Here is a 63,156-nt window from a genome sequence, read left to right as displayed (position 1 = left end):
TGACGTCATCACGACCTATGTGTGTATATATAAAGAGACGTTTCTGTCCAGAGTCATTAAGCAGATTCTGTTGTCTAAGAAAAGAGAAGGATGGAACCCGTTCACTGCGATAGGCTTAGGAGAATTGTTGTGGTCTCCTGCTGTCAGCTATCGGGCAGGTCAGCCGTGGTCTAAAACAAACTGATGACGTTTAAAGTCCTGACCATCCTCATGAAGGCAGAGATTATCGAAAAACCTCGGACCTCCTTTGACCGTGTCAGAGGAATTGTTAGACATGCTTCCCGACGTGGACCCCAAGTTTACTCCCTCTTCTGCAAAGCTTTGGAGGAATGTGGAGAAACAGAGCCATGACCCTGCTGGAATCTCAAGACTCCAACGGACGAAAGCGCACAGTCACAAGTGACAGTCCACTGGCTATTCTTCCTATGGATCAAGTCATACCGCCAGCAACTTTCATCCAGCTGTGTTTACCTTGGATGGTGTTACAGACGAATTGTGTTGAACAGTGTTACATGTACTCTAAAGCCATGTACTTTGGAGATTCACGGCAGTCGCTACCGCGTATTCTGCAAGAGGCTGTTTGCAGCAAAACAAACGATCTAGCTGATGTGTGAAAGGTTTCACTCAAACGGTGTGGAAGCGGTCAGTCTTGAGGTGATGACCAAGGCGATCCGCGGCTAAATTTTTCCCCAGAACAAGGACTTGAAACAGATTGATTCGATCCTGCAAAGTCGTTAGCTGAAGCTAGCCCCTACGATCAAAGATGGGGGAATAGGAATGGGTGTATCTCATCCGAATATTGACAAACCCTGGACATGGTCGGGGAAAAACAGAAGTTGGGAAAAGCTCATGCATCTTCGTGACACGCTGTTGTTGTTGTTGAGTGACGTCATCCATGGGCAAACTCCAATGACGTCATCCATGCACGAGCCACGTGACGTCATCCATGCACGCCTCGCATTGACGTCATCCATGCACGCGCTACGTGACGTCATCCGCAATATCTCTCTATAAAAGACTCTGACCCCATCGGTATTCGCTCATCATGCTGTTCCGCGCTGCTCTTTAGCTTGCCACCTATCTAGAAGAGAGACACTTTATAGAACAGTTCAGGAAAAGCAGTGCAAGAGGCCATCCAGGAAACAACACGATCGTGACGTCATTTGAAGTGACGTCATTTGAAGTGACGTCATTTGAAGTGATGCGTCATAGCTTCGCGCTGCTGGTGTTGCCTATAAAAATGCCAGGATCGCATTGAAGCGGGTCATCAGTTTGCATCAGTTCAGTCGTTGAAGATGGCATCTCCAGGCAACCTCCCTTCTTCTTTCGTCAACTTGGCTTCGCAGGCAAGGGACTTTCGCTTCTGACATGGCTCCATCTCAAACACTATGATGACTCAAAGCCAGTTATACCGGACCAACTACATGGATCTCCAGGACCAGTTGCATGCGTGTGATGGAACAAAAGTTGCCGTCGATCATCCCGCAAGCTGGCAGATATTCAGCGAAAAAGAGAAACACTGTATGGAATGATGGGTCGCTTCTGTGAGTTGACTGAGGAAGACTATTACTGGATGGCGTATCACCAAGACCACTTACGTATCCTCTCCGACAGCGCCAGCAGATCGTGTCCTCGCCGGATCCTCATCGGTATCAACGATGCTTATGCCAGGGAAAATGCAGGGAGACCTTCCTCAACAAGCTGTTCCACATCGTGTTCAAGTTGAGGAATGGACGTCCTGCTGACCTATGACCATGGTGCTGTACAGCAAGCTGCTGGACAAACTCCAGGTGAAACTCTGGCCTCACCCACCCAGCTATAGTCTTCGATATGCCACCTGCACTCTACCTTTGTTCTCCAATGATCCAGAGGTCACGGACATGGCCTTTAAGCCCGTCCTCGAAAAGAATACCTCCCAAGACCACTCCTGCCAAGACTTCTCCAAGAAGAAGAAGGTCTCCACCCGCCCTTCCCAAGGCACCCACCAAGATGGCGTCACCTCCCCAGGGGACCCTGGCCACGACTTCTCCAAAGAAACAGAAGAAGAAGTCAAACAAAGGAGGCCCCCACCAAGACACCTACCAAGAAGACGTCACCTCCCAAGACACTCACCAAGAAGGCACCCCCAAAGCCTAAGAGTCTCAAAGCACCCCAGACTCCGAAGAAACAGTTGGAGATGACTGACTTGTGGGAGGCGAGAAGGGTCAAGGGATCAGTCCTGCTAGCCCCCAAAGAATCCCCGGCAGAGTTACCTCCAGATCTTCAAGACTTGTATGATCTACTCCGATGCCTGACACCATGGAAGCAGAGCAGACAACTCCAGAGGGCTCCAGAGACGACTCAGTGAGGGCTCCAGAGACGAATCTGGTGATGACTTCAGTGACGGCTCCAGAGGAGGAGCCAGAGACTTTTACCGACATCCCCATGTTTAACGATGAAAATCATTTTCATCCCGGACAAATGGACTTTACGGTGTTCGACCTGCAATCCCGAGGATCACCTGAACTGGTGGTGATCTGTGGATGACCTGTTGTTGTTGATCTGTTAATGCATCATTATTGTTGATCTGTTTACCATGTTGATGTTGTTCCTCAATAAAATGTGAATTCCATTTCAAAGGTTGTGTCTTCTATATCTTCGGGATCTTAAGCTCTTAGAGGTCATTTCCGGTGCAACCCGCAGGGTGGTAAGACGTGTGTCAGTATGTCAGGGACACTGTCAGGGACAGTGTTAGACTCAGACCTGGTGGAGGCCATGGTCACCCCACTCACGATTACGTCATCCCTTTACCATGTTAATTGCAGGCCCTACAGGGTCAGGTAAAACATCGTTTGTCAAAGCCTTCATGGAACATGTGTTTTCAACCGGGGATCCTAGATCTTCCACCTCAGGGCATCGTGTGGGTGTACAGTGAATGGCAACCCATGCATGAGGACTTGAAAGTTCTGACTTCGAGGTTAGGGATACCCTGACGTTTGTGCAAACCATGGGGAAGCCAACACGCAGTTACCTGCAGGGTCTGGGGGTAAGGCGAGAAGGGTTTGCCTACGCCCCATTGGTTGATCATTGATGATTTGCTGGGCGACAATACCAAAGAGGAAGAAGCCCGAAGTCCTGCGATGGTTTACCAAGAAAGTCATCATCGCTTAACCGTCCGTGTTGTGCCGACAAAACCTCTTTGCTTCATCGCCTCATCATCGCACCATTAGTTTAAATGCCCACTACATGGTGCTGTTTAAAAACCGAGGGGCGCCATAAAATGGATCAATTGGCCCAGACAAATCTTTCCAGGACAGGCGGCCTTCTTCCGAGGGAAGCCTATGAGGATGCCACTTTGGCTCTTATTCTATTTGTTTCTGGACTTGAAACCGACCGGACCAAAGAGCACCGTGTACGGTCCCATCTCTTTCTTAACCCCACCACCTTTACATTCCCAAGTCGTGATAAATAGAGATGATACGTCTACCCTACGGTCAGTTGACCCAGAGCTGCCATGGGAGACAGGCGGAAACAGACCCAGCCCCGCAAACGTGCTGTTGCCACAGGGTTATTTAAACCGATCCATAAACACTCCCACGACCACCTTGGGTCGTGATCCCACCGAACAACATCGGTCAGGTGTGCAACGACTGTCACGAAGTCTAAGTGCTCCTCCTCCCTCTGCTTCCTCCTCCTCCAAACAAAGTTCCTTAAAGCAGTTGTACCCCACAGCACCCACCATGAACACGTTTGTCCCTGTCAGCGTATCGTGCCTCTCCTGCTGCCTTCTCTCCCCTTCTTCTTTCCGGCCTCTCCCCTTCATTTCCATCGTCTCCTCTCTCCCACCATGATCCAACCCTTTCAGCCCTTGACCCAACCGCGTACCACCAGCACCAAAGCGCACCCGAAGAAACGTCACGGTGCTAAACGCCCCAGCCGGGCACCCACACAAAGGAAGCCACAGAAACATGCCATGCGCAGAAAAGTCAAACCCATCATGCGTGAAGAAACGACTCCTTAGGCAGAGAGCATGGCTGTCAAAGGACGTCATCGACTGTTGCAATGGTTTGTCATTGCCGTGAGAAATCTGCGCGAGCAGGATGTGTTCCTTGAAGACGCAGCACAAGACCTGGCTGTTGAGGCACCAAGACATGCTGACCAGATTGCGAATCCACGGCTACCCTATGGATGAACGCCTGAGTTACCTGATGAAGCGCGGTGGAAGTGATGCGTTGGCTGGTGTGTTGACCCGTATCTTGCTGAACTGGCAGTCCTACCTACAGGAAAAACAGCAGAAGCCCTCAGCACCTCGCCGTCGCCGCCCGTGCTCCTAAGCAACCCCAGCATCGCAAGTCACCCACCCGACAAGAGAACAAGAAGAAGAAAGAAGAAAGGGTCACTTCACCCTCAGCCCCAGGTGCAGCCTTGACCGGATGGTGTTCTGAAGTCAAAGAAGAAGAAGACCACAAGCGGCGTACCCCCACCCCTCCAGCGACATTACCATAAATAGAGGCCTCCCACCCCATCCTGGTCAGTTCAATGGTAGCAGCTGCAGGGGACGACACCATCATCATGTCGGCACGTTTGAAAGCGTCACAAAGAAGCTCTGTCGTATGTGTAGTCCTTCTGCAAAACCAGCCATCACGACAGGCTATTTTGAAACAGGCCCCATCCGGAACTGATTCAAAGCCATCTGTGAATCGTGGTGAATTTGTATGGAGGCAACATTCCTATGACATCACAGCAACGTCAACGTTTACAAAAGCATGGGTCACTGATGCATACCTTGATGAAAAAAGAAGGTGTCTGTGTCCAGAAACGTCAACTTTACAGCAGAAAGGGAAGGGGATTAGGTCTCTTGTCTGCCTTGGCATCGGTGGTGGGTCCCTTGGTGTCTGGCCTGTTGGGTAGATGATCCTCAAGGAAGATCCTCAAGGAAGATCCTCAAGGAAGATCATAAATAGAGGACACATCCTAGATTGGCGTTAGTTGCATCTGCACCGTCCTACCACCAAGATGAAGCATGCACGGAAGATGGTGATGGTCCCAGAAGAGGTATGGCAAAGTCTGCAAGAAGAAAAACGTCAACGACATTTGCTCAAGTCCAACCTGTTGGAACAGAAACGTGTGCACACGCTTCACGATATGGATACCCTCGTCCGTGATGACACGGTTCCTTTTAGGGACCGAGAGCAGCAGTATAACACCTTGTTGCAACACACCTTGGCGTTTCAAGACCGGGCAGCGGTCAAACCCACGACCTTTAGAAGCCCGCGGGCACCCCAGGGCGGGCACCCCCAGGACGGACACCCCAGGACGGGCACCCCAGGACTGGATCTCCTCACCGTAAGTCACGGTTTACTTACTGAGTCACACTCGTGTTAGGTCCAGCGTGAAGCCTTCGCTAAGAAGAGTCCCTTGAAGCCGATCAAATGAAACAGTGGCTCATGGTTTGTTTTGTTTCAGAACCCGATGATGTGAAGCCATTCTGAATGAAGTCGTGCAAACGGTTCCCAAAACGCTACAGACCAAGGCCAGGCAGTTGATGGCCCGTATTCGTGCTCATCCCGACTTGGGTTGGAATGAGCGGGTCAATTCGTGGTGGAAGGGGGAACCCATGCCTGGGGCACATGGTGGATCTCATCAATGATCTTGTTAGAATAGCGTACCAAATTAGGCCCTCCGCGGGGTTGGAATATTCTGGGTCAGTATCTGGCTTCCAGCAATGTACCCCATGAACTGATTGGTAACCCTCTACGTTGGTCCTGGATGATGAAAACCAAAGGGTCATCCACCAGCCTCCTGACACCCCGTGAAGCGTCACACCCTCCACCCGTTGACTTGTTTTTGACACCCCGCATCCAACCTTCCTCTGGAACCCCAGAAGAAGAAGAAAGCTGTAGAGACCCCTCCTCCCCTCTCAGCGGGTTAGATCAGTGGATTCACTTTTAATAAAGGGAGCAGAGGGTGATGTCAACGACAGTGTCATCATGAGACGTCAAGAGAAACAACAACATCAGCAAAGCATCATCATCGTCTTTGTCACCTGCATGGACAATGATGGCTCCACCACACCTATTACGATCCCAAACACCCAGCAGGCTATGGAGGGTGGCTTGCCTTGTGGCAAGCAGCAGGACATCAAGCCAAACGGGACATCAAGCCAAAAGCAGGACCCAAGAAGGGGGACCCAAGAAGGGGAAGCAAAACGGGGCCAAGGCCCACCCAACGCCAGGTGATAATGGTTGAAAACCAGGACCGTACACCTTGCACAAACCAGCCCGACGCTCGTTTCCCAGGGATCATTACCGTGTGGGTGGCGTAGATGAATTGTGGCAAGCCCGATGTGGCGATCTCCTGGCGTTATCAGAAAGAGAACCAAGGCAACCCGGTATTTGCTGTGTGTCATCGATGTTTTCTCCAAAATGGCCTGGGTGCAGCCCATGAAAGCCAAGACCGGTGCCACTTTGATAGAGGCCTTTCAGCGGATCCTGAAACAAGCCAAAGGGCGTGTACCATCCCAGTTACAGACAGACAAAGGGACTGAATTTGTCAATGCCCTTTTCAAGCCTTCCTCAAGAAACGGGGTATTCATTTCTACACCAGTCAAAACCCAGAAACCAAAGCCTCTGTGGTGGAACGTTTTCAAAAGGACGTTAAAAACCGTATGTGGCGTTATTTCACCCAACAGGGAACACGCCACTACCTGAAGGCATTACCCAAACTGATGCATTCCTACAATCATCAGCGTCCATCGATGCGATTGGACAACGCCCGTGGATGTGCGTCCTAGCGCTCCCTACGATGAAATTCGGGTGTTGGATCACATGGAACGACAAAGAAGCAGAAGCAGCGCCAACTCAAGACAAAGAAGAAGAAGAAGAAGAAGTACCCTCTCTTGTTACCCGGGACCCGTGTCCGTTTGAACAAGACCAAGGGCACGTTTGACAAAGGGTACCTTCCCAACTGGACCACCGAACTGTTCACCGTGGATCGGGTGGTGAAAGGGCGTGTTCCTCCTGTCTACCAAGTGAAAGATGATCATGGAGAAGTGCTGCAAGGCACCTTTTACCCGCAAGAACTGCAACCCATTCAGAAAACGAATGATGTGTACACAGTGGATCAGGTCCTGAAACGACGACGTCGTCAAAAAAAAGGATGAAGTGTTGGTGAGATGGTCAGGATACCCTGCCAGCTTTGATTCATGGATCCCTGCGGCCCATCTGGTCTTTAAATAGCGTGGCCTCCAGTCTCCCACCGTCAGTGGAGCCTCCACCATCATGCAGAGTGAACCGATCTCAAGGTGCAAGGAGGCGGCAAGCCATCCCCACGCTGGTGTTGCTTTGGCATGGACTTGCCACGAAGTGAAGTGGTGTTTTTTCTCCCAAGTGTTTCTGATATATGGCGTGGTCATCATGAGCATGGTTCAGTTGGCATTGGACAACGGTGAAAACAGTTGTGGACAGCTTTGTTGGCCAGTAGCTTGGGGTACTTGCTCCCACAACCCACGTTGGTGTCGTCGTCGTCGTCGTCATCATCCACGTTGCCACCTTCCTCGACTGCATCTCCAACCCCTCTGTATCCAGCCTGGTTCCCTAAAGAGAGATGATGTCGGTGTCTGTGTTTTCCAAAGCGGGACTTTTACATGACCTTACCCAGCGATGCGTCCATGGATGTTCATCCCGACAACAGAGTGAATCATTCGAAGTCAAACTACCCTTCCCATTCAAGTGAATCGTCAGGAGTGGGAAGTCGGCGTCAGTGAACTTCATTTCCCCATGACATGGTACAATGTGTCATACCCCTTCAACTGGTTTGTCCTTCATGTGAACTTGGAACGTATGACCTGGACTTACAGTTCAGCAGAACGCGATGCGACCGTGACAGAAGAGAATCCAGGCATCATCAGAGCCGTCAGCGAAAAGGTCATTATTCCAGAAGGAGTGTATTCCAGTCGCCAACTGGTCCAGAGACTGAACATCCTGCTTCAACACGCCTGTGCACGGCTGTTGGACAAGCATACGCAAGATGTTTACCAAGCGGATGCCAGAGCTCGTTTCACCGTCACCATGAACTACCCCAAAGAAGAGCTCCGATTTGAAATGCGTGGCAAAACGCATGTCAACTTTTATGCTCCCACCCCGAAAGACATGTGCAGAGCCATCACGGGTTCCTCCTGCAGAACTGCAAGTCAACCTGACCATGATGCCTTCAGGTCTGCCTACACCACCCGATTGGTGTTGCCTGCTCCTTTAGTACGTATGCTGGGATTCATACAGCTCCCCATGGTGGACGAAGCAGAAGAAATAAGTCAAGTCTCTGCTCAGCCTGTGCAGGTGGCTGTGTTTGACCGTCCTCTCGTCGTGGGTGAACAGGAAGCACACCATCTGGCTGGTTTTGATACCGTGTACGTCTACTCGGATGCAGTGGAAGATCAAATCGTGGGGGATACCATGGCTCCCTTACTGATGTATGTCCCCGTGTCGCGCCAGATGATGGAAGACAGCGTCGTGATCAAAACCCCTCAGCACCTATGCTACATGGGATTGCGTCAGGGAACCACGGATGCCATTCGAATCTATTTAACGGATGGCGTGGGACGTCTCGTGCCATTCGAACTGGGAAGACCATCGTGACACTTCATTTCCGTCCCGTCGTCTGGAGTGCGTTACTGAGAATCAGCATGGTAGGACATCAGTGTATCCAGACTCATGGCGGCAGCTTGCAGAGTGGACAGCAGCGAGGGAGGCAGCTTAGCTGTGTACGAGGGCGCATTCATCAACGAGGGAGAGGTTTGGGTAACATCTTGGGTAACTTGGGACGTTCAGCTCTCCATCCTCCTCAAGACGGTGGGAAAATCAGCTCTCAAATCAGGTGTCAAAGATGTTGCTGGGATTGGTGCAAGATATCCGTTCAGGACACGAAGTGTGGGGACAGTTTGAAACATCATGGAAAACAAGCCTTACTCGCGCCACCTTGCGACAGCACCCACCACCAGGATCACCTGCTCGCAAACGAAAACGGAAACAGTCCGTGGGATCCACCAAGAAACGTAAACCCTTGTTTTGAGAGAAGAGATAAAGACCCACCCCGATGGGAAAGGAGTTCAGTTCAACACCAGACACCGTAGGGTCAAGACCTGTTGTGTAGACCTGCGGTCCAGATCAGCTGTCAAGATGATGCGCCGAGATGCCTGTGAATGCTCCAAGGCCCAACTGGATCTCTTTCTGTGCCCCTGTGGTGACTTCCGTCCAAGAAGGTCAGTGGATTCGATACAGCCCTCTGGCACCCTTCGGTCGCGGGCCCCTCCAATTCAACATTGCTAACCCTGTCAATGCCTACATCGATTTGAGCCAGTGTTACCTCCGCATCTGCCTCAAAATCAAGAATACAGATGAATGCGAATGCAGTTCATGATGGCTGCTGGCCTCGCCGTGTCCACGGTGAACAACATGATGCATTCCCTCTTTCGTGAAGTGCGTGTACAAAGTGGGACACAACCAACTGGAAATTACTCCTTCCATGGGTACCTATCCCTACCGAGCCTATTTGGAAACGCTGCTGAGTTATGGGAAGGCAGCCAAAGGGACCCCATCTCCAGTGTCCAGGATGGTACACCGATGAAGCTGAAATTGGAGCACTTTAATGCTGTCGCCCAGAATGCCAACGCCGGACTTGTCGCACGACGAGGGGTCATTCTACCCACCCGAGACGTGGAACTGACAGGACGTCTCCACTGTGACCTGTTTCTCCAAGACCGGTACCTGGTGGATGGAGTCCCCATGAAACTAGAACTGATTAAGCAGCCGGTGATTTCTACTTGATGAGTGCTGGAGGCGTCAGTGCCGATTTGAACTGACCAAAGCCGAGTTTTACGTGCGCCAAGTCAACATTGATCCTGCCATGCAGGAACAACACGTGAAACACATGTCACCAGGAGTCACGGCCAAATATCCTTTGACCCGAGTCCAAGTCACAGCCCACGACATCTCAGGAGGAGGACGCGATTTCCACAAAGATCAACTGATTGGAGGCCAACTGCCCAAACGAGTGGTGTTGGGATTAGTGGACAATGATGCTTTTGCCGGCAGCAGGGAAAGAACCCCTACCATTTCAAGCACAACAACGTGACCAGTCTCGAAGCTGAAACTCAATGGGCAAGAAGTGCATGGCACCGAAATCAAAAGCGACTTTCAGAACAACAGTGCCTCGCTCAAACGGTTGTACATGAACCTGTTCCGCAACACGGGACACCTGTGGCAAGAACATCCTGCAACCTCACCCTGGACGAATTCAGGAACGGATTCACCGTGTGGATGGTGGATCTGGCGGATCTGAAGCAGATGAAGAAGAATAACTACCCACGACAGACGGGCAAGTTGGGACTTGAACTTCAGTTTGCAGAACCCTACCACGCCCGTCATGCACGTCTGCTACGAGGAATACGAAAGCGTTTTGGAAATTGATGCGGTTCCGCAACGCTCTGATGGTCTAAGGATGGACGACGGCGATAGTGGCTTGACGACCAGACACTTGAGCGCCTACGTACAACAGGATCCCCTGCTGCGACCCCTCTACCAAGGTACCTTTGCCGAGATCACTTTGCCACCACCGTGCTGTGTGAACAGCAGGAGGGACATTATCCTAAAGCCTACATTGTCAATACGGACCCCAGCCATCTCCCAGGACAACACTGGGTGTGCGTGTATCGTCAGTACCAGGTGCCATGGACTACTTTGACAGTTATGGACTCCATCCCTATCAACAGCATCCAGACTTTCGAATGTCATGACCTTCGCCGGATGGCTCCAACAACAGTGGAATGGCCAGTCACTTCAACCCTGGTTCAGTGCCTCTTGTGGAATGTACTGTTTGTATGTACTGGCTCATCGTGCCCGTGGATGGTCTTTGGACGAAGTGATGGAACAGTTTGATCCCTACGATACCCTCGTCAATGAAGAACGTGTAAGACGTTGGTTTCAACCCACCGCCTGACAGACAACAACAACGCTGACCATGATCCACACCCTGCCAAAGGACACAACCTTATCGTTCTGATGTGATGATGTTACAGTTCTGATGTTACAGTTCTGATGTTACAGTTCATACCGTTTGTAAACAAAAGATCAGGGACGCCCCTAATCCTGTCTCTTTTGTCAAAGTGTTCTTGTTAGCGGGGAAAATAAAACGTTTGAAAAATGTCAACCTAGTGTTGTTATTATTGTTGTTGGCATTGAAATGAACCTTTCTTTTGGGAGAGATGGATGGCCCTGAAAAGGGCCGTTTTTTCGGAGTGTACCTCACTCCAGGGACCACAGTTGGGTCATACATTGACAGGGATGAATGGCCATCTTTGTCTTGACGGGGCACTTGCTCCCATGAGTCAAGCGCCTGATGTATGTGTCCTTCAAGACATTGCCACAGTAGACACATTGGAAGGTACCACGATAGTCATCAGTCCCATTGGCGTAAACAGGCAGGCAGCCATGACATTGTTGACACTGCCATGCCGGCAAGGGGGGTGACGATGCTGTGTCCATTAACTCTAAATCCCAGTTTTCTCCAGACATGATTGCTGGTTGTAACACTGCTTCGATCATCCCCCGCTCATCATATATAGTGAGAGCTCAGCCAATCCAAGGCCATGGGGGCGCCACCACCTCACGATCATGACGTCACCGGTACTACGTGATTACCCTCACGCGCGACCATGACGTCATCGATACCACGTCATCGATACCACGTCATCGACGACACGTCATCGCTGTCTCGTCGCCCATATATAAACTCCAGCATGGATCAGTGAGGGCTATCTTCATGCAACATGGATACAAGAAAAGTGAAAGTCATGCGACCGACGCCTTACAGGAAAAATTGTGGTAGACGGCAATGCTTGCGATGCAGCCCTACCTTACAAGGGAAGGCTGGCATCAAAATAGAAGAGGCAGCAACAACACCTGCAGAACCGATACCCACAACGGTAACAGAAGCAGCGGCAGCCCCACCACCACCACCACCTACGACAGGAGACACGGTAGCGCCACCACCACCACCAACAACAACAACAACATTACCAAAATGGTCATCCCAATGGCGACTAATTATCTGCCCTACCTGTTTTAAAGCGTATCCTTCAAATCGCTTTGATGTCGTGCCAGGAGCTGCCTTCTACATATGCCTCTACTGTGGGGAAGGCATCATCAAGAGAGGGCAGCAACAACACGATGATGTGTGCCCCGGAAAATTTATTTTTCGGGGTCTCCAGCTCCTTTGTGAATGCTAACCTGGCTGACTGATTCACATACCAACGGCCCTTTTCAGGGCCACCCACCTGGCTCGAAAGAATGCTACATCCAATGTTGTTTTAACCACACACACACACACTAACACTTGTCTAGCCACGCCATCGTCCGCATCACCCCCTCTCTCCTCCCTTCCCTCTCCTTCCCTTCCCTCTCCTTCCCTTCCCTCTCCGTCCCGTCCCGTCCGCCGCTCGTCCGTTCCGCCATCTTGAAAGGCGTCTACGCTCGCGAGATCCCGCGAGAATCCACGAGATCCCGCGAGATCTCACGCGATCCCACCGGATGGGACGCCATCTTGAAACGCGTCCGCCATCTTGGCCCGGAGATGACGTCATCGTCATGCGCGCGCAACCACCGGAACCGGACGTGACGTCATTGCGATGCGTGCGCACCCACCGGAACCGGAACCCGAGTGATCTCCCATGACCGGAAGTGACTGATCCAAGATGGCGGCGCCCATGGGGACCGGATGTGCCGCCATTTTGAAAAAGGGGCCAGGGTGACGAGGCACACTAATTCCGATATACCCTTCTCGTCTTTCATTCTGTGTGGTGTAAGTTATATACCCGATAGACCCTTCCAGTCTTTCATTCTGTGAGGTGTAAGTTATATATCCGATAGACCCTTCCCGTCTTTCATTCTGTGTGGTGTAAGTTACATATCCGATATACCCTTCCCGACTTTCATTCTGTGATGTGTAAGTTATATATCCGATATACCTTCCCGTCTTTATTCTGTGAGGTGTAAGTTATATATCCGATATATACCCTTCCCGACTTTCATTCTGTGAGGTGTTAGTTATGTATCCGATATACCCTTCCCGCCTTTTATTCTGTGAGGTGTAAGTTATATATCCGATATACCCTTCCCGTCTTTATTCTGTGAGATGTAAGTTATATATCCGATATACCATTCCCGCCTTTCATTCTGTGAGGTGTAAGTTATATATCCGATATAAACCCTTCCCGACTTTCAATCTGTGAGGTGTTAGTTATGTATCCGATATACCCTTACAGCCTTTCATTCTGTATGGTGTAAGTTATATATCCGATATACCCTTCCCGACTTTCATTCTGTGATGTGTAAGTTATATATCCGATATACCCTTCCCGCTTTTCATTCTGTGTTGTGTAAGTTATATATCCGATAAACCTTTCCCGCCTTTCGTTCTGCGAGGTGTAAGTTATATATCCGATATACCCTTCCTGACTTTCATTCTCTGAGGTGTAAGTTATATATCCGATATATACCCTTCCCGACTTTCATTCTGCGAGGTGTTAGTTATGTATCCGATATACCCTTCCCGCCTTTCATTCTGTGAGGTGTTAGTTATATATCCGATATACCCTTCCCGCCTTTCATTCTGTGAGGTGTAAAGTTATATATCCGATATACCCTTCCCGCCTTTTATTGTGAGGTGTAAGTTATATATCCGATATACCCTTCCGTCTTTATTCTGTGAGATGTAAGTTATATATCCGGTATACCATTCCCGCCTTTCATTCTGTGAGGTGTAAGTTATATATCCGATATATACCCTTCCCGACTTTCATTCTGTGAGGTGTTAGTTATGTATCCGATATACCCTTACCGCCTTTCATTCTGTATGGTGTAAGTTATATATCCGATATACCCTTCCCGACTTTCATTCTGTGATGTGTAAGTTATATATCCGATAGACCCTTCCCCCTTTTCATTCTGTGTGGTGTAAGTTATATATCCGATAAACCTTTCCCGCCTTTCGTTCTGCGAGGTGTAAGTTATATATCCGATATACCCTTCCTGACTTTCATTCTCTGAGGTGTAAGTTATATATCCGATATATACCCTTCCCGACTTTCATTCTGCGAGGTGTTAGTTATGTATCCGATATACCCTTCCCGCCTTTCATTCTGTGAGGTGTTAGTTATATATCCGATATACCCTTCCCGCCTTTCATTCTGTGAGGTGTAAGTTATATATCCGATATACCCTTCCCGCCTTTTATTCTGTGAGGTGTAAGTTATATATCCGATATACCCTTCCCGTCTTTATTCTGTGAGATGTAAGTTATATATCCGATATACCCTTCCCGCTTTTCATTCTGTGTTGTGTAAGTTATATATCCGATAAACCTTTCCCGCCTTTCGTTCTGCGAGGTGTAAGTTATATATCCGATATACCCTTCCTGACTTTCATTCTCTGAGGTGTAAGTTATATATCCGATATATACCCTTCCCGACTTTCATTCTGCGAGGTGTTAGTTATGTATCCGATATACCCTTCCCGCCTTTCATTCTGTGAGGTGTTAGTTATATATCCGATATACCCTTCCCGCCTTTCATTCTGTGAGGTGTAAGTTATATATCCGATATACCCTTCCCGCCTTTTATTGTGAGGTGTAAGTTATATATCCGATATACCCTTCCCGTCTTTATTCTGTGAGATGTAAGTTATATATCCGATATACCATTCCCGCCTTTCATTCTGTGAGGTGTAAGTTATATATCCGATATATACCCTTCCCGACTTTCATTCTGTGAGGTGTTAGTTATGTATCCGATATACCCTTACCGCCTTTCATTCTGTATGGTGTAAGTTATATATCCGATATACCCTTCCCGACTTTCATTCTGTGATGTGTAAGTTATATATCCGATAGACCCTTCCCCCTTTTCATTCTGTGTGGTGTAAGTTATATATCCGATAAACCTTTCCCGCCTTTCGTTCTGCGAGGTGTAAGTTATATATCCGATATACCCTTCCTGACTTTCATTCTCTGAGGTGTAAGTTATATATCCGATATATACCCTTCCCGACTTTCATTCTGCGAGGTGTTAGTTATGTATCCGATATACCCTTCCCGCCTTTCATTCTGTGAGGTGTTAGTTATATATCCGATATACCCTTCCCGCCTTTCATTCTGTGAGGTGTAAGTTATATGTCCGATAGACCCTTCCCGTTTTTCATTCTGTGAGGTGTAAGTTATATATCCGATAGACCCTTCCCACCTTTCATCCTGTGAGGTGTAAGTTATATATCCGATAGACCCTTCCCGTTTTTCATTCTGTGTTGTGTAAGTTATATATCCGATATACCCTTCCCGCCTTTTATTCTGTGTGGTGTAAGTTATATATGCGATATACCCTTCCCGCCTTTTATTCTGTGTGGTGTAAGTTATATATCCGATATACCCTTCCCGACTTTCATTCTGTGAGGCGTAAGTTATATATCCGATATACCCTTCCCGACTTTCATTCTGTGTGATGTCGTATGATGACAATCAATGACTGTTTACCAACAACATCGCACACCTGTAATACTGCTGAAACAAATACATGCTCATGATATAGTCAGAATTGTACATTCGACTCTGCTTTTAGTAGAGATTACTTATGGACGTGGAACAGGTTTGGCCTCTTCTATTAATATATCCGATATACGCCCTTCCTCCTTTCCTTCTCTGTGATGGAAGTTATATATCCGACACATCATTCAGCCTGAATGATATTACAATATTTTGTTTTCAACACTTTTATCTACGGGATAGTTCATAACTGATGGGGTGTGATGCTGATCTTTATGGAGAAGCATGTGCAACGTGAATGACCCACTCCCCTTACAATTTATGTACAAAGTATGTGACACCCCCCATGCAGCATGTAAAGTACAAAATCAATGACCGCCCTCCCCGGCCCTCATTATTCCCATAATGTTTAAGCACCGTTTTTAAATTTTGTCAAGTACAAAATCTCTCTCTCTCTCTCTCTCTCTCTCTCTCTCTCTCTCTCTCTCTCTCTCTCTCTCTCTCTCTCTCTCTCTCTCTCTCTCTCTCTCTCTCTCTCTCTCTCTCTCTCTCTCTCTCTCTCTCTCTCTCTCTCTCTCTCTCTCTCTCTCTCTCTCTCTCTCTCTCTCTCTCTCTCTCTCTCTCTCTCTCTCTCTCTCTTTGTCAAGTACAAAATCTCTCTCTCTCTCTCTCTCTCTCTCTCTCTCTCTCTCTCTCTCTCTCTCTCTCTCTCTCTCTCACACACACACACACACACACACACACACCACCCCTAGTTTTTGTGTACAAAATAGATGTCCCTTCTACCTCCCCAGAACAAATTTAAAGTAATGGACCATTTAAAATGCAGCAAATTCGGTGAATATGGAAATGTTTTCATAGTTACATAGCTTATTACGACAAAAATCAGAATTATTTCAGAACACAATGGGGTGTTTGAACTATTTCCATTAACGTGGCCGATTATAGGATATTTATTACGCTATGTAAATTACATGATGCTTGCATTATAAAACACTGACTGACTGAGTTTAGTTTTACGCCGCTTTTAGCAATATTCCAGCAATATCACGGCGGGGGACACCAGAAATGGGCTTAACACATTGTGCCCATGTGGGGAATCGAACCCGGGTCTTCGGCGTGACGAGCCAACGCTTTAACCACTAGGCTACCCCAACGCCCCGCATTATAAAACAACACAGTTAATGAAAATGAAACGTCGTACACCATGGGAGGTTTGCTTGAGTGGGAATTGCCACACGATATAAACGATTGAATAACTGACGAGTACAAAAATAATTAGAAACCCTTAAGGTTCTTCCAACCTATATTGGAAAATTAAATGTGAGCTACATATTTGCAGAGGAATATGGAAATATGTAACTGATAATTTTCAGTGTCTCCTCACAAAAACATTAACTAAATCATATTCCGCGCATAGTTCGCCTTAAGTTTTAGAGTTAACCGGGAGCAGTACTGCAGTAAATAGGGTTTTACGAAATTGTGGACTGTTTATCCCAGTTCTGGTCGTATCCCAGTTCTGGTCGCTACATACGTCTTCTGTTGTGTGTAAGCGATATATGTGCCCGACGTGAGTGGTCTGGCTCGCTCCCCGCCTGATCAGAACCCCTACTACGGGTATGTTGGACCACTGCGCCGCACCCTGCCTCCAAAACTAACGCTTAATCTCTGAATATATATAATTTTTGTAATAACAAACAAACCCATTTAAATTGAAAAGGAGCCCCAGTGAGACCAGAGACCTGGGGAAATCTAGACTTGCTTCATTTTGGGCTTTATCATTGCAGTGGGGGCTAGTCAGTAAGGAAAATAATGTGGTTCAGGGACTGTGAGACAAACCACCTGTCTCCCGGCTGTACCAGGTTGTCTCCGATCGACTCACAGAGCACTCTCATGTTAGATTCCATCGTGCGTTTAGGAGGGTCTGGTCTGATGCTATATACACCTCGTTGAAGTTCCGCGAGTTTTCTCTTCTGTGTCAGGATCTTATATTTATCCTCCATCGAACGACAACTATCTACGATGACAGCGAGATAACGTGAACGGCTCGCCTCCCTCCGGTCTGCCCGGTCAGCCTCGATAGCTCTCAAGTCCATCTCGTAAAAGAGCCTTCACCTTGCTTGTCACGTCTTCATTAACACTCTCGGGAAGATTGAGTATGGTTATGCTTAGTCTTATATCATCCCGATGTTGCTTGACCTTTAAACCAGATAATACTTTAGTATTTGATTTTATTGCTCCTGAATGAAACTGCTCACTTTACTGTGTTCAGACGTTCATCTCTGTCATCAAATATTCACTTCAGAAATCTTCTATATATATAAACTGTAACTGTGAAATGTGACTATCATAAATTGTAACTGTGAAATGTGACTAACAAATTGCCTGCCTATAAATTTGGTGTTATGACTTTTTCTACTTTTAAATGACAATGTAATGAATATATGTTTTTGAAATAAAACTCATTCCGAGTATGTACTTACAATGTTTATTAATGCAAACTTGTTTTCGTCACTATATGGCTGGAATAATGCCGATGTGACGCAAAACCCAACTCAACTCAACTCAACTCTATTTCTTTCCCAACCATCCTTTTGACTTTTTCGTCCAATTCCAAATCAAATCTATGGTCAAAATGAGTAATTAACTTGTCGATAGCGTTCATGATGTGAGAAACACTTTGTTCTCTGAAATTCTCGACGCTGGGGTACAGTGTTATCGGTATACGGCAAGTTCGAAACACCTCATGCGAGTCAATATAAAAGAATTAGCTATTGAATAACACGTTTGATAAATGATTCAGGACACGGTTTCTTATGATTCACTTAAGCTGCCTCTCACGAAACAGACAGCTAAATGACACTGGGTCACACTGGGCATCAATCCTATCTGTCGGACCACGACCTCATGTTAATCAACCACACCTGAATAGATAACCTGTGGTCAATAGTATGAGCATTAGTACTCGCGGTCCATTCCAGAGGATACACAGCCACGTCACAACAGAGTTGGTCCTCAAACCGATGAAGAGTCATGGACCTTATTTACAAACGGTATTGACAAACTTTATGGACGTCCAACTCACGATAAAAGTTGTTATCCATAAGGGTTTTCAATATTGTACTTCCCAACTTCTAAAATGCCATTCAAAGAAGTCATGGACCTACCCATAGACATCAACGAACATGGCCATCCGCTCCCATTCATATAGAACGTGTCAATAATCATGGATCTAACTCATAAACATTTGTAGATAATTTATTCATAAGAAACTGTGAGGCTACAGGCAAGTTTAAAAACATTTAGGAAGCACTTGTATAAAATATATACATACCATAACGTGTGCGGCATGATGGATATATATGGACACATTCCGTTAAAAAACAATGTTAACTGAAGATACTGGGGAAGTGTATACGGGTAACAGTAAAGGAAATACATTTATGGATGACAACTCCTTTACAATGTTATGTAAAAATTCACTGTGGAAAACTAAACATATGATATCAACAAGAGTTTCATACAAAATAGTAAAAGACATACCAGGTGACAGATAAACATACCAAGTGACAGAATACATACTGTGGCGTGGTGATTGTTCCATTTATGCACAGAAAATGACACGCCCACAAATTCAGTAGCCAAATGTTAAGGAGAGTTGCATCAAAACATAAATTCACAGGACCTGTTATTCACGGTAAGAAGCGAGAGTGAGTGAGTTTAGTTTTACGCCGCACTCAACAGTATTCCAGCTATATGGCAGCGGTCTGTTGATCCAGCGATCAACAGCATGAGCATCGATCTGCGCAATTAGGAACCGATGACATGTGTCAACCAAGCCAGCGAGTCTGACCACCCGATCCCGTTAGTCGCCAGTTACGACAAGCATGGGACCTTCACGGGTCAAGAAGCGAGAACTACACCAGTCTGACTGTAACGAGCCGGGACAAATAATAGGAATAGAAACCATGTTTCATTCAGGCGAGCACAAGAAAAACATGCGATTAGACCTGCGAACCCCGCTGGTATCGAAAGGTGGCTTGAACCATCCTCAGTATGTGTGACATAGGTAAAATATCCTGTTCACAAATAATAGATGGGATTCTCCGACAATCTGTAGTGGGGAAAGTAGTCCGATTTGGTGGGCGTGACTTAAAATAACACGTGACCACTTTAGCTAGTCAGAATGCAGGGATTACAAAGACCACAACGAAATTATTATTTTGATGTGTCTTTTCGGTACAGATTGTTATACCGGACCTGAACCCGTGTCACTCTTGTGAACATACAACAACACAATAACTATCATGACAGAATAAAGAAGAATTCTTGCTTCTACTGTTACCAACTACTCAAATGCGAATCATAACAAGTTTTGGATTTACATAGATGTGTTTTTGAAACATGCAAGTTTTAGATTAACATATGTACAGCATGTGAAGGAGAAGCGATATTCCCCGTCTATAAGATCGCGATTACATTAACTACTAAAGTCTTATGTATATTCCTGCTTCAGTCAAACGAGTTGTGGGAATCAAATCGAAATAGTGCTTAGGAAATTCTATATTTTCCAATAAGAATAATAAACAAAGATAATGTTCTGTGTACTTATCAGACAAACTTGTGTACAAGTGAAATCCATTTTTGAAAACTGCCTATTTTAAAGTTTTGTATCTTGGACAATAACTTTATCTGAATAAACTTGAACAGGTGCAATCACTGCGAGCCTTGTGTTGCGCACACCTTTATATATCCGCTTGCACCAATGGCTGTAACATGACAAAAAGACATCACTTGTGCATAATACAAGAGTCAGTTGACCTGGGAATGTAAGGACAGTCTCACTTAAGTGGATAAAGAAAGTGGAAGCAAATGGGACTCAATACATGATGGTCTATTGGATACGATGTACGTTTAAATCTACCAAATATATCTTGGAAGGATTCTTGCAAGATCACATCAGCATCAATACTTAATTCCGAAAGGTATATAATTTATATGAATAGAGTTATTCTGGTATTGCGTCAAACAATCAACCAATCATATAATCGTAGTTTTCCTGGGGTACAAAACAGTGTGTAATCTACTATCATCAATGCTAAACAATCAAGTGGAATATATCTGTGTAGATCAGCATCAGTCATCATTGTTTTCATGAGACCGGAATGTCCACCTTCTGCTGGAATGTTCAGTTTCTGTGTTTGGCGTACACCCACAGACCTTCAGTGGACTTCATCACGCCAGCAAACCTTCTCCCAACCTTGTAGCTTGTATCTACCTCTAACTTGTATCTGAAAAGCAAAACATTCTTGAACTTTATTTTTTGCATTAGCAATGAAAACTAGAACATATATATTTAGTAAGAACTGACTTCAGCTTTCTCAGACGTGGTAATAACAAAAAGAGATCTTTTGAATTTGTTGGTTGTATGCAGTTTGTAAATTGTATTTCAAAGCAGGAAATATATTTGTTTTTAATGTTACAGGGGCTGAAATTACATGTAACAAATTATTAAAGAAAACATACCTCTGGAGAATTCTCCCTATTATGACCTTTTCCTCGTTCTGGGCGAAATGTTGCCCAATGCAGTTTCTGAAGAGAACATATATGAACAATAAATAACACATTCTCCCATGTTCTCACATACTCTCGCGAGGGATATATAGCTACAGGGGAAAAGAAGGGAAGAATTTTTCTTGCAACTGAAATGTGTAATAAAAGCAAATATCGAACCTGTCCATATTATCCCATTCTAGCAACGGTAAGATTTAATCTGGGTCGGAGTGATTTTCTGTGGAAGGCAATTGGTTCAGTCAAGTGAGTATGGTTTTACGCTGCTTTAATCAATATTTCAACAATATCACGGCCCGGAACATCAGAGAAGGTTCAATGAAGACTGAGAGCAAGAAATCAATTTGCAACGAAATGAACCTTATAATGTTTGAAATGTTGTACATTTGCGTCCCGAATAGACGTATTTTTGGTCCGATTTTAAAAAAACGAAAATATATTTTACAAAACAGGACAGTCTAGAAGTATTTATGCGAGTCCTGACTAAACGTCAGTCCTGTTCTTAGTTTGGATGTATAGTGTCTAGTGCTTCTGTAATAAACTACAATTTAGAATCACAAACAGATTTCGAAGAACGAAAGATTGAAAATATGATAACAATGTATATATTCGTCATTTTTCTACTCACACTACTCGGGATTGTACACTACAACATGCAGGGTTCGTGATGAAAACAACATTAATTCTGTAATTAATCGAGTCTGGACCAGACAATACAGTGATCAACAGCATGAACATCAGTCTACGCAATTTGGACACGATGACATGTGTCAACCAAGTCAACGAGTTTGACCACCCGATCCCGTTAGTCGCCTATTACGACAAGCATGGGTTACAGAAGATCAATTCTAACGCGGAGCTTCACGGGTGCAGAGTGAGTGTCGGAACCTAGGTTTGACACAACAATCCCAGCTGTAGTTTAACCTAACACAATAAACAGACTGGCTGGACAGACATTATAAGTTGTTCACTGGTCTCGAGAAGGACATGGGTAGATGTACCCTCGATGTTTGTATATGTTCCCTGAGCCCGAAGGACCAGTGAACAACGTATTTATGTTACCGAACACCTCAATGGTAATTTTGAACCATTTGAAGCACGGGTATCGATCATAGCATGGAGTACCAGACAACAAGAAAAACAAATTTAGAGTTATCTCCCTTCCATCGATTTGCATTCCCAAAAAATCGGTAATTTCCGTACATCATACGTGATTCAATGTTGATCGAGATAAAGACTTACTACTACGAAGTTCCAAATGAGTACTCATTCCCAGCGGGGTACATAGAGAATGTTACTCGCTTGTAAGCGGGGTACATTGAAAATAATAGAAGAGCGCTCAGCCAATCAGAAAACGACATTTATGTGTGAGGCAAGGTAAGTAGTATTACCGTGGGCCAGCAGAGAAGGGGATGTATGAGTAGGTGTTCTGCTTCTGGATGTTCTCAGGCAGGAAACGGTCGGGGTCAAACACATCCGGCTTCTCCCACAAGTCTGGGTTGTGATGAACATTCCATATGCCCAGTGCGACCATTGTTCCTACTGGAAAGACCTTCCCGTCCAGCTCCATGGGATGTTCTAGTCTCCGACTGACGAACGGGACTGGCGAGTGTAACCTCATCCCTTCCTTCAGAACCCGGGCTAGATATTCCATCTTGTGGATGTCATCCCTAAAACATATACGTGGTTCATTACCTTCCAGTAGTCAAACTTCTCCAAATATAAAGTCAAACATGTTAACAGACGCATAGTTTATTAACGTCTCGCCTCAATTTACAAATAAGATGCTATGAAATAACGTAATATAAAATGAGCCACTCCTGTTGGAGTTATGAGGATGCTTAGAAGTAGGATAAACCATATTTTAAAAAAAACCCATGCACATTGCAGTAGATAAAAGAAATTCTGTAATACATATATATAATGATTATAAAACAGGTACTACGCAGCTGTAAAATTGCCTTGTAGGTTTTTGCACTAAGCGTTACAATACCACGATTGGCCAGGATAAAACACTAGGATATTAATATGTAGACTGACTGAGCGAGTTTAGTTTTACGCCGCTTTTAGCAATATTCCAGCAATATCACGGCGGGGGACACCAGAAATGGGCTTCACACATTGTGCCCACGTGTAGAATCGAACCCGGGCCTAAAAGCTGCGTGAAACCATACTCACTCACTCACTTTTTCTGGCAATTTCTCCTACTCTTCTCTAATTTCTCCTAAGATGAGTGCCACGTACTCTTGATTTGTCCAAAATATTGAAAAATACCGTAACGTTATCAATATTTAAATAATACCCTATTGGAAATGATAATTATGTTTATGCTTATCAACTTGTTAAGATGTGAAAACAATTTTGAAGTATTTACTGCCATACCATGGTATGTATTGTACAGGTGATGTGATTGACCAGGTTACCTGCCATACCAGAGTATGTTTTGTACAGGTGATGTGATTGACCAGGTTACCTGCCATACCAGGGTATGTATTGTACAGGTGATGTGATTGACCAGGTTACCTGCCATACCATGGTATGTATTGTACAGGTGATGTGATTGACCAGGTCACCTGCCATACCAGGGTATGTACTGTACAGGTGATGTGATTGACCAGGTTACCTGCCATACCAGGGTATGTATTGTACAGGTGATGTGATTGTCCAGGTCAACTGCCATACCAGGGTATGTATCGTACAGGTGATGTAATCGACCAGGTTATGTGCCATACCAGGGTATGTATCGTACAGGTGATGTAATTGACCAGGTAAAGTGCCCTGACAATAATAAGTGGGGTTCCCGACCAGCAGAATTAATTTCCCCGATGATTGCCATACCACGCGATTTGCTCTGCTATGTGATTCCCCCTACAACATGTACCCGAACCAGTGCTGTGCCCTACCATTTGATGTGCTTGGATTCTCTTCCTTCCAGCAAGGTGTCCACTTCCTCCTGGACCCTGGTCTGGAACTCGGGTTTGGAGGCCATGGTAAACAGCGTCCATGAGATCGCACTGGCTGTTGTGTCGTGACCTTCACAAAAAAGAAACGCAGATCAAAACATCCACTTGAAATAAAAGTCCTGCGGAGAAGCAACACATCCTTCACATAACTGGTCCATGTCCAGGGTCACAAGATTTGTCGATAAATCAGTTTCTGTGGTGAAGGATTGTTGATATTAGCTACAGATGTATGCTCGTTGTGCCTCTTTTTAGATATTATTGGTGATGTCAGAGGTTAACGTTTCCTGAAAACATTTATAGTCATGCTTTGACCAGATGTGAACGGGGACATACTTTCGGTCGATGTCTTGTGGACTATCTCTCATGTACTTGTAGATAACACCATGACAATGACCATGTGGAAATTGCAGCAAATGCAAGTGAAAAATTCCGTCTGTGTTCACATAATGTGATCGGAATCTCTGTACAATGTCGCATTTCCATGACCAAGTAAGAATACATTTATTAAGATTAGGATTTACTAATGTTTGTGAGATGGAGGGGGTGAGAGTTTTAGCTTATCCACTTTAAAAATATTACTACAATATTGCGGTGGGGGCAGCCACAAATGGGCTGCACGCATCGTACCCGGGTTTTTGGCCTGACTAGCGAACGCCTTAACCACTAGGCTACCCCACCGGTACATTGTGAGATGGAAATACATTCAACCTTAAGAATAAATTTAATCGAGAATGAGCGATAGAACACTTATAAATCTAGGACCAGGCCAACTATGTTTAATCTATATGGGTGATTGCATCAATTTTGCGTATTGTCAGATGACAATACCATTGCTGTTTAAGATCAACAACCATGGCCATGTTTGAGTCAAATAAAGTAGTGCTTATGTCCATACTGAGGAGGTGTCTGTAGATCATAATACTATACATTCCGAAGTGGAGTCCGGAAAACCTTCTGCAATTTTCTCATCTTTTTTGCATGTAACCTTTCCATTACAACATTATTATTCCTTCATTATGATTTCGCAGTGCATGCATGTGTAATGACAGAGACATGTTCCAACGATCAATAAAGGATGGTTATCCCGGTAAACAGCGATATGTTTAGTCGGCATACCTGCAAATAGAAACGTGTCGACTTCATTCCTGACCTCTAGCGGGGTGAGACCCTTGCCATCAGCATCCTTGGCACTGAGCAGGACGTCAAGGAAGTCCAGGTAGCGGGCCTTGGGGGGACCATCTCTCTCCTGTATATATACAGTTAGATCATAAACACATGGCAATGCTATTCAAAGGTATAATGTTACATACACTACAATATCTCAAAGTTTAGAAAACAAAATAAACATCCCAGCATATGTACTCAGTATTAGAATATAACCCATTGCAACATCTTACCTGTCGCAAGATACACACAAAATAAGTTCCATGTATAAAAACTAAAATACTATGTATATATTCAGGCATGTGAAAAGTTCATTTTCGAAATATTCTCAGTTTTTTTGTGGGTACATTATTGAAATGCCGTATTTTCAGAAAATGTTTTTCGATTAACCAGGATAAGTCTAGCTATCTTACCACAGCGTGTTTGGGTACAAAATGGTTTAACGCTAAAAGATTAATATGAAATAAGACTTGTATGTGTACCAATATTTGGCTAATTCGCCAACTAAATGTGCATTACTTTCCTTTGAATTATCTCTACCTGCCGAGCTCCTCGTACATTTGATTTGGGGTTGACGTATGAGCGAAGTTTAAGGGACTATATTACACGGAATTAACACATGCAATACCGTTATATTGAAAGGGGCCTTCTATGATTAAAAGTTATTTGTGGCTTCCATGACCCACGTATGTTTTATACAGAAAATTTGTTTGCTTCCAGTCTTTCTGTTAATAGGGGCGGTGGGGTAGCCTAGTGCTTAAACCGTTCGCTCGTCCAGCCGAAGACCCGGGTTCAATTCCCCACATGGGTACAATGTGTGAAGCCTATTTCTGGTGTCCCCCGCCGTGATATTGCCGTAATATTGCAAAAGCGGCGTAAAACCAAACTCACTCATTCACTCTCTCTTCACATCCACGGTAAGTCATAGGACCTATTCTCTGCATTACTGTGAACTATGTTGTAAAGATTGTTGTAGGTTAAACACTGACCAAATCCTGTCGCCTCTTGTCGATGATGCCTTCCGCCCAGCTATGTACAAAGTCACAACGCTCCTTAAACTTCTTCCCCTTGGACGTGTTGTAAAAGACGAAGTCAAAGAAGTACAGTGGGTTGCTGAAAAAGACAAGTCTTCAATCATTCTCGCGCCTGATGCATCCATTTAATGAATTCAAGAAATCCATTGCATTCAATAATATTCTGTTATTGTCTAACAACTTATATTTGCCTTTTTAACTAATCAACGCGAAAGTACGAAACAAGATTGGAAGATTAAGGGGATTAAACAAGTAGCAGTCGGAATCAGGTTGAGCGTGAGTGAATGGATCTTATTAAAATACAACTCAATATTACAGTTTAGTGGCACTCAAATTTTGGCAACCCCGATTAAATAAGTAAATTAGTAAGTATATAAACAATAATAATTAATGTCAACAAAAAAAACCCAAAAAAACCCAATACAACAAAAACAACACCAAAATAAACTTAACAAAAACTCCCGAAACTTACAAGTTTCGGATTGTAGCAACTTACAAGTATCGGATTGTAGCCAGGGTGAGCAAGTCATTCACTGCGCTTACATACGGATGTGTTTGCCTGAAAGAAAAAAAAGTATGCATATTAATTGATAAGTCTTTCTTTAAAACAATATTGATCGTACATGCTGTGTGTAGAACTGAAGATTGCCTGTAACTAGATGTAACTGAAACCATGTCCCGCGTTCACCATTGTTTCTGGCTCTCAGACTTCCCCGTACACAGCCCTGTTACACTTTCTCATCTGCGCTGAAGTCGGTCTGTTTCCCGTACTCACCCCTGTTTCTACCTGCCTGGCTACTCCCATCTCTACTGTTGTCATATATCAAATTCCCCGTACTCACCCATGTTATTATTTATCAAACTCCCCGTACTCACCCATGTTATCATATATCAAATACCCCGTACTCACCAATGTTGTAATAGTCTAATTCCTCTTACTCACCCATATTATCATTTATCAAATTCCTCGTACTCACCCATGTTGTCATATATCAAATTCCCCGTACTCACCCATGTTGTATTAATCTAATTCCTCGTACTTACCCATGTTAGCATATATCAAATTCCCCGTATTCGCCCCGCTTTTCATAATCAAATTCCCCGTACTAACCCATGTTAAAATATATCAAATTCCTCGTACTCATCCATGTTATCATTTATCAAATTCCTCGTACTCATCCATGTTGTCATATATCAAAGTCCCCGCACTCACCCATGTTGTCAGATATGAAATTCCCCATACTCACCATTGTTGTCATAGAACAAATTCCCCGTACCCACACATGGTTTTTTATATTCACTCATTTTGTAATATTTCAAATTCCCCGTACTCACCCCTGTTGCTGTATGTTTTCCTTGACCGACATGGCGCATCTCAACAGGATATCAAATGTACACAGACTGATCATGTTGAACAACTCAAAGCTGGTGCCTTCCTTGATGTGATTGTCAATCTTAGCCTGTTAAATAAAAGTTTATTGGTGAAGGTTTTATTGAATGAGTGAGTCAACTTTAACGGCAATTTCACGACCTATAAGTGTGAGGGAATGCTGAAGTGATGAAGTTGTAAGGTGTCCACATCTTCGAAAACCAATCTGATCATGCGCTTCACACACACACACACACACACACACACACACACACACACACACACACACACACACACACACACACACACACACACACACACACACACACACACACACAGGTGCCTAGGAAGGTTTTTGTAAATGCTTAAATTACTAAGGCCTTTAAAGCTGATCAGGCAACACTGAACATAGTGCGGCATGACACGTTGAAATTAAAACACATGTAAACTGCATGTACACTCAGATGATTGTAAAAACATATACACGCCGTTCACATTAAAACACTGCCACATGTATACTTACCAGAAATATTGGCTCAATTTGTAAAACGTTTTTAGTCAGGGCTGAATTACCCTCTGTCAATAAAAGACGACACACACCAGAATAGTTGAAATCACAAAATTCCACAAAATTAATGCTTTGCTCAGCCAATCGAGAACTGAGAGGGCTACATGTAACTCAAACACATAGATGGAGATCTTAAACCGAACTTGATGTCCAATTTAAGGTAGAGGCTGTCAATTTCATGTGATTTGACTTATTAACGGTGTTCCAATTGTATCGTCATTCTTAACCGGAAACTTTAAGAGGGAACCTGATAGGCTCAAGTAAATATTGACATCCAGAATGAAGATACCCCCTACATATTAAGGAATGCCAAAGTTTAGGAGCCCTTCATAAATGGTAAGTAAACCTGCGAGTTTACCTTAAACTAACAATTGCAACACTGAATGTATCATGGTGACATTGTTGAAGGCATGTAAGCTTCTTACCATCATAGTGTCGATAGCGTTGTTGGAGACTTCGACGTAGGGTTTAAGGATGTCGAAGTGGAAGGCGGGGGTAAGGAGTCGACGAGCTCGGTACCAGCGTTGTCCCCCAGCGATCAGGAGACCCTCCCCGAGCCAGGGCACTACTGTTTCATATTGGGCCCCAAATCCCCTTGGTTTTGGCTCTGTGAAAATGCAAAGAAAGGGTCAAACCTTCTGGACTGATTTTGAAATCAATGTACACATATTGAAACATTTCTTTCAGTGTTGAGCGAGACACATTTACAATTGTTTGTAAACTTCTATTGCGAAAGTTTGACCAAGATTTGTGGGTCTTGTTGATATCGTTTCAGATACAGTTAGAACCTATTTCAATGCACCCAGACTAGTTTTTTTCTTTTCTGATTACCTGTGGACTTGATGATGGGTCTGATGGTATCTGGGTGGTAGACCCTGATGACTGGATTAAGAGGCCCTACCCAGAGCCGGTAGTACTTGGGGAATCTCTTCATCCATTCCTGCTCCACTTCGGCACGTTTCTCGAAGTCCTGGGGCAGCTGAAACACATCCATGCACCTGATTAAGGAGACTCGTGTCAAGCACTAAAGCGACGATACCGCCCCTGTCCCGCCAGCTTTTATAACGGTCATACACAGTAACGTACAACGTCAGTAGTCTACTTCACAGTCCCTAAACCATATAATTTCCCTACAGCCTATCCCTCCCTGCAGTGCTAAAGCCGTAAATAAAGCAAGTCTAGATTTCCAAAGGTTCAGGATCTCTGGTGTCCCCGGGGCTCCATTTCAATTTAAATGGATTTATTTGTTATAATCAAAATTATATACATAGGATATATATATTCACAGACTAAGCGTTAGCCTAGGAGACTCGATTTTGTACATGACATGCAGGGGGGTCACTGATTTTGTACATAAATTTTAGGGGGGTCATTCACATTGTACATGCTTCTCCATAAAAATCTCCACCTCGAGGACAAAGGTATTAAGAAATAAGAAACACCTAACACTATATCCAGCATGTTTATAAATCTACAAAAATAATTGGACAACCCAACATTTCAAATCTGAGCCTTAAATATCTTTCAAGAAGAAAACAAATCTTCCCATTTTTGACCTTCAGTTATTTAGGAGATAAAGCTGTTTGGAAATTAGATGAATGTTAGACCGAATTGATAGAATCTAAATTTCATTTGAAACCGGACGCGCAGTAACAGCCTTGCGGGGAAACCTGGCAGAAAGCAGAATTCTGGTGGTTCAATTTTTGACATGTATCTTTTGAACGATGCAACGGGACATGATAGAGTATGCGTGGCATAAATTTGGTGTTTCGCCTTAGCGTTATCTTGCGAATTTCCTCATAAAAGTGTCGAAGGTGTGACGCAAATATAGTGTTTCAAACTTACTGGATATCTCATGTTGTGTACGCCATTCAAAAAGGAAACAAATATACCGTTTCCAAGGTATGCCAATATTACGAACGTTTTACTGTAATTTTTGTATAAACAGGGATGTATTTCTATAAGGCTTTCTGATTTATAAGTTAGATATTGTTTGGCTATGTTTGGGGCTGTACAATTGTAATTGAGTTTGAATATGTTTATAATAGAAGGTAATATGATAGTGACGTTGCCTAATAACTGTGGAGGAAAAAAAATATCATATAATTGTATATTTTTTTAAAATGTTTTATTAGCATTTCCATCACGTCTGTTGTGTTGATATTAGTCATGTTGGTTGATAAAAGCTGATGCGGCAGTGTTGTATATGTGCGCAGTGAAGCGGTCATGAAATCAGACGCATTTTCAATCCAGTTGTCTAATTGTATTGATTGTCCAATCAAATTCGAGTATTTCACGTAGCCATGATAGAATAATTACTATTAGTAACCAACTCACAATAGATAACCTGCAAAATCCCACAGGGCATTGCTTAGGTACTAAATGTAAGAGACTAAGTTTGATCATTATAGTGTACTCGGGGACATGGATTCAGATGTGGAACCATGTGACATGATGACATACATCCAGGGCATCATTCCTGACATATGACTAGGTCCCATCTAACAAATGTTAAACATGTCTTTATTACGGATGCGGAAGGGGTTTGTTGCGGTTATTTTATGTCCGTATATTTCAAACATATCCCAACTGCGTAGATAGGTGCTCATGATTTTGATCACATGATTGTCTGGTCCAGACTCGATTATTTACAGACCGCCGCCAACCAACCAAACAATCAAACTTACATAAATCACTTTAAATGAATATTTCCCGTTGTTTACATATTCACAGACATCAATTAGTTTTGAGATTATTTAGGGACTCGACATATGCAGTAAAGTGACTGATCATGCAGTAAAGGGACTCAACACATGCAGTAAAGGGACTCGACACATGCAGTAAAGGGACTCGACACATGCAGTAAAGGGACTCAACACATGCAGTAAAGCGACCCACCACATGCAGAGAAGTAACTCCCCACATGCAGTAAAGTGACTTAATACATGCAGTAAAGTGACTTAACAAATGCAGTAGAGACTCAAAATATAGAGTAAAATGACACGACACATGCAGTAAAATGGCTCGATATACGCAGTAAAATGACACGACACATGCTGTAAAATGGCTCGATATATGCAGTAAAATGACACGACACATGCGGTAAAATGGCTCGATATATGCAGTAAAATGACACGATACATGCAGTAAAATGGCACGATACATGCGGTAAAATGGCTCGATACATGCTGTAAAATGGCTCGATACATGCAGTAAACTGACACGACACATGCTGTAAACTGACTCACCACATGCAGGTTCCCAGACCTCCAGTTAAACTCCTTGACGCCCTGACAGTTGTTGAAGAAGCTGAAGAAACGCCGATACCAGACCACGAGTTTGACCACTCGGTACGCCACGTACAGGGCCACGGATGTCCCCACAGCCTGCAGAGCAGTGTCACGATTGAGACGGGATACAAGTTGCAGAACGTCCATGTTTGCAAGCCGACGAACCGAAGTTCTCTAACCAACAACAGACTCTGTCGATCCTTATATACACACTCCCGATGAACAGCCATTGACCCGGTGATAAAATCTGCTGTGACGTATCGTTTACACATGGGTCCCATTCACCGTTTGACGTGATCAATATCTGAAAAGTCTATCTGACAAATATATTGCTCAAGGCATATTTCCTCCAAAACATGTATGGAGAAGAAGTGTGAATGCTACTGTACATAGCTATGAAGAACAATTATGGCGATCACAAACTTTCTATCGTTCAAACATGTCATTTTACGCAACAATACATACTACACTCTCTCATCATACTTTCTGGCAACTGGCATAGAAACACCCTAAGTATAAATCTTCCTTGCAAGTTTGTGTCAAAATATCATCAAGAGTGAGTGAGTCTAGTTTTTCGCCGCTTTGAGCAATATTCCAGCAATATCACGGCGGGGAACACCAGAAATGGGCTTCACGCATTGTTTGGATGACACTTTCTCAGTAAATTACAGATTCTAGTATTTTTGCCTAACAGTGAGAGTGGGGGTACGAATCCCGGATAGGACTCAACCCAACAAAAGTACTAGTTTTTACCCAAGGGTGGAATTCGGTTGTGTACATCAATACATATGTAAGGACATCCACAAAAGCTACAGGAGGGAAATCCATGTTTTGTCATTATTTTGTGTATGTCTGCATATATAGGTGTGTGTATATGTATTATTATATGTATGATATTTGAGGAAATGTAGAAATGTGTTTAGAAACAGGCTGTCATCTCTTTTGGTGAGGTGAGGTGAAATTGGGTTTAACGTCGTGCTTGAGAATATTTCGCTCATATGACGACGTGCATACGTGTGTATGTGTGTGTGCAGTTGCTTGAACTAGCCCAGACGTAAGCTGGTTTTATAGTGCTAGCCCACTCAGACACCAACAGTGAAGCATGAATACCTCACTCAGACACATTATACTGACTCTGAGCCGACCAGTTCTTGTTGTACCCATTACAAGCGCCAGGCAGGGACCAACAAGTACCATATTTTAACGTCTTTTGGTATGACGCGGCCGGGGGCGTTATTTACAGCAGAACAGCACTGCTCGTCCAGGCGACAAGAATACCATAACCCCTACATGCCACTACCCCTACAGCCCAGTACCCCTACTATTAGTTAAAACAACACACGGCATTTACCTACCTGAACTGACCCAAAGAGGGATTAGTGCATAGAGTATACAGATGAGATCAAGGGAGGGATTAAACTGTTCTTTAGTGTTTTGTGTCAAGGAAATTTGGGATTAGCTAAAAGTTGTTTTAGTTTCATGATGAAAGATAAACCTCTAGTGAGTAGAACAATTTTACAAATTGGATAATGTGTAGGTTGTTAAATGTTGAAATTAAGTTGTTTTCGTGCCATGATAAAAGATACACAGTATTATTGAGAAGTGGAGGGAAATGAGAAGGTGAGACGAGAAAGTAAATTGAGATAGTTCGGTATAGTATATAGCTGTTGACAACAAACTAACATGGCATCAACATGGCTGGTCTGCGTAATGTTGAGTTTGTTATGTCGCGGAGAGGTAGCCCCCAAGTCCTATTTGACGGTTATCTTCACACTAAGAATGTCGAGAGACAGTCTTGTGTACACTGGAAGTGTGTTCAGTCAACATGCAGAGGAAGAGTCACAACTGTTGGCAATGTTGTAAGGAATACGACAGAACATAATCACCCACCAGAGGATAGTCAGAAGGTCCGGTTTGTCAGCAACCTGAGGAAGAGAGCCAGGAGGAGTCAACACAGATGCGCACCATCTACAACGACGAGCTCACCAACCTGACCAATGATGAGACACGCACGATGCCATCCTTTCCATCCATGTGCAGCGCCCTGTACCGCCACCGCCAGAAGACGATTCCTGTTTTACCACAGACGAGATCAGAAGTCGACCTTCAAGATCCCTGGACGCAGACAGCAAATGGTCGACCATTCCTCCTGTTTGCTGACGGCGATGATGACAAGATCCTGGCATTTGACACCCAAGAGAGTATTCAGGCCTTGCAGTCAGCCGAGAACATCTACATGGATGGAACATTCACTGCCTGCCCTGCACTATGGAATCAAGTCTACATCATACATGCCAGACGTGGGACCACCACATATCCCCTCATCTTCGCCTTACTTCCCGACCGCCAGACGACGACCTACTCCAGACTCTTCAGACTCCTCAAGGATGAAGTTCAGCGGAGACTCAACAGGCCGCTTGTCCCATTCTGTATCCAGACAGACTTCCATCTTGGACTGGCTGTTGCCTACAAAGAAAACCCCGAAGTCACCAAGTGGATCAGGAGAGCAGCTGGGCTACCTCTACTCCCTCAAGACACGGTCCAGGACACGTGGGTAGAAGCCATGGACGACACTCCAGACGTCCCAAGAGCAGTCGACTTCAACGATTACATCGTGACAACCTGGGTCGACGACACAGCCAGATTTCTACTTCCCCTGTGGAACCACAACCTGACAACTGGGCCGAGGACAAACAACAATCTAGAATGTTTTCACAACCGACTGAACCGTGAAATTCCACACAGGCATCCGAACATATACAGATTTGTAGAAGTCATTAGGAGAATTGAACATGCTGAGAGGGTGAAGATTTCACAAAAAGACTTTGGTGCTGCGACAAGAAGCAGAAAGCGAGTCTTCAGGGAGATTGACAATCGCCTGTGTAGACTCAAGGAGCAGCTTGAGCTTGGACAGAAATCACCTCTTCAGTTCTTGGACGCCGTCGGCTATCTGCTTAAGCTGGGATAGATTGAAACACTGAATGTTCATAGACTGAAACACTTGACACAAATGACTATGTTAACATTGAATGTTAACAATTAATTGTTAATGTCCATCAAAGAATCATGATGACGAATTATTGTTAATTCTTATTAAAATCTTGATGATGACAAATGATGATCACTTTTCATTAAAATCATTCTCTCAACCTTTTAGTTGTGTGTTGTTATGTCTCTTAAGTGGATTAGTCCATTGTGTGGGATAGGTAACAGGCAGTGGATTAACAGTGCAACAGACCGTAAACTATGTTGTTATAAGCTGTAGGGGTAGTGGCATGTAGGGGTAATGGGGGGTTACCCATTACACACCGAGCGAGATGATAAAGGGAGAGCAAGCTAACTGGGCATCTCATGTGAGTACGATTTTGTTTAAAATGGGTTTTGGGTGTGTTTGGATATCGTAGGATTCTGGAAATAGAGTCATTTCATGGAATCGACTCTACTTATAGCAGGGACGTTTTATGGATGTGGAAATAGTGATCGAGTGAGTCTGAGTAGTCATTTTATTACTGCATATTAAAAGATATAGAATTATTCCATGTGTTTTGTAAATATATCAATGGAATTATAAAATCGGTACATTAGATTAATAACTGAGATTGTTAGTGGCTGTATCCTCAAACAGGGTTAAATCACTGTAAACTAGTAATTGTATTCCTGTGAGGTTGTTTAAGTCCCAAAACATTCAAAGTATGTTTCCTCTTACTACGTTTTTTATCGTAGAATATGTGTTCTTTTAATGCTTGGCTGAATTTGTAATAATCGCCAACATCTGAAGGAATCGTGTAAATACAATGAGTGAGTGAGTATGGTCTAACGCAGCTTTTAGCAATATTCCAGCAATATTCCAGCGGGGACACACCAGCAATGGGCTTCACACACTGTACCCGTGTGGGGAATCGAACCCGGGTCGTGGGCGTGATGCGCGAACGCTTTAGTTACTAGGCTACCCAAAAGGGACTTATTAAAGAGAAGCTGCATTGACATTGATAAACAAATCCGGAGTGAAAGATTAGTAATTCTGTTTCCTTAAGTAACGACGTTTACAAAGGGTGAATTGATGCTTTGTGGTAATTATTATTTCCTTGAATTATTTCTTAAATATTAGTTTGCAATAGTTTGCCAGTATTAGAGGAAATGAAGAGATAGTACATTCCTCGCAATCCTCATCAGTAGCCATGAAGGAAATGCTGATTCCATGGTGTCCCAAAAGAATTTAAATGTTAAGTGAGGGTTTGCTCTGTGGTTAACATACAATTTAAAGTTTTAGGGCAAGGAGAACTATATATATATGAATATCATTCAGAGAAAACTCAATATATCAAGATACCACGATCGTTTTTATGTCATACAAACATATTAGAGACAAAACCTTTTCCTGATCGACTAAAACATCTCTGCCAAGTGCGGAGCATGTTGTTTTGTGATAATGATGTGATGTTATTGAGGGAGACAAAGTCCTTTCGACATCCACAAGAGCCTCTGTGATCGACTATATCATAAGCATGTGTTTATTAAACACTAACAAATAGCGATGATACCAGGTTTTCCAGAAAAGGTGAGGTCTTGTCCCACCAGTTTCACCAGTCATAAACACATGCAAAGTCTTGTCACCCTGACCAAAATAGGAACGTGTAGCACTAGTCAAAATAGGTAACTGCACTCTTGGTAGCGCCTTCAATACTAGTACTCAATAAGCTCTCCTTCTCATTACTTTGACTTGAAAAGAGGTTAGAATTAGTCTTCAGCAATCCATGATTGTCCTAAGAAGCAACTAACGGGATCAGGTGGTCATACATGCTGAATTCGTTGACACATGTCATCGACTCCCAACAGCGTTGATCTATGCTCATACTGTTGATCACTGGATTGTCTCGTCCAGGCTCGATTATTTATAGACCGCCGCCATATAGCTGAAATATTGCTGGGTGCGGCTTAAACAAGAAATAAACAAACACTTGAGAAGAAAGTCAACAAAGTTTATGACTTACGGTCACGCACAGATATCAAACACGTAACTGTAACTTGTTAAGATCATACCCCAACTTCCAGTATCATTTACAACATTAGAATCCGTCATTACAATAGGCAACTAGGCTCCCTTAATCTGCCTCAGCCCCTTAATACCAAGTATTGTTCCTCCCGCCCAACCCTCCGTACAATGCTAAAGTCCCAAATAGAGCAAGTCTAATTTCCTCAGATTCTGAATCTCCCTTCTCACTTGGGCTCCTTTTCAATTTAAAATGGATTAATTTTTTTTCTAACAAAATTATATGTATTCAGACACTAAGCATGACTCTAAGGTTCCCCTTGCGATCCTTCACTGAGGGATCGGCTTGAAACACTAACACTAGTCTGTCTTACAGTCCCTAAAACACATTATTTTTCCTTCTAGTCAGCCCTATAGGCTAAAGTCAGAAATGAAGACAGTCTGAATTTTCCCAGGTTCTCCCTTCTCACTGAGGCTCCTTTTAAATTGATAAGGAATTGTTTATTTCTATCAAAATTACATATCATTCAGAGACTAAGCATTAGTATATACTAGCACCATCAGCTGTAGTACTACCTTGAACCAGCGGGTGATTGTAAACCCAGCGAGTGACCCGACCCACAATGTATTGAACAAGATCCTGTGATAATGGAAACAAACCCTGTGCCGGTGTGTCCCAGATAGGTCATTCGGCTATATGGGTTTTCCCGTTAACAACAAACATAGTCAAGAAGTGGGACTCTTCAAGGCAGACTGGGTCCAGATAGCAATCGGCTGTTGATCGAGAAGGTTTAAGCTTCCAGGAGCTCATTTAAGAATTTAATGGACTAAAAGGTAACGCCATTCCTGTTTTGTTATTATGCCATTTCTGAGAGGCCTAAAATCTGCTCTTGTGTTTGAACAATGATTACCCCTCTTTATCTGTTAAGGGGAACACTGCAGGGTTACGTTCTTAAGACGTGGAAGGCTCATGCATGACAATGTTTTTGAATGTAAATATTCGCGCTGATTATCGTGAATGGCTCACACATGATGGTCAACTATTCGCTCTGATTATGATGTTGCGTTATAAAACATATGTGAGATTTATGTTCGATTAAGTTTTATTGATCTACAAACATATATACTTATTTAAATGTCTTAAGATGATAACTGAAGCTCTAAAGTTAAAAACACATTCACATGATAGAAGCGTACAGCTATTCGTCAAAGTGAGTAAAATGCTTAAGTGAATGAGATTAAAAGTGCATTAGAAAATTTATTTCAGTTAAATCAGGGCTTTCCGTTTGAGAAATGTGTGGATCCTTGGTGGTGGAGGTCTTGCACCACCGTCTCTCACTTTGGTGAGATTCACGAGAACTGATATGGCTCAGGCACAACATATATATTATAATCAGAGCGAATAGTGGACCATCATATGTGAGCCATTCACGATTAGGGTACGCATCATCATGATCAGAGCGAATAGTCGACCATCATATGTGAGTCGAATGTTCAGTGTCTGTGCCTTGCGAACACCCACAGTCCTTCAGTGGCCTTCATAATACCGGCATCCTTCCGGCCTGCTCGGTGGCTTGTATCTACCTCCAGATTGTATCTGTAACACAAGACAATACTAACGTTCTTTACTGTATTAGCAATGAGATGTTAATGAAAATAAATGACAAAGTAGATCAATTTGTCCACGTGACTTTAGTACAATTCTGAAACTGACTGCACAAACGTTTCAAAAACAAAAATGATTTCTAGAACTAAACATTTCTATAACAGGAACCATTTTTTATGGATAGACAACTTCTTTATTGCATAGATGCAATGTTTCGGAGTCAGGACTAACACCGTTATTAAGCAAGTAGATTTCTAGAGTTTGTGCTGTTTATGTCACTGCATGACATATCCTTTTTCAAATAACAGCGGCTGAAATCACATATAAAAAGAAAACATACCTTTGAAGAATTCTTCCTATCATGACCTTTTGCTCGTGGAGGGCGAAATGTTGTCCGATGCAGTTTCTGAACAGTAAATATTAATACGAATAATGCCCCAAAGGAAGTAAGTTTTTCTTGTAATAGTAACTTCAAGAAATCATACATTTGATTTTGTTCATATTACAATAACTTGTCCAGAATACAGACTGGAAATAATTAAAACTTGTCTATAATAAAATTATATAATTCTGGTAAAAAGTTCGAAAATTATTCCTGTATTTATTCATTATTTCAAGTGTGAAACAGCTGCATAGGCGGCGGCTCGCACACATTGAACAGATACTTAGAAGCTCAACTTAGGAATCTTATAATGGAACCTGCTTTTAGTAGAAATATTCTTATGTTTATAGAAAGCATTTGCTCAAAAACAACTCATACTTTTTGACTCAGGTGGTCACGCCGATATATCAATCAACATCCTGTAGGCTTAAAGGGTTAATTGAAACATTGTAGTATAGTCTGTCATTGACATTTTGTCAAAATGTTCAGATGACACTACACAGGTCACTACCAAACTAATGGAACTCCAAGGACCTCAGCGATCCTAAGGGAGATAGGCTCGACATACCACTACAGCTGTACTGTTACCTCGGGCCAGCTGAAAAGGGGACATATGCGTAGTGGTCCTTCTTCTGGATGTTATCGGGCAGAAACCGATCAGGATCAAAGACTTCCGGGTCCTCCCACACCTCCGGGTTGTGATGAATGTTCCACAACCCCAGTGAGACGACTGTTCCTGCGGGGAAGATCTTCCCGTCAATATCCATTGGGTGTACCAGTCTCCGACTGACGTAGGGAGCGACTGCGTGGATCCTCAGCCCTTCCTTCAGACATCGCGTCATATACTCCATCTAGGGGATGTCATCCCTAATAATATATAAAGGTTTCGTTATCCTTTCATCTGCTCAAACATCTCCAACCCAACAGTCAAACATATCAATATATACAGTCTCAACAGGTATGGATGTATGATCTAATATTGGCACTACGCCTATCAGATCATGTGTACCAGAATGAGTGGTGTACTCAACCAGATCATGTGTCCTATAGGACCGGGTGGTGTACCTTACCAGACCATGTGTTTACCAGAACGGGTGGTGTACTCTACCAGAACGGGTGGTGTACCTTACCAGGCCATGTGTCCTATCAAAACGGGTGGTGTACCCTAACAGTGAGTGAGTGAGTGAGTTAAAATTTATCGTCACATCGGCAATATTTCAGCCATATCGTGACGAGAACAATTAATTGGTACACATAGTAAGTAATAGTAAATTATAAAAGCCTGCCTACGAAGGACAGTAAAATAACTAGATTATCACAAAGAATAATTTAAAAACTAGTAATTATATCTAAAACAGTTTAACTATAGTTGACAATACAATATAAAACCGGGCTATAGATTGCTAACAACTGAAGGTAGATCACCATACTAGGGACCATGGGGACTTACAGTACTTTTGCTACCTGCATGGACCCTAGCTGGATTTACACCATCCCTCAGCTATTAGCAATTTTAGATATTCAAGCCACAAATTAAAAGAACATATATTCTACGATTAAAAATAACAGTAGATTTAAATTTACTTTGAATGCTTTGGGACTTACGTACCCTCTCAGGAGGACAATAATTTTACAGTACTTCAACCCCCTTTGAGGGCACAGCCACTAACAATCTCAGTTATTAATCTAAACTACCAACAATAAAATATTTAACTATTTACAGATCAGTAAGCAAATCTTATTCTTTTAAAAATTCAACTATTAAATGATAATTAACATTATAAAAAAGATCCTTCAAAGTTTTGACATTGAAATAGATATCCCTTGTGATGGAATATTCAACACAGTCAAGCAGGACATGCTTGACCGTGATTCTTTCATCACAAAGGGATACAAAACTGGAGGATCCTCACCTTTCAATAGGTACTCATGAGTATATCTTGTGTGGCCAATACGACATCGTCGTATGATGACCTCTTCAAATCTGGACTGACAACCCAAGTAGGTGTAACCGATAGTTGGTTTGATTGCATGTAATTTATTGATACCTACTTGGGCATCCCACTTCTTTTGCATCAGATCGCGGATGTATGTTCTAATGCTGGCTTTATAATCAGAGTATGGGATCAGAAGTGGTGTCACAGATTTGTTGAGTGCTGCCTTGGCAGCAAAGATCGGCCATTGTGTTGCCAGAAATGCCAACGTGGCTGGGTAACCAACAAAGACGATGTCGCATTGGCCAGTAGCAAGATCATTATACAATTCAATTATGTCAATTAAAAGTGGATGTTTGCAAGATAGATTTTTAATAGCCTGAAGGCAAGATAGAGAGTCAGAAAAGATTATATATTGTTTATGTTTAGGATGCCTTTGAATATATTCGAGAGCTGTTAAGATTGCGTTTGCTTCTGCTGTAAATATAGAGCTGTTATCTGGTAATCTAGAAGAGATTGTTCTGGATCCAATGACAGTGGCACATGCCACTGCGCCACCGTCCTTGGACCCATCTGTAAATAAGGATTTATATGTATTATATGTACTTTTTAATTGATTATACTTTTGTTTATATTGTAATTCATTAGTTTCTGATTTTTTAAACTTTGTCAGAGTTAGGTCAACCTGTGGGTTAACCAACTGCCAAGGAGGAGAAGAAAGAAGACGGGAAGGAGCTATATGTTCTAGCTCAATGCCAGCAGCAGAAAGGAAAGGTTTCACTCTTATACCAAGAGGCGGTACAAGAGAAGGCTTCTTGTTATACAGATCTTCATATAGGGGATTAAAGACACAGTTATATGCAGGGTTTGACTCATTGGAATAAAGTTTTGTAATATACTGTAAAGTTAATTTTATACGGCGTTGTGTAAGAGATGGCTCATCAGCCTCGACGTAGAGGCTGTCAACAGGTGAAGTTCTAAAGGAACCAAGACATAGTCTTAGACCTTGGTGGTGGACAGAATCTAAAAGTTTGAGATTACTTTTGCAGGCTCCACCATACACGATGGAGCCATAATCAAGTTTGGAACGTACCAATGATCGATATAATTGTAGGAGGTAGCTTGATCCCTCCCACTTAGAATTGGAAACGACTTTCAACAAGTCAAGTGCCTTCAAGCATTTAGTTTTGAGGGACTTGATATGGGGAAGAAAAGTTAGATGCAGTAAAAAAATTAAACCCAAGAACTTGGCTTTCTTAACGACTTTGATGGGAGAGCCATTTAGAGACAGTTCAGGGTCTTTATGTGGTTTATATTTTCTACAAAAATGGATACAATTAGTTTTGGATTTAGAAAATTTAAAGCCGTTTTCAAGACACCATTTATCTATTTTGTTTAAACACAACTGCAGTTGCCGTTCAATAGTATGCATATTTTTACCACGACAAGAAATATTAAAATCATCCACAAAAAGTGACCCATCGATTGAATCACTTAAGACCTTTGATAAACTGTTGATCTTAACACTAAACAATGTGACAGACAAAATACTACCTTGTGGGACACCCTGATCCTGCTCATAATGGTCAGACAGGGTAGAACCCACGCGGACTTGAAATTGGCTGTCAGTTAAAAACTCGGATATAAACTGAGGCAAACGGCCTCGTAAACCAAAATCATGTAAATCTTTTAAAATGCCGTGCTTCCATGTTGTGTCATAAGCTTTCTCTAAATCGAAAAATACTGACACCGCATGTTGCTTGTTAATAATGGCATTCTTTACGAATGACTCCAATCGAACTAAATGGTCAATGGTACTGCGATTTTTACGAAAACCACATTGAATATTTGTGATTAAATTATTTGATTCTAAGTACCACGTTAATCTGTTATTGACCATGCGTTCCATGGTTTTGCAAACGCAGCTAGTCAAAGAAATGGGCCTATAATTAGAGGGATCCGTATGATCACGTCCAGGTTTAGGTATGGGTACAACAATGGCATCACGCCAGGAGGAAGGACAGTTGCGAGATGTCCAAATGTCATCAAAAATATTCAGTAGTGTCTCTAAACAGGATTCCGGTAAGTGTTTCAGGAGCTGATAATGAATGTTATCAGCTCCTGTTGCAGTATCATGCGCTTGGTCAAGAGCAGTATGAAGCTCATGAATAGAAAAGATTTCATTATAATCTTCCCCATTATCCGAATGAAAATTGATTTTGTTCTTTTCCTGCCGTTGTTGGTATTTTTGAAATTGAGGAACATAGTTAGACGAGGAAGAATGTTTTTGAAGTGTTTCACCCAGTTTGTTTGCGATATCAGATGTATCTGTTAACAACTGATCTCCAGTTTTGAGATGATGTATGCTTGATTTGGTACCCTTACCTTTAATTTTGTGGATCATGTTCCACACCTTTGACATCGGCGTACGGGAATTTATCTTTGAAACATACCTTTGCCAAGACTGGCGTTTATTTTGTTTAAAGGTACGCCGGGCTTTAGCATTTAATACTTTATATTTATTGAAGTTATGGACCATTGGATGGCGACGGAAATATTGTTCAGCCTTCTTCCGTGCCTTCCTAGCCCGTTTGCAATCAACAGTAAACCATGGCTTACGTATGTGAGGATTTGGAGAGGACTTCGGAATGCATTCATCAGCAATTTTGTGCAGCTCATCGGAGAAGTGTTGTATAGAGTCAGGAGCATCAACAAAAACATCAGGTGTTAGATGTTTAGGACAAAGAGTTTTATAGTGAGCCCAGTCAGCTTTAGTGAAATTCCATCTTGTTGACTGAGGGACATCAGATGGTGTCACAGATTTCAAAACGGTAGGAAAATGATCACTACCTGAGAGGTCGTCATGCACAGACCACTCAAATTCGGTTAGTAAATTAGAAGTTACAACTGATAGGTCCAGACAGGAATAAGTACCAGTTGCAGGGTGTAAATAAGTGGTAGATCCATCATTGAAAATGCATAAATCATTATTTAAGAAAATGTACCCTAACAGACCATGTGTCCTGTCAGAACGCGCGGTGTACCCTACAAGACCATGTGTCCCATCAGAACGTGCGGTGTACCCTACCAGACCATGTGTCCACCAGAACGGGTGGTGTACCCTACCAGACCATGTGTCCACCAGAACGGGTGGTGTACCCTACCAGACCATGTGTCCTACCAGGACGGCTGGTGTACCCTACCAGGTCATGTGTACTATCAGAACGGGTGGTGTACCCTACCAGGTCATGTGTCCTATCAGAACGGATGGTGTACCTTACCAGACCATGTGTCTACCAGAAGGGGCGGTGTACCCTACCAGATCATATATCCTACCCGAATGGGTGGTGTACCCTACAAGACCATGTGTCCTATCAGAACGGGTGGTGTACCCTACCAGGTCATGTGTCCTATCAGAATGGGTGTGTACCCTACCAGACCATGTGTCTACCAGAAGGGGCGGTGTACCCTACCAGATCATATATCCTACCCGAATGGGTGGTGTACCTTACCAGACCATGTGTCCTATCAGAACGGGTGGTGTACCCAACCAGGTGATGTGTCCTATCAGAACGGGTGGTGTACCCTACCAGATCATGTGTCTACCAGAAGGGGCGGTGTACCCTACCAGATCATATATCCTACCCGAACGGGTGGTGTACCTTACCAGACCATGTGTCCTATCAGAAGGGGCGGTGTACCCTACCAGATCATATATCCTACCCGAACGGGTGGTGTACCCTGCCAGACCATGTGTCCTATCAGAACGTGCGGTGTACCCTACCAGACCATATGTCCACCAGAACGGGTGGTTTACCCTACCAGATCATGTGTCCTATCAGAACTGGTGGTGTACCCTACCAGGTCATATGTCCTATCAGAACGTGTGGTGTACCTTACCAGACCATGTGTCTACCAGAAGGGGCGGTGTACCCTACCAGATCAAATATCCTCCCAGGAAGGGTAGAGTACCCTACCAGATCATGTGCAATATCAGAATGGGTGGTGTACCCTTCCAGACCCTGTGCAATAACAGAACGGGTGGTCTACCCTTCCAGATCATGTGCAATATCAGAATGGGTGGTCTACCCTACGATGTCATGTGCCCAACCAGAATGGGTGGTGACCATTCTTAGTGATTCGGCTCACGAGGAGATGAACCTAACAAGGTGAAGTACCCTACTTAGTGATGCGCTTCACGAGGTGATGATCCTAACAAGGTGAAGTACCCTACTTAGTGATGCGGCTCACGAGGTGATGTACCTAACAAGGTGAAGTACCCTACTTAGTGATGTGCTTCACGAGGTGATGAGCCTAACAAGGTGAAGTGCCCTACTTAGTGATGCTGTTCACGAGGTGATGAACCTAACAAGGTGAAGTACCCTACTTAGTGATGCGCTTCACGAGGTGATGAACCTAACAAGGTGAAGTACCCTACTTAGTGATGCGGCTCACGAGGGGATGTACTTGACAAGGTGAAGTACCCTACTTAGTGATGCGCTTCACGAGGGGATGAACCTAACAAGGTGAAGTACCCTACTTAGTGATGCGGCTCACGAGGTGATGAACCTAACAAGGTGAAATACCCTACTTAGTGATGCGCTTCACGAGGTGATGTACCTGACAAGGTGAAGTACCCTACTTAGTGATGCGCTTCGCGAGGTGATGTACCTAACAAGGTGAAGTACCTTACTTAGTGATGCGCTTCACGAGGTGATGAGCCTAACAAGGTGAAGTACCCTACTTAGTGATGCGCTTCACGAGGGGATGTACCTAACAAGGTGAAGTACCCTACTTACTGGTGCGGCTCACGAGGTGATGAACCTAACAAGGTGAAGTACCCTACTTAGTGATGCGGCTCACGAGGGGATGTACCTGACAAGGTGAAGTACCCTACTTAGTGATGCGGCTCACGAGGGGATGTACCTGACAAGGTGAAGAACCCTACTTAGTGATGCGGTTCACGAGGTGATGAACCTAACGAGGTGAAGTACCCTACTTAGTGATGTGCTTCACGAGGTGATGAGCCTAACAAGGTGAAGTGCCCTACTTAGTGATGCTGTTCACGAGGTGATGAACCTAACAAGGTGAAGTACCCTACTTAGTGATGCGCTTTACGAGGTGATGAGCCTAACAAGGTGAAGTACCCTACTTAGTGATGCGCTTCACGAGGTGATGAACCTAACAAGGTGAAGTACCCTACTTAGTGATGCGGCTCACGAGGGGATGTACTTGACAAGGTGAAGTACCCTACTTAGTGATGCGCTTCACGAGGGGATGAACCTAACAAGGTGAAGTACCCTACTTAGTGATGCGGTTCACGAGGTGATGTACCTGACAAGGTGAAGTACCCTACTTAGTGATGCACTTCGCGAGGTGATGTACCTGACAAGGTGAAGTACCTTACTTAGTGATGCGCTTCACGTGGTGATGAGCCTAACAAGGTGAAGTACCCTACTTAGTGATGCGGTTCACGAGGGGATTTACCTAACAAGGTGAAGTACCCTACTTACTGGTGCAGCTCACGAGGTGATGAACCTAACAAGGTGAAGTACCCTACTTAGTGATGCGCTTCACGAGGGGATGTTCCTGACAAGGTGAAGTACCCTACTTAGTGATGCGGCTCACGAGGGGATGTACCTGACAAGGTGAAGTACCCTACTTAGTGATGCTCTTCACGAGGTGATGAACCTAACGAGGTGAAGTACCGTACTTAGTGATGCGCTTCACGAGGTGATGAACCTAACAAGGTGAAGTACCCTACTTAGTGATGCGGCTCACGAGGTGATGAACCTAACAAGGTGAAGTACCCTACTTATTGATGCGGCTCACTGGGTGATGAACCTAACAAGGTGAAGTACCTTACTTAGTGATGCGCTTCACTAGGTGATGAGCCTAACAAGGTGAAGTACCCTACTTAGTGATGCGCTTCACGAGGTGATGTATCTAACAAGGTGAAGTACCCTACTTACTGGTGCGGCTCACGAGGTGATGAACCTAACAAGGTGAAGTACCCTACTTAGTGATGCGGCTCACGAGGTGATGAACCTAACAAGGTGAAGTACCCTACTTAGTGATGCGCTTCACGAGGTGATGAACCTAACAAGTTGAAGTACCCTACTGAGTGATGCGGCTCACGAGGGGATGAACCTAACAAGGTGAAGTACCCTACTTAGTGATGCAGCTCACGAGGAGATGAACCTAACAAGGTGAAGTACCCTACTTAGTGATGCGCTTCACGAGGTGATGAGCCTATCAAGGTGAAGTACCCTACTTAGTGATGCACTTCACGAGGTGATGAGCCTAACAAGGTGAAGTACCTTACTTAGTGATGCGGTTCACGAGGTGATGAACCTAACAAGGTGAAGTACCTTACTTAGTGATGCGCTTCACGAGGTGATGAACCTAACAAGGTGAAGTACCCTACTTAGTGATGCGCTTCACGAGGTGATGAGCCTAACAAGGTGAAGTACCCTACTTAGTGATGCGGCTCACGAGGTGATGAACCTAACAACGTGAAGTACCCTACTTAGTGATGCGCTTCACGAGGTGATGAACCTAACAAGGTGAAGTACCCTACTTAGTGTTGCGCTTCACGAGGTGATGAGCCTAACAAGGTGAAGTACCCTACTTAGTGATGCGCTTCACGAGGTGATGAACCTAACATAAGGCTTGTTATGATAGACGCGTGAACGATATCGGTTTTGTTGGTCTTATCCTGTCGGGAAAACTAGCAATTACATGCTAACGTGGTTTCTCTGTTTTCCTCGCCACGTTGCAGCAACAGGTTACACAAAACCGAATGACTTCCATAGTAATATTATATTGTCTTAAAAATAACAAGTTCGTTAACAGCCATATAATGTATAGGTGTGGACAGTATGGTCTTAAAGCCACAATAAAAACAAACATTTTGGCTAGGTAAATCAATTCCTTTTCCGACTACAGGAAGTTGAACACACCATCCCAGTTCCGCACCAAATGTCAGACTTATTTTCTGGATGGATGTACATTTAAAAATCATACAAATCTTCCAATCACAGCTGTCAGATGATTCTGCCTGCACTGAAGTGCTCGTTAAAGGAAGGAATCTGATTTGGTGTAGTTTAACCTGTAGTCTACAACCTCATCCCCGTTCATCCTGCGCAGAGTTTTAGGTTTTTGCAGATGCAAGCTCCAAAATCTGATGACATAGATTATACACTAAACGCCAAAAGAAACGTTTAATGACGGAGGTACCTATCTTCAGCTGGCGTTTGTGATGTGTGCACGTCCGCTTCTTGGTCTGTCTACGGTGATCCCAGTCTGTCTGAAGCCCTGAATAAGTCTTATAACCGTGATACGGTGGCATCCGTGGGCGTTGGCAACAGCATTGTATGTCGACCCCATCTGCACCATCCCAATGGCTCTTTCTCTCTCTTCAGCTGTTAATCGTGGCATATTTATTGTACTTGTGTATCAGATCATGTCTTCTAGGCTCTCTTTATACCCTATAGAATCATTCTTCATGTGAAATGGATACTGTTTGAATATTGCTGCGTTTTGACGATTGATATTGCTATGTGTAAAATGGAAATGGAAAAATGTTACTTTGTAAGCAAAAATGTTAACAAAGATAGTTTTTTTCACAATATCAAAGACACGTTTTACTTGTTTTTCACTCATGCAAATCAGCAGAGAATGTTTTTAAAGGCAGAAATCATGGCAATGATTATTTTACAATTTTGCAAACTCTACAACAGTTGTTTCTTGTTTTAATAGTTGAAAAATGGTGACTTTAAATGGTTTATCATTGTCCCAAAGCAGAATTATATTTCAACCTTTCTTTTGGACACCAAAATCACTATTATCGGTTTATTTCGGCATGGACGAATATAGGACAATTTAACTCTTCTGAAAAAGATGCATTTCACCCAAATATGAATGCATTTGAGGATTTTTTCCGTGATTTCCATAAAGCTGTTTTGCTAAGCTTTCTTGTAAACTAAAACCTTCTAAAATATCTTTGATAGTTTTTCAGTAATTCATAAAGGTAGGAGGGTAACGTTTCTTTTGGCGGCTAGTGTATATACGGTAAGCCTCAGACTGATCAAACTTGTGTGGACAGCTGTGATCCGATAGACGAACTTATACTAGTCGTACGGACCACTCTGAAATGGACGAAATTATTCTCCTCTTTTCAGGTGGTTTGTTTCGCTGGTTTTAGGATTCGTAGTGTTCCGTGTATAATGAGCGTTATTGCGCACTGACACTAAGACGAAAGGTCGCGTGTTAATGGTTCAAAGGTAAACGATGGTAAGAATAAGAGCAATTCCACAATTTGAACACATATATTTTTTTAAGAAAAGTCAATGGGACTTGTGAGACGTGAACTTCATGGGTAATTGTACAGGGAGTATATATATATATAAACTAGCGTCCAAAAGAAACGCCACCAAACAGTTTTCTTCACTAAAACACAACAAAAGCAAATTATGGTAACAAGAAGTGTTGTATTGTAAAACACAATCATTCAGCAACAGTTCTTGAAACTTTTCAGTTAGCAAAAAGAAACAGTTCGTGTTCTGAAGGCACATGGCTGACACAGGGGGTGCAGTGTCCAGTATTCGATCGCCAACGCTGATTCATCTTTGAGGTCTTAAACTGTCCTGAACAACACAGATGATTCAGTATCGTGTGTGGCCACCCCTAGCAGTGATGCAGGCTCTAACGCGGCGTCGAACTGAGTATGTCAGCCTTCTGACGTTATCATTAGGGATTCGGCGCCATTACTCTTGCAGGGCAACTGCCAAAGGGTTCCTATTCAATGGCGGCTGTTGACGTTTCCGAATACGTTGCCCCAGTTGGTCCCAGAGGTGTTCGATTGGAGACAGATTAGGTGATCTCGCTTGCCACTGTAGCAGGTTGACGTTGTTAGTGTTGAGGAAGTCACTGGTGATCGGAGCTGTGTGAGGTGTGGCGTTGTCCTGTTGAAACAGAGTCCTTGGGTGACGTTGCAGGTAAGGCAGCACCACAGGCCGTAAAATCTCGTCGATGTAACGACGTGCGGTGAGATTACCGTTGATGATGACGAGATCTGTCTTCTGCATTCGTAACTACTCGCCTCTTTCCGTGACCTACAAGAAGACTCGTACCCCTATCGTACGCCATAATTGCCAAGAATCGTGGCAAACCAATTAAATCACGCGTAGTAAAACGCATTTCGAAGCATGAAAATGGCGGCACCGTTTAACTTTGAAACTTCGCTAAACTATCCAAAGCACAATTTAAACTTAAACTTTGAGCTAAAGGATCAGAAACTTTAAACACTGAATTTTAGTGAAACATATTTACAAAGGGAATGAGTCCGAATGACTGTACTGCTGTTTTGCCCACGGAATGTAGGATATTCTGTGAGCCATGTTTGGAAATTCCTTTGTAATAGTACTAGACTATTTTCATCTACATGCCCGTTTGCGCTTAGATAGGGCCCAGTCGAAAACATGGCCACGAGAGGGGTACGAGACGCCATCCGGCTTGCCGGAATGACTCGAGTAGTTACGAATGCTGTCTTCTGGTCCCCACAAATTCTGCCCCAGACCATAACGCTTCCACCGCCGTAATGCTCCACTTCTTGGATGCAAGCAGGTGCCGTTCGTTTGCCCCGTTGTAGGTAGATTCGAACACGACCATCAGATTTGAAGAGCTGGAATCTGCTCTCGTCACTGAAGAGCACTCTTCTTCAGTTTCGCTGCTGCCACTGCATTACGGTCCTGGCCCATCTCAATCTTGCACGTCGGTGTTGGAGCGTTAACGTCATGCCCCTGAAAGGTCGATAGGCACGAATACCATGCTGACGGAGTCGTCTTGCTACGGCCTGTCTGCTGACTGCATGTCCAAGGCTATTGGCGCTTGATGACGTCACAGTGAGGTAGCGGTTTTTCAGATGAAGCACCCGTAAATATCGATCTTCCTGTGGGGTCGTGACCTTGGGTCTGCCACTCCTGGGTCTGTCAGCAGTACTGCCAGTCTGTCTGTGACGTGTGACAAGTCTGGCGATGGTGGACTTGCAGCATCCCATGATCTTGGCCACGTGCTCCTGTGTTGCGCCCATCTGAAGCATACCAATTGCTCTTTCCCTCTGTTCTGTGGTTAATCGAGGCATGTTGGCTGCTTTCAGTCGTGTCACATGATGAGAGAGAACAAATCTAGTCAGGTTTTATACCCTCATGTCACTTTGTGCACAATTTCCATTTTTTTCTGTGCGAATTCATTTAACTCACCAATCATCAAAATCTCGTGCACTTGTTCACTGGGAATAGACAGGTTGTGTTCGAGGGATGTGTTTTCAGCCGTTTTTCAGCAGATTGGCAATTATTTTGACAATTTATGATAATTTTTATTTTTGTGGCGTTTCTTTTTGGACGCTAGTTTACATCAATGCGTTCTTACACCGGGCTTGTGACCGAGTTACGACCGAAAATTGGCCTCTGCTCGCCATCACTTGCTAAGACTCACAATACGATCGCAAGTTAGTCTCAACGCGGTCTCCGTGGTCTCCAACATGGTCTCCAACATGGTCTCTGTGGTCGCAATTACTCTCCATCGGTCGCAAAGGATCGTGAATTCGCAGAGGGTCCTGGTGAATCGTTCCACGATCGTGGTCGTAACACCATCGTAGCGAGGTCGCGGTTCGGTGTAACTGTACCCATAGTACAGGAAGTCAATCTCATTGATGCATATCACACCTGCGTTCCCTGAGTCTATTACATATTTAACACAAACAACTGAATACATACACTCACAATAACATCAGATAGCAATGCAGTCGACGCCAGACACCGTATCTTCCAATATAGAGAACATGGTGTGTGAATATGTTTTTTCACGCCGGCTTCAGCAATATTCAAGCAATATCACGGCGGGGGACACCAGAAATGTGCTTCACAAATTGTACCCATGTGGGAAATCGAATCCGTGTCTTCAGCGTGACGAGATAAAGCTTTAACAATTAGGCTACCCCACCGCCCCTGGAGAACATGGAGCAGACATGAGCAGTTTGTGACCAATACTAGTTCCAAGGATATGTCTTGACATCTATGCACAACGGAAGAAACAACTCTATCCATGTGAAGCATTTTTCAGTGCGGTGGGGTAGCCTGATGGTAAAGGGTTCGCTCGTCACGCCGAGGACCCGGGTTCGATTGCAAACATGGGCATAACGTGAAGCCCATTTCTGGTGTCGACCGCCGTGCTTTTCCTGAAATATTAAAGTTAAATGCGTAAAGCCTAACTCACTCACTCAATCTCTGAAGCAATCTGTGTTATGCACAGTTTCTCACAGTAAGGACCCAGCGGGCGTCCCCCGTGTCTCTCTTGGATGGTGGTACGTCTAGGTACCCGGATCTTGAAAGGTGGCACCATGCCATCCCGGTACTTTTCTCGCAGGTGATACAAGTAAACGTCTTCTCTATAAAGCACATTTCAGAACATTCCTTTACACTTTTAGTCTTTACACTTCTGTCATTCTTGCCACCTATAGCCAGGCCTCGGTATGACGTAAATACGCCACCATATACATTACAACCTGTGGAATAGATTGTCATTTACTTTTATCATTGAAGCATATGTCATCGATATAATAAATGACAAGGGATTTTGTTCATTGGACATACACATCTTCTAGCTGCAAAGTTCTTCTTCGTTATAATTTATGATACAAGTAAACCGCCGTTATCAGAAAATTTATTCCAGCATTTCATAAGAACCCAATAATTCAGAGAGCTAAATGCCACTAATACCAACATTATGTTTGTCTTACTAAGTGCGCTGAGACAACGTGTTATTATTGTTCTTGTCACCCGCAACCCGTGAAGATCCGGGTAAGAATTGATCTTCAGTAACCCATGCTTGTCGTAAGAGACGACTATCGGGATCGGGTGGTCAGGCTCGCTGATTTGGTTGACGCATGTCATCTTATCCCAATTGTGCAGATCAATGCTTATGCCGTAAATCATTGGATTGTCTGGTCCAGATTCGATTATTTACAGACCGCCGCCATATAGCTGGAATATTGCTGAGTGCGGCGTTAACCTCACTCACTCACTCTAGTCACACGCAGTGTCATGAGAACCGAAATCATGACAATATCCAGTATGTGGTTTCGTAAGGGCCGCACCCACAGGACGTTGTTTAAAGCCCGTGCCTTAGAAACTGACTTACGTCTTACACAGCTGTTGGTGGCAGGGTTGAAGCTGTACCCTGGTATACACTTGCAGGTCTTCGTGAAGCACACAAACTTCCTGGCTGCTGAACAGTCAGAGTCTGTGAAGCAGCTCGACTCCAGGGTACTGCTGACAGTGGTATCTGTGAATGTCAGGCTGCATTTGGTCGTAACGTTACATCACATTGTTAAATTGTACAGTTAAACAGTTAATGTATTCTGACGTGGTATAATTTTGAAGCTGGACAAAAAATTTATTGTTGCCTTTTCGGTGTAATTTGTAACTGCAGACTCGAACACATGTGCGTGAGTCAGTGAGATTAGTTTTACGCCGCACTGGGCAATATTCAAACCATATGGCGGCGGGCTGTAAATAATCGAGCCTGGACCAGACAATCTAGTGATCAAGAGCATGAGCATCGATCTACACAATTGGAATACGATGACATATGTCAACCTAGTCTGACCACCCGATCCCGTTAGTCGCCTCTTACGACAAGCATGGGTTACTGAAGATCAGTTCTAACCCGGATCTTCACGGGTTCAAACACATATGAAATGTACACTACTTCCAACATGCCACATCTTTTTGTTGAATTTACTCTACCCGCTCGCACTTATCTAAACTTTCACCTTCACCTGTACCTACTTGATACCTGGGGGTATTGCGATAGCCTTATGGTTAAAGCGCCTAAAGACCCGGGTTTGATTCCCTACATAGGTACAATGTGTGAAGCCCAGTACTCACTCTTTCAATACTTTACACCTTCATCCTCAGCTACGTCATCATCCGCTTGTACATCATGACCCTCATCCCCATACGTTCACCCTCGACTACATCTTCAGCTTCTCCTACACCATCATCAACATCCTCATCTACATCTAAACCTCATTTACAGCATCACTCTCATCTCTACACCACTAACATCAAAGCTGTACATGTGATATGTAACAATAACAAAACACCGTTTGTTTCAGCTGCATGATATAAAAGGAGTTTACCTTCCACACAGACTGCACCACCGCCACGTCTTTCCACACAAAGAGTGTTCAAATCACAGTCCATCGTGGAGCACGCATCTCCTGAAAACTATAACAAGCATACCCTAGGGTTACTCTTGTCAAGGGTGCGAAGTAAAGTATTCACTGTGAAGAACAGGTTCTGCATTATATGGATACCTGTATGTGGGGGTACCTGTGTGCATATCAAGGGCGGATACACCTTGTTAAGAAGGGGGGTGGGGGTGGGGTGGGGGTGTTTGCACACTTAATTTTCAACCGTACTCACGAGAGTTTCAATGGTCATTTTATAAACTTTCAGGTGAGTTCTGGGTAACGCTAAAGGCTTTCCCCCGAGTGGGCCAGGGGTAGAATAGGCCCCCAGCACCCAAGTGCTGGTCGCAAGAGGCAACCAAATTGGGCAACCTGTTTGGCGTTGTTTACGCCCGTGTGCCGGCTGAGGACGGGGTTCTGGTTGTTGAGGGCACTGGAGCCAGAGGGCATGGTCCTTTTGTCCAATACACCAATTTGACCGACTTCAATTAGAAAGACCGGTTCCATCAATCGGCTGGTCACGCTTAGCCCTGTGATGGTGAGCTTTTACTTGCACATAGTTCATATATTATTTGGTCTTGGCCGTTGAATTCCAATTACTGATATAATGTCCGGTGTCAGCATCTTGGATATCCGGTGCTTTTTGACACTGTCAGAGATGGGTGGGGAGGAGAGGTGTCAAATTATTTCCTTTCACCATGGATCGTAAACAATCTGGTTCATCTTGTAATGAAAGAAGAGACGATTAGAGGATGTAGATCCCACTACTGGAAATATTTCTTCAAACAATGATTCCTGGGCTCTATTTCTTGTAATTGAGGATGCAGGCTTCCTTCTACATAACTCAACCCATCTGCTATTTTAAAGGCTATTTCTGGAATTTCTGGATAAGTGAAGAATGTTACTCGTCTCTCCGAGACATTTGCCAATATGGAGGTTGCTGTGTCTGTGCACAGAACGTTGCTCTCTTCCAAAGTCTATCAAAACAGATTATTTTAACATTACATTGTAGTTGATGTGTATGTCCCTTATCCACTACGATGTTACAAATCACAATCGACCACAACCATGTGGTATTCATCGATGTGGTCAACACCATGACGGTTCCGACTGCGAAAAGGATTGCAAGTTCGCAAACCGCGATCGCGCACATCCTGCTTCATCAAGATCCTGTCCTGTGTGGAAACGAGAATCTACAACAGTGAACCTCAAATGTGAATACAATATTTCATACCTGGATGCCCTTCCCCCCAGAAAAAAAAATGATAACAAATTAGACTTCGAGTTCGTCGTCAAACATTATCTACTCTGCAATAGTCACTCGCTCTGTAGTGAGTGAGTGAGTGAGTGAGTTTAGTTTTACGCCACACTCAGCAATATTCCAGCTATATGGCGGCGGTCTGTAAATAATCGGATCTGAACCAGACAATCCAGGGATCAAAAGCATGAACATCAATCTACGCAATTGGGATACGATGACATGTGTCAACCAAGTCAACGAGCCTGACCACCCGATCCTGTCAGTCAAGCTGAGTTAAATAATAATAATAATAATAATAATAATAATAAGGGTACTTATATAGCGCAATACTCCATACCACAAAGGGGCATGCTCAAAGCGCGCACAAATGTTTAAAAACAAACACATCAAAAAGTCATATGAATCAGTATTGTAGTAAATATGAGCTTGGAGAGAGTTACTGTTTATATCGACTGAAAAGGTGTGTTTTGAGGTTACCCTTGAACACTGGAAGGGATGGAGCTGTACGTAGTTTAAGTGGAAGTGAGTTCCATAGTGCGGTTGCAACTGAAGCAAAAGAACGGGCACCAAATGTCTTGAGGTTGAATGATGGAGGATCCAGCAGGTGTTGGTTACTGGATCTGAGGGCACGAGCAGGAGTGTATGGTGTGAGAAGATCACACAAGTATGAGGGAGCCATGGAGTTAACACACTGGTAAGCGAGAGTGAGTACCTTGAAATCAATTCTTTCATGGATCCGTAACCAGTGTAAGGAATCCAGAATGAACTGTATGTCACATGACGGCCTAGAACGGCTAACAAGACGGGCAGCTTTATTTTGGAGAGATTGTAGGCGCTTTATGTGGGTTTTGGAGGCACGTTGCTGTAGTTACGACAAGCATGAGTTACTGAAGATCAATTTTAACCCGAATCTTCACGGGTCTCGCTCTGTAGCAACGTCGGGCGGTGGGGTAGTCTGGTGGTTAAACCGTTAAGCCGTTCGCTCGTCACGCCGAAGGCCCGGGTTCGATTTCCCACATGGGCCCATTTCTGGTGTCCCCCGCGGTGATATTGCTGTAATATTGCTGGAATATTGCTAAAAGTGGCGTAAAACCCAGCTCACTCACTCATTCACTCAGTAGCAACGCCCTCCATTTCAGACTGACTTGACATGGGTAAAGTCAGCAACACCTACTTCTTTAGCTTCAGCCCGTCAACCTCCTTCTCCTGGCACTCAATCTACGTCCGGATCTTAGACAGAAATTCAGACTGAGAAAGAATCTTAAACATCTGCTTCACATCGAGCCGTGGGTAATTCAACAAAGAAGAAAGGAAAAACGATTAAAGGGATAAACCACTTAGTATCCCTTCCACATCAGAGGTCCCTTACAAAACGTATTTGGACCTCTAGACATGGGAGTTACCCTGCCCTCACAGTACAGAGGAGGAATTGTTCCGCCTCACATTCATCACGGTCACCAATAGCGACCCCATGACTCAATGGGCCATTATAATGCAATTGAAGTGCAGAGGACTGAAAAATAACTTCAGTGAGATAAAATTATTGATTCAGAGTTTTCAACCGTCAGCATTATGTCTCCAAGAGACATATCTAAAATACAGATAACTTTAATCAAAGACAGTGCAGTGATTATCACTTATTTTTTACTCCGGGTGATAAAGCAACACAAGGTGCTTCCATTTTAGGACGACAGGAGGACCGAAGATTGGCCGCGATGATAGAGGTCCATCCATCTTGAAATCAATAACCCAAACCACAAATATACAGTGTGGTTTCCGGAAAAATCATCGAAGTACTATTGATCATTTAGGCGGATTGGAATCCTTTGTGAAAAAACGCCATAGTATCTGAACAACACGTAGTCTAAATTTTCTTTGATCTTGTAACAAGGTAAAACTGCATCCTAAACCAATAGAGAATTACATCAGATTCGTTATTTAGATTTGCGGGCAATTTATCAACTCTTAACAAGGTCATGTCGCCTGTCTATTTTAAACTTAGCAAGTGCTTATCACTTTTTATCTCTCACTTGTATAAATTGTTACGCAAATACGTCATCATGACTCATGGACATGTTTATGTACATTTGTAAATATTGTATAATTTTTGCTCTTGTACCACCGATGGTGGTTTTATGAGAATAAACAAGTTGAAGTTGAAGTATAGATCACTGGTCCGCTCAAAACTTGATTACGGCCCCACCGTATATGGGGGGGCCTTTAAAGGCATCCTTAAACGTGTTGAGTCTATCCTTTACCAAGATCTATGGCATGAATCTTTCCGAACTTCACCTTCTCTTTACCTTGAAGCGCCATCTCTTAACCAACGCAGTATAAAACTCTCTTTGCAGTTTGTCACAAAACTATTTTCAAATGATTCCAGGTCTGCATACAAATGTGCGTTTACTCCCCCCTGTGAGAATCTGTATAGTACACAATTCTTGGAATACGACTTAAACCTATATTTCTGCTGCCAATATTGAGCTCGAAAATATATCTACTTTACGGGCAATTTATTGCTGTCCGTCTCCTTGGCAATTGGTTAGGCCCCAAGTCGACCGCATTTAAGAAGTCAGAAACCAATCCATTGTAAAGTATAAACTAGACGTTAATCAGCTAAAAGTTAAATATCATTGATACAGATATATATGAACAGATGGATCCAAGGATGGTGACGCAGTTGCTTATGCAACTGTCATCGGATCCAGAACAGTATCTTCTCGAATACCAAAAAACATCTCTTATTTTACGGCAAAAGCAACCGCCACATTGAAAAAAAAGGTAAATATATAATTATTAATAAACACCCCAAATATAAACAATATATAATCTTTTCGGACCTGCTTTCGTGCATTCAGGCTATTAAACATGTGTCTTGTAAACATCCATTTATATAATGATGATCTTGCTACTGGCAAATACAACATCGTCCTCTGTTGGTTACTTAGCCACGTTATAATTTCTGGTAATCCAATGGCCGATTCTGCTGTTAAAGCAGCATCGACAAAACTGTGACACAAGTTCTTATCCCATAAAGGGCGGTGGGGTAGCCTAGTGGCTAAAGCGTTAGCTCGTCACGCCGAAGGCCCGGGTTTGATTTTACACGTAGGCACAATGTGTGAAGCCCATTTCTGGTGTCCCCCGCCTTGATATTGCGGGATTCTTGATAAAAGTGGCGTAAAACCCAACTCACTCACTCACTCTTATCCCATTATCTGATTAAAAACATCCGTAAACTATTGCAAAAGAAGGTAAAACCCAAGGTGTTATAAATATACTCATGCCAATAATGGTTGTCACCCCACTCCCCACCCCAACCTCCCCACACCTCACACCCCCACCCCCTTTCCAATTAAAAACATTGAAGGGGGTGACAACCATTATTGGCATAAGTATATAATACTTTGTGTAACATCAAATAAAAACAAAAATCGGTTACACCTACTTGGGTTGTCAGTCCAGATTTGAAGAGGTCAATATGCGACGGTGTCGCATTCGCCATTCAAGATATACTCATGAAAACCTGTTAAAAGATGAGGATCATCCGTTTTGTGAGTTATGATTTTGTGTCACATCGGCAGTATTTCAACCATATCGTGACTAAATCAAGTTATAGATTTATAAAAAATAAAGGTAAAATTGAAAATAATTTGCTTCTTGCATGGATCCTAGGAGGACTTACACCCTCCCATCAGATATCAGCAATTTTTGACTATCTCGCCATAGATTAAAATGACATAAATACTGCGGTTAAAAATAGGAGTATGTTTAAATTTACTTTAAGCGATTTTGGACTTACGTACCCTCTCAGGAGGACCCTCCGTTTTGTGTCCCAGGCCTGTTGAAGAATCACGGTCAGTCTTGCTTGACTGTGTTGATTATAAGGGATAATTACTTCAATGTCAAAAGAGTAAAGACATAATTATAAATAAGGTAATTGTCATTTGATTCTTAGATTTTTAAAAGAAACTTATTTAATTTAATTTTTTTTACATGTATTGTAATTAGAAGGGAATTTTAAATTGCTAGAAAGAAAAAAAAACTTTGATTGTACCCTTGAAGGCGGCGGAAGTAGCGTAAAATAATTATACCCCTAGAGGGCGTTTAAGTTCCTTTTCATTCAAAATATTATTCATCCTCCGTGTATTTATTCGTATGTTCTTTTAAAAATCACCAACTGATGTAATGATGTAAATCCAGCTAGGGTCCATATAGGTAGCAAAGGTACAATAAGTCCCCCATGGTCCCTAATATGGAGATGTACCCTCAGATCGGGCGATCTACAGCCCGTTTGTATATTGTATTGTCCTGACAGACATGAAATTTTAGAGATAGATGCTACTTTTTAAATCTGTTTCTGTAATACATCAGTTGTTCTTTCTGAGCTTCAATGACAGGTTTTTAAAATTTAAACGTATTTATCATGCATTTAGAACTTGCTTTAGTCACGATAAGGCTGAAATACTGGGAATTGTATGCACTATACCTTTATGTAGCAACACTTGTACTTGAAGGGTATGGACTTTACGGTTTGAAACAGCATCAACTTACTTGGTCTTTTTTCTTCGGGTATATAACGGATCTCCCCATAGTCCAATGCCTTGCATCCTTGTGAGATAGATGGCACGCTAATCTGTCAATGTCGTATGCAAAACTCATACATGAGCCTCTCTGGATACATAAAACGTTGCATAGCTTGATTCGAACATCATTCACTACTTCTTGTCCTGCTAACTGTCCATGGGGAAGGAACATGTAATTGACTAGCAGAACTAGCAGTGGCATACTCTCAGCGATTCTAACTTTCTCGTTGACCACAGTCTCAGAATATGTCAGTCCTCTTCAGACAACTCTCTTGTTTGAGCACGATGCCGCAGTTCTCAGAATATATCATAGGTCTCTGGATGGCTCATTAGACACAATATATACCTTAAACCGGTGATACTGGGTCTCAGCACCACTATACCAATTATAGTAATGTACCAGACACCACTCTGCAAGTTGACATTTCTACAGACAAATGGTTGTTGATATCACATGTCACTTTACATGTCAAATCATGACAGCTTTAAGAACCCAAGGAGGTCGTTTTTGATACATTGTCCAAAACAGTTTGGAATTGCTTTTAAAAAAGACAACTGTATATGTACATTATACTCTCACTCAAAATATCTCCACAATTCTTACTCCAATATATTTAAATAGACAGGTGACCAAATATTTGTGGCAGTATGAATACTGTCTTGTGATATTTCTGATCACTCTGATGATTCTGTGGAATGTACTGTTTGTGTATCACAATGGTGAAAGGAATATCATGTAGACAAATGTCGCAAACAAGGTGACATACTGAAGATTAACTGTTATTTAGACGTATGGTGAGCCGCCATATAGCTGGAATATTGCTGAGTGCGGAGTAAAACTAAACTAAAACTACTGTGAATAGAACAGTTTTGTATTAATAATAAATATATGTTGTTATAAAATATAGTCATCAAAGGACTGCAAAATAGAGCATCTCAGATGGTGTATAAAATTAGCATGTAAATCTAAAACTGTTTTACTATTGAAACAGTAAAATATAAACAAGGCTATAGATAGCCAACACCTGAAGGTAGAGCACCAGGATAGAGACCAGGGGGAGATATGGACCCTGTCTCAGGAGGACAATAATTTTACGATACTTCAACCCCCTTTGAGGATACAGGCCCTAAAAATCACAGTTGCCAAGTTATACTATCATTTACAAAATACCATGTATTTCTTTACAAAACATTTTACTCAAAACGTTGAACACAATTCTATTTCTGTTAAAAACAACAATCAGTAAACGGTAATAAACACGGTTTAAAGGATCCTTTACTGTTGTTAGACTGAAATATTGATGTCTTGTAAAGGAAACATCTATACAGTCAAGCAGGACAAGGGTTGGTTGGTTGTTTGCACTCAGCAATATTCAAGCTATGTGACGGCGTTCTGCGCCATTTAATGAATACGATTATTTCTGCCCCTTGAATATCCGGCTCAGAATTGATCTTCATTAACTCATGCTTGTCGTACGAGGCGACTAACGACGATGTCTGGATTGGTGACTAGGTTGATATCATGTTCTTGTCTCCGGATCACCATCTCTGCCATGATGTACTGTCCCTGCACATTGCATCTGTTTCAGTGTAGCGAGTGAACGATTTAGTTTTACGCCGCACTCATCAATATTCCAGCTATATGAAGGCGGTCTGTAAATAATCGAGCCTGGACCAGACAATCCAGTGACCAACAGCATTAGCATCGATCTACGCAAATGGGATACGATGACATATGTCAACCAAGCCAGCGAGCCTGACCACCCGATCCCGTTAGTCGCCTCTAACGACAAGCAAATGAGTTACTTAAGGTCAAATCTAACCCGGATCTTCATGGGTTACAGATTACATAAGGGTCCTCAAATGGGCACCGTTGCATCTTTCTTCTGGTAATGTATGGCGCACAGGACAGGCCCCAAACAAGGCATGCACGCATACCTGGATGCACTTGCACAAAGCGATCTTAGCGCTACGCTGACCGTAAGCCTCTGTTAAAGTATCCTTGATAGCCTAAGATAGCCTTGTGCTAGTGGACCCTGATAAAGTGATGTCCATCATTTAGAGTACCAGAGAGCTGCAACACAATTACAAGCACATACAAGCATTGTACTAATTAATGTAATGCTATATATTTAGAACGTTTCTAATCATTAAATAACGATAAGTAATATAAATTTATAAATATGGGTAAACATTTAAGCAACTGCAATATATTTTTAGATGATCTAGTAAACTATGCTTAAGTTACCAAACATGAGTTTTGGAACATACTTTAACAAACACACACACGCATGCACGCACACACATACACTAGCGCAATCGGTGCAACTGTTGACGCCGATATCTATGTTGTCTCGGTACTGGCCGGTCACCTGTCCACTGGCAGCCATACTGATCTCCCGCCCCAAATCATTACAGATCTCCTTGCATGTGGCGTTACATGGACATTGGCATCTCTTAAAGACCTTCCAGAATGCCCCACACCAAATGTCACGAGGACTATAATTATTATTCTGGTTAGGGTCCCGCGTTTAGGCCCCGGCAAGACCCTAAATTCTGTTACTTGTCGATTTGTACACGAATCAGCTGACTTTGGGCAGCAGTGCCACTGCAAGAGCATTCTGTGTATCTCTCCGAATGCCAGACCCTTCCATGCTTGAGGATAATATTGTTGAAGTCTTAAACTTCAACTCCTTAGGTTCTATGCAGGGTGGCAACCACATGAGGAAGAACCTTATCTAAATATCTTGTCTTGAAACTGAGAGAATATTGCCCATAATTATGAGCATATGGCGTTTTTATCTTAAAGTAAAGTGTTTAAGGCCTCCACACATCATAATGTCAATAAAGTTATAAATACCAAGATTATCACCCTACAAAAGGACAGGAACTAATTTGGAACTTCGTTATGATTTGCCCAAATTTCTAGTTTGAGCCCAAAGTTTGAGCATCAGATAGAATATTATATACACTTTAAGTCACACACTGCAAAATAGGTATGCTTGGTAACACAGTATTCTTTGTGAAAACAATATTCAGTACATGTCACTTGTTACAATTCTATTCGTGATGGCAGTGAAATCGAGTATCGCTGATGACACAAGCTGATGATTACCATGAGTCCCTACCAAAACCACTTGCTGACGAGTGAGTGAGTGAGTGAGTGAGCGAGCGAGCGACCGAGTGTTTTGTCGCTTTTAGCCATATTCCAGCCATGTCACAGCGGGGGACACCAGAAATGGGCGTCACACATTGTACCCATGTGGAGAAACATACCCGGGTCTTCGGCGAGACTAGATATCGCTTTAACCACTAGACTACCCCACCTTCCTTGGTGACCGGTCAAACAGCCAGCACTAACAAACTGTTCACGGTCCTTATGCGATTAAAAGTTTTGGGGTCAAAGATCTGATTAAATAGCGAGATGGTTTTGTGAAACCGAGAGACACTTACAGACCTATCCATAACATAATTCCAGAATTCTCAAGGTTCCCGAAGGTGCTGCTCATTAATACGTATAGTGGGACTCAATCTTTAATCAAGTTTTTATATCCAAAATACAATTACTCATATCGTGAAGTGTTACTGAGATATCAAGACAACATTTCTAAATGTGTAT

At 43.3% G+C, this 63,156-nt stretch overlaps 2 protein-coding genes across 2 annotated transcripts; both read right to left on the bottom strand.

The window, feature by feature from the left end:
- Positions 1-20,671: 20,671 nt before the first annotated feature.
- Positions 20,672-31,673, bottom strand: LOC124270124 (cytochrome P450 4F2-like). The gene is made up of 11 exons (XM_046705144.1): positions 31,485-31,673; positions 29,068-29,215; positions 28,662-28,843; positions 27,635-27,759; positions 26,796-26,858; positions 26,255-26,378; positions 25,218-25,347; positions 24,042-24,171; positions 22,530-22,808; positions 21,094-21,159; positions 20,672-20,858 (listed from the first exon to the last, which is right to left on the bottom strand). Exons 1-11 carry the CDS (start codon positions 31,671-31,673, stop codon positions 20,756-20,758), a joined length of 1,539 nt encoding a protein of 512 aa, XP_046561100.1. The 3' UTR covers positions 20,672-20,755.
- A 6,331-nt stretch (positions 31,674-38,004) lies between these two features.
- LOC124270123 (cytochrome P450 4F8-like) lies at positions 38,005-39,355 on the bottom strand. Its single transcript, XM_046705142.1, has 3 exons — positions 39,093-39,355; positions 38,463-38,528; positions 38,005-38,113 (listed from the first exon to the last, which is right to left on the bottom strand). The coding sequence occupies exons 1-3, from the start codon at positions 39,353-39,355 to the stop codon at positions 38,011-38,013; spliced, it is 432 nt and encodes a 143-aa protein (XP_046561098.1). The 3' UTR covers positions 38,005-38,010.
- Between the last annotated feature and the right edge of the window lie 23,801 nt (positions 39,356-63,156).

This window comes from Haliotis rubra, unplaced genomic scaffold (genome assembly GCF_003918875.1).
Source record: "Haliotis rubra isolate DU_JTF1 unplaced genomic scaffold, ASM391887v1 Scf15, whole genome shotgun sequence".
Lineage (NCBI taxonomy): Eukaryota > Metazoa > Mollusca > Gastropoda > Lepetellida > Haliotidae > Haliotis > Haliotis rubra.
Note: the sequence above shows the minus strand (reverse complement) of the source record. Positions and strands in the feature narration are given on the sequence as shown.

Coding starts and splice junctions, on each gene's coding strand:
- LOC124270124 (XM_046705144.1), bottom strand. CDS start 31,673: ATGGACGTTCTGCAACTTGTATCCCGTCTCAATCGTGACACTGCTCTG. Junction 26,859..27,634: donor GAAAACATACAGCAACAGGG/GTGAGTACGGGG, acceptor TTTTTCTTTCAG/GCAAACACATCCGTATGTAA. Junction 25,348..26,254: donor ACAAGAGGCGACAGGATTTG/GTCAGTGTTTAA, acceptor GTATATATACAG/GAGAGAGATGGTCCCCCCAA.
- LOC124270123 (XM_046705142.1), bottom strand. CDS start 39,355: ATGGAGTATATGACGCGATGTCTGAAGGAAGGGCTGAGGATCCACGCA. Junction 38,529..39,092: donor CCCTTTTCAGCTGGCCCGAG/GTAACAGTACAG, acceptor TTTACTGTTCAG/AAACTGCATCGGACAACATT. Junction 38,114..38,462: donor ATAGGAAGAATTCTTCAAAG/GTATGTTTTCTT, acceptor CTTGTGTTACAG/ATACAATCTGGAGGTAGATA.